Source organism: Silene latifolia, chromosome Y (assembly GCF_048544455.1).
Source record: "Silene latifolia isolate original U9 population chromosome Y, ASM4854445v1, whole genome shotgun sequence".
NCBI lineage: Eukaryota > Viridiplantae > Streptophyta > Magnoliopsida > Caryophyllales > Caryophyllaceae > Silene > Silene latifolia.
Window position 1 is genome coordinate 330,119,877 of NC_133538.1, and position 72,089 is coordinate 330,191,965.

Here is a 72,089-nt window from a genome sequence, read left to right on the forward strand (position 1 = left end):
GACGGATATGTGCCGTCTATAATGAGATTTTGTGTTGAAAGAGAGAAAGGAGAAGAAAAAACCGCCAAGAAATGAATGAGGTGCGGATCGCGCGCTCTTCAAGCTGATATTATGGGGATTTACTCGGCTAGTCTCCCTTCAGAGTAAAATATTATAATTTTATGATAAAACTAGTGTAACACCCATGAAATTCACGGGATTATTGAAATTTTTTATAAACTAAATCTATTTACTAAATTTATAAAATAAATGTTACATATTATATCTGATTATCATGATTATATATATTTAATACGTTTATAAATATGGTTTTGTTTTTCCATCCCCGCTTGACATACCTATATTTATCTTTTAAAGTTTATTTTATATGAAATACAATAGTGTTAAGTGGTCTAATTAATACGTTTATCATTTACGATACATAATTTAAATTATGATTAAGATCAAATTTATCAATTCGATAATAAGAAATATTCACTGCTCCCGTTGTTATTAATGTTACTTTCACTACCCATACAATTAATATTACTACTGCAATTACACCCGCTAATACTATTGTTCATTTCACGGTTACTCTCTAACGTTAATGATCTGAAAGATGGTCAAGCTCGATAGCTCAAACTCCACTGTGTGCTACTCTCCAATGTTAATGAAGGAGCTCTTTGTAGGATAGATTATTGAATTAACATGGATTTCAATCTTGTACTTGTAATTTTTTGTCTGTGCTACTTGGTATATGTATGAACTTTGTGCTTCTATGTCGTAATGAGCATCTTTTGGTGCTAATATAATTTGCTAAGATTTAATTGCATATATGCTTATCTTTCAAATATTATTATGTATGATAAAATTGTGTTAGCTTGTTTAATTTATACATTTATCTTTCACGATTTATGTTTTAAATTATGTTTAAGAGAATTTATCAGCATGATGATGAGATACATTCACTACTCTCATTGTTATTATTTTTACTTTACTCTCTATAACAAATGATATGTTATTTTCATTACACTAATAATATTGTTACTGTCATTACACTCGCTAATATTATTGCTAATTTCAATCTTATCGCTTGTATTAATGTTATTGTTAATATTATTGCTAATTGCACTTTTATACTTAACTTTGTCTTTTAACTTCATCTTCAATCATTTTTGTTTAATTCATTAGTATATTTAGGTATGAGAGATTGTCGAGATCGATAGATGAAACACCACTATGTGCTAGGGCTGGTCATTAGTGCGGGTCGGCTGGGTCGGGCCGAGTTGATTGTGGGGGGGCCCATCGATTATGGGGGGCCCCGGATACGGCCCTATTCACAGGGCGGGTCTTCACAGATCGGGCCGGGTTAGATAAGGGCTAACCCGGAACCGGCCCGGGTGGGTAAATAGGCGGGTTCAATGGCGGGTCTGCGGGCCAGGTGGCAGTGGACGATTTTTTTTAAAAAACAAATACTCCTTATACTTTGGGAATTAGTGAACCATGTATTAATGAACCATGCATTAATTAGTTTTTCCCAAAAATTTCTGAGACGTTTCCCTCCTTATACTTTGGCCTTTGGGAATTAGTGAACCATGCATTAATTAGTTTATTGGGAGTTAATTTCATTAATAGGTGAAAGGTTAAGGAATGTGAGAATTATGGGAGGTGAGAGTTACAACGGATAAGAGTAAATTGCTCCTTCAATATTTATTGTTTTTATTGTCTTTTCAATTTTCAAGGAAGTTGTTCAATGGAGTATATTTAATTGTGTAATCAAATTTTCTAGTTTTGGATATCAAAGCTAATTATCAGATTGGTACTCATCTCATAATTTTCAGCAATTCTTAACTGTTAAAAAGTAAAACTAAACCCCTTCACTTTCAATGAGATGAAATGATTTTGGTGCAGTATTACCTTTAAACTAAAAAGTAAGATTTAATTTAACTTTATGTTAAAGTTAAAGGGTTTAATTAGTATAATAATTTTTTTGGGGTACATATTGATAAAAATTTAAGATATTTAATTAACATTTATTTTATTTTATTTTTAAATAGATAATTTACAATTAACCAACCTTAAGAGAGTAAATGAACCATTTCACCTATTTAAAAAATATATGGATTATAATTATGCTTAGTTTATCTATTAAATTTGTTTTAAAAAAAATCATAAATCATAAATTAAATAAAATCATGATTATTAATCATCCTAATCTAAAAAAATTATAAATCACTCAAAAGTCTTTATCCCTCTGCAAAACAATTTTCACTCAAAATCACTCCTGCATCACACCGAGTTACCACCATCGCCGTCGTCGATCAAGCCATAAGCCCACGACGACCGTTAATCATACTTTTAAAATCCTTTGTATACATCTTATGCCTTGTCGTTGACCGCATAACGCCATTCTTAAAAAGTTCCGGTTAAACTCATCTCCGAAATTGTCATTTATGGAGGTTCAGTGTACGGTCGTCGACGTTGTCGCTCTGTTCACGGTGTATTTTCCAGATGCGATTATACTGCAAAAGATGCCGTTGACAGTGGTGTTGTGATGGAATTGAAGTGAATTTGAAGGAGGCCACCACTTATGTAATTGACAAAATGTGCTTGTCTTTGTTGCATATTACTTATTCAAGGAAGTTACGATCGTGGTGTGATGGAATTGAAGTGAATTTGGTTGAATATATCGCTCTGTTCACGATGTCTATACCTTCTTTGAATAAGTAATATGTAACCAAGGCAAGCACATTTTGTGAATTACATAAGTGTTGCATTTGGGGAGTGTGAGATATATTTAGTTGGGTCCGTGATGGGTAATAGTTGTTGGTTGAAGATTGGTTCGTAGTTGTAGCTTGTAAGTTGTAAGAAGGCCTCTCAAGGTTAGGGATGATGATGTACATAATGGTAGGTATTTTGGGCTTTGTTGTTAGTTTGTTAAAACGACATTTATGGTGTAAATGTATGGAAAAATAGTTGAGAATTGTGTTGAAAATACAGTCTCTCTTTAATAATGGTGTTGTGTTTGGGTAAAAGTGTGAATTAAATTGTTCAGCACACCTGTTTATGGGAAATAGTAGATAGTGCGAAAAGGTAGAGTTACACCAGGTGTATGAGGGCTTTTATACACCACCAATGAAAACGCGCCACATGTCAAACTCAAAGAATCTGATTTATTCTAATTAATCCTTTGATTCCTTCATTAATTACCCTCCCTAATTAATGTCCTCGGTATTGCCATATATTTGATTAATTAAAAAAATTCTCTCCTAATTTTTATTTAACTCTTATTTATTATTAATATTTTTGTGTATTTCAATATTTATGTATACATTTGTATACCGTATATTTATACTGAGGCGGATACATTAATTAATACGTTATATTTGTACCTGAGCTTATACGATATTAATTGTATACATTGTTATACTGTATATTTCGTAATTTTGTATCTCAGCTTCTTTTTTATTATTTATCTTTGTAATATATTTTGTATAATTATTTTCGCTGATTATTTTTTATATGTATTTTTCGTTTTAATTTATTATTGAATATATTTGCGTTTTGTATTTCAAGGTTTTTTTTTATTATTATTATTGATAAATTATTTTTCCATTTTATAAGGCACTGTTTTTACATTATATTTTTTTTTGTATAATTTCATAATATTAAGTATGAAATTAGTGAGTTAAATAAAAAAAATTAAAAATTTTTTAAAAATTTATTTTTTAATTTTCTTAAAAAAAAAATTAATTGAACATAATTATTTAATAAAAAAATTCTTAAAAATAAAAATTTGTTGGACATAATTATTTTTGGCACAACTATTTTTATTTAAATACTCCTACTTTTTTTTTTACAAAAAGTACACAGAAAAAACTTGTTAATAAAATGTACCGCAACAAGGCTCGAACCTTAGACGTCTGGTTAGAAAATTATGTATCTTACCAACTGTGCTACACGAATTGTTTGCTGATAATCTATAAGTTCTTATTTTTATTTTGTAATCATTAAGAAGATGAAAGGTCGTTAGGGTTTTCCCCACCTAAGTTGCATTTGGCGGTAAACCATGCATTGATTATTTATTTTTTTTCAGCGAAATATTGTATTATAAATATAGTCATTCCCTCCAATTTTTAATTCATCCAAAGTACATCTTCCCTACTAAATTAATTTAACTATCCTAAAGTGAAATAACAAAAATGTCGGAAGAGAGGAAAGCCCATGCAAGAGACATTGTTTGCACGAGGATGTTCATGAGAGAAATAATCAAGCAAGTTGGTCCTACTAATGTCCAAAATGCTTTAACGAGAGCTAGTCTGGGTTACCATGGAAATACTTTCCTTGTCGATTTATTTGAGGAGGAATTTAATATGCTTAATTGGGGTAAATTTGAACTCGACAAAATGTATTGGAAGAAAATTGACGATGGGATAGAGATGTTAGCTACCCCTAAAGTTGATTCCTCAATTGTTAGGGTGGAGGAGGAAGAGGAGGACGAAGTAGTGGAGGTGATTGAGGTTATAGCAACCCCTCCTAAGCCGAAGAACTCTGGAAAAGCTATGGGGAAATCGCCATGCACAAAAACCCCCGACATCCTCCCTTCAAAGATGTCCAAGAAGAGGTTCGGAAGGACTCGTCCAAGAAGGCTCAATTCTAAGAAACTTAGATTTGATTCTTGTGTTGGTTGTAGTCATTAGGTTTAGTTTTTTAATTTTATTTGTTGTTTTTTTTCCTTTGTATCGTCCTTTTTAATATTAATGAATGTAATTTTCTTCTAATATTACCTTTCTTTTAATTTAATTGTCCTTATAAATTAAAATAAAAAAATAAAAACTAAAAAGGGTGACTGTTATCATACTTGATAAAATGGAATTAAAAAAAAAATAGTGTAACTCTTACTATTCTCCATAAAATTGAATTATTAACGTTTGTCTTCCCTATGCATCTTAATTTATTTTACAGTATCGAAAAGGCAAGTAGATAAAAATTATTAATGACCAATTATATTATTAAAAATAATAGTAAATAATATATATCTTAATTTATTTACATGTTTTTAAATAATTGAAAGTAAATATTTTATGTAATTCGTAGAATAAAGTAACATATTAAAGCCGAAACATATTTTTATGCATACAGAAATTATATTAGTCAAATTAGAATGTAAAATGTTAGTTTTATTAAGTTAAAATATTAAAATATAAATTTTATTATTGAAAACATAATATAAATATACAGTTACATTAATAAAGTAACATATTAATAATAAAAGAATATAAAAAACAAGTTTTAAAATATTAAAATAACAGTTAAATTGATATTAAAATATAAGTTTTTATTTGTTATGAAATAAAAAACAACAGTTAAGAAATGAATGGTTTTACTGTTACTTAATTTATTTTGTTTATTAAGTGAAAATATTAAAATAGAAATTATGTTTTTGAAAATATAATACAAATGTTCTACATAGCTCGTCGCGTTGATGTTCATCCAAATTTTAGCCCATCATGGATTGGTTAAAATATAATTTTAGGGTTTTACGAGTTTTTTAGGGATTTAGGGTTTGTAGGGTTTATTTGGCGTTTAGGGTTTATTTGGGGTTTAGGGTTTCTAGGTTTTTTAGGAGTTTTGGGTTTATAGGGTTTATTTGTGGTTTTAGGGTTTTTAGCTATATGTACGATCGTATGTGTAATACGTAAGGTTAAGACGTAAATTTAAGATCTAAGGTTAAGATGTTATTCTAGTTATGGTTTAAGATCTTATCAATCGTATATTGTTATAATTAGTTAATTGTCCCGATCAACAGTGTAGTACTAATTTTAGCAACGTTTGATCAATGTGAGTTTATATATGATCGGAACGCAAGACTTGATTAAGATACCTATGTCTTATGGTTTAAGATGTTATCGATCGTGCATTGTTATTGAGTAATGATAGCAATATACGATCAATACAAGTTTAGATACCTATGTATTATGGTTTAAGATGTTATCGATCGTGCATTGTTATTGAGTAACGATAGAAATATACGATCAATACGAGTTTAGATACCTATGTATTATGGTTTAAGATGTTATCAATCGTACGTTGCTATTGAGTAATCATAGCAATATACGATCAATACGTGTTTAGATACCTATGTCTTATGGTTTAAGATGTTATCAATCGAACGTTGCTATTGACTAATCATAGCAATATACAATCAATACGAGTTTAGATACCTATGTCTTATGGTTTAAGATGTTATAGATCGTACATTGCTATTGACTAATCATATCAATGTACGATCAATACGGGTTTAGATACCTATGTTTAAAATGTTATAGATCGTACGTTGCTATTGACTAATCATAGCAATGTACGATGAATACGGGTGTAGATACCTATGTCTCGGGATGTAAGACATAAATTTAAGACCTAAGTTAAGTTGTTATCAATCGTATGTTGCTATAATTAGTTAATTATTCCGATCAACAGTGTAGGACTAATTTTAACAAGTTTCCAAGACTTAAGATGAGATCGTACATTGCTATCGACTAATCGTTGCAACGTATGATCAATAGGATTGTACGATTTTTTTAGCGGGAAAAGGACAATTTAGGTTTAAAACAACAGAAAAAGTGATGGTACTTAATAGTTATTCGTGGCCGTTCAGTTGTCAATAAAATATTAGATGATATTCCACATTAAATCGTGGTCGTTCATCCTATAAGTGACCAATCACAAATAAAGCCACGGATTAGTAAATATTACAACCGTTATAAGCATTTTTTTTTTGTTATCATATCAACTAAAACATAATCACAGTGTCTCTCTAACTTCTCTCAATAATACTTGTTTTCATCTCTTCTCTATTTATTCAACTTCTCTCTCTCTCTCTCTCTCTCTCTCTCTCTCTCTCTCTCTCTCTCTCTCTCTCTCTCTCTCTCTCTCTCTCTTCTCTCTTCTCTCAATAATACCTTTAATATTCTTAATTTTAATTTAATCCTTATTTTTGTATACGTCAAGATGGAAAACGCGGCCGTTGATGTTGTTAAGAGATAAATCAGAGGTAAACAAGCTTTGGTGGATGAGCTCCGTGTGACGGAGTTGGAGCATGTTTCGAGGATGAAATCCCTAATGGAACGCCGCAACCGTTGGCATGAAAGAGGTGTCAAAGATTTAGATAAATCACTCGAGGCCCTCATACAATTCTTCCTAAGTGACTATCAAAGGACATACGATTTCAGGAAGGACTTGGAGAGGGAGATCGGGGCCTTAGAGGCTATTTTGCCTTTTTTATTTTAGAAATTAGTTTTATTTTTTTTCCTTAATATTGTAACCTTTAATTTAGTTTTAGTTTTTATTAATTTAGTTTTCCTTAATATTGTAATCTTTATTTTCCTTAATATTGTAATCTTTAATTTTTCTTAATATTGTTATTTTCCTTAATATTGTAATCTTAGAAAATTCTGTCTTTTAGTATTCCGAGGCGTCTTCTTTAATTTAATAGTTTAATTGAATTTATTCATGAACCACCAAATTTATTTTATTTAATTTAATTTAATGTAATTTAATTTAATTTAATTTAATTTATTCATGTTATGGTTCACCAAAGGTCACCATCCTTATTATAAATACGGGGGAGTTAAAAGAAGAATCACATTTCTACCTAACCTTTTCTTACTCATTCACTTTATCTCTCTTTATCTTCTCTCTAAAAACTCAGAAATTTCAAATGGCAGGCGTAATTGGAGGCCTTAACGATATTATGATTGGATCTTTGAGTTTTTTGGAAGAACAAGTTTCCTTTCTCCGTGAACAGGAGTTGAAAGTGATGAAGATGGTGGTCGGGGCGATTGAAATTCGCAACGATTGTTATGCAAAAGGCATAAAGGAAATGGAGAAGGAAGTGGATGGTTTCATCAAATCCGTGTTGGGTACTTATGAAAAATGTTACAAACTTAGGGAAGAATTTGAAGATTATATTAAGACTTTAGAGTCCTTAGTTAATAAGGATTAGGCTTAATATTGTACTTTTCTTTTTTTAAGTTTATCTTAATAATAATCCATTTTCGTTGTTACATTTTGTGGTTTAATCCTCTACTCTTTTTTTATTAGTATAAATTTGAATGTTAACTCCAAATTTAATTCATATTGCAACTGAAGAGACATGCATGTGGATTATTTTGGTAATGAAAAAGGATCTTCATAGATTTATAAAATATAATACAAACCATACTTATAATAATCCTTACAAAATACGAAATATTAACTAAAATTAATTAAAATCCAAGAGATTCAAGTTGAACAATCTTCCTTTCAATTTTCCTAATTTCTATTTGCGCTGGTTCGCGATTTGCCCTTACATAGCTTATCATATCATCCATATTTGCTTGCACATCCTGCATCTCCCTTGTTATCGCCAAGTCTCGTACATGAGACGCTCTGTTGATTAGGGTTTCCAACTGAGTGTCAATCTCTCGCAGCCGAGCGAGAACGTTTCTGCGATCCATTGTGTATTCAACTAAGAAAGCAATAAACTGTCTATCCATCTGAAACAAGTTAATTAAATTAAGAAGCAACAACCGCACAATCAGTTAAATAAATAGTTAAAAAAATCGATTTGGGTTTGGGATTTATTCAATAAAATCGATTGTGACAAAAACAAAAAAACTCATACAATAATTGAAGATAAAAGCATAAATACCTTGATTGAGAGAATGGAGGAGTATGGAAAATAATCGATTAGGGTTTGTGTTTTGAAGGATAATTTTTAGATGAATGGAAAATGTCTTTTTCCTTTTATAATGGGAAAAGGAAGTATTAGGGTTTTAAAATCGATTTTTTTTTTATTAAAAGTTGTGACTTGATGTGATTTGGAAGTCAAATCATTTTCAGACTTGTGACTTTTTGCATGCCGCCGGATTTTCTTACACACGCAATAACATTAGTCATTTCAAGTTGTGTTTAGTCAAATCAAATTTGAATTGTTCATTTTTTATTACTCTTTAGGGTTTGTATTATGTCAAATCAATTAAATTATTCATTTCATTATTCTTTTTGTGTTGTGTTTTGTCAAATCAGTTTTAAGGGTTGAAATATACAAGTAAAAGAGATGGAATTGAATAAAAGTAAATAAATGGAAAATACTAGAAGTCCATATTTTATATAATTTAAATATTATACAAATTAAAAACTTACAAACCGAGATGAATACCCAAATAGGAAAAATTGTGGATTTGGGTACAACATCCATACATACTTACTAAATTAATTTGAAAAAAAATTAACAATAACATTTTCAAGGGAGTCATTCTCTTCCATGAGAATGATCCTCTCCTCCTTTGTTATTTGGAGGTCTCATAAAGCAGATGCATAATCTGCATGCAACTGCAACTGCTCCGCCTCCGACAAGACGTCATGACTAATGCCCATCTCCCGAATCTTATCAAGGTAGTCGTTGATCTTCATCTCTAAATCGTCTAAGCGGCGGATGTAGTATTTGTTCCTCTCGATGTGTATCATTGTTTTTTTTTTTTTTTTTTTTTTTTGAAAGGAAGATGTGTATCATTGTTAAGCGGATGTTTTGATCCATTTTATGAAAGAAGTTTGGAGTTTAAAGATTTAGGGTTGTTTAGAGCTTAGGGTTTTAAGAGATGGAGAAGGAAAATAGAAATGAATGGGAAATGGTTAATTGAGAAACTAGGGTTTGCATTTAGTGAATGTGTATTTATAGATGAGATAATGAAACAACATGTGTCGTTTCAATTGCCACGGATTTTATTTTAATTAATAAATTGAAATTAATAAATTTTGTTGAAGGAGTTGGAAGTTGTTTTTAAATAAATATGTTTAGGAAATGACATTTTGTCCTTCAATATTTCAATACAATGAGTACTTCTTTAATTAATTTAATAAAATGAAATTGTGTCCTTTAAAATTCTTTAATCGATTTTTTTATTTATGTAAATAGAAATTATAGATTTGTTTTTTACTTATATGATAACGTTACTTTTTTAATCTCTTATATGATAACGTTAGTTTTTTAATTTTATCCCGTGATATCTTAACAAAATAATTACCAAATTTATAGAAAAGTTTTTAAATTCTGAAATTGTTTACGTAAGATATATTTAATCTAAATTGTTCAAGTAAGATAAATTTAATTAAAATTAAATAAAAACAAATGCTAGTAATCATAACAATTCTTGAATATTATTTGATCGAATTAAACATTTTACACAAGAAAGCACCATAGGTGACTTGGAATTACGCCAGTTCTAATGATATAATCCCTCTCCATCTCCCAATAGTTCCTGCATTCACCTTCTACGTCGCGATCATCAATCTCATAATAATCTAGAATAGCTTGAATGTCGAGTACGACGATTCTTTTATCAAGTAAGTTGGATACGCCCAGTAGACAATTTAGATGTCATTTTCCTTGTAAGAGGCCTTCTTGGTCTAGGAACGATTGGGTAAGTGTCACAACCAGGTAAAAAACCGAACCTAACGCCTGCAAGATAAATAAATTTCTGACGATTGATCATCACCCTTTCCATGAACTCCTCCCCAATTAAGAACGTCGGATCTCTACTGAGCAACTTGTCATAGCTTTCTAGGGTTGTTACAAATGAGGGGTCGCAATATGGTGACGGCAAGACACCCATAATCTTAATATTTGAAAGATTTTGTAGTTGAAAAAAAAGTACAATATGACTAAATCGTAGGGTTTTATAGGGAGTGTGGATAATCGTAGGATTAGGTTGGCGGGAGAATTAGGCGTGAATTTTTCATCAAAGTTGCTTTAAATTAAAATTAATTAAAAGTAAATTAGGGAGAAAACCTTCCAACTTCCACCGTAAATAGTAGGTTTTATTTTTAAAATTAAAAATAATTAAAAATAAAATATGAGTAAAAATTAAAAATAATTAAAAGTAAATTGAGATTAACCTTCCAACATCCACCGTAAATAGTAGGTTTTATTTTTAAAATTAAAAATAATTAAAAATAAAATATGAGTAAAAATTAAAAATAATTAAAAGTAAATTGAGATTAACCTTCCAACTTCCATCGTAAATAGTAGGTTTTATTTTTAAAATTAAAAATAATTAAAAGTAAATTGAGATTAACCTTTCAACATCCACAGTCAAAGTTGTTCAACACAACAAACTCTAAGTTATCATCAACTCCATCACCTTTATCTTCTCAAAACAACCTCATCATTTTAAAATGTTGAATAGTTTTGATTTAAATGCTCTATATATGGAGGAGGAGGGAGAAAACGAAGTCATTGACAAGAATGACACAGCCACTGAATTGTTACGACATGCAGCACATGTTCTGGAAGGTAATGAAGACAATCAACCAGCTATTGAGCCTACGGTTGGTGCGGAATTTGATTCAGGGGAACAGTTTGCCGCTTTCTATTATACTTACGCTTATAAGACGGGGTTTGAACTTCATGTTCGTAGTAGCCAACTTTTGGCTCCCTTCAAGGAGCAGAGGGTACGTCGAAACGGAGTTGGGAATAAAGAACCACGATTCCACGTGATGAACAAGATTAGGCTTCTGTGTTCAGAGGGCAATACGACGAAGAAAAGCTCGTGTATAACACCATGTAAAATGTATGTATTTGGGAAATTAAATCACGACACTGGAAAATTTGTAATCTGTACTTGTGATTTGGTACATAATCACGATTTGAATCCTGAAGTTAGCCGGCATGTAGTCAATTATAGGCACATAAGCGAATATTTCAAGACCAGATTGATGTTGAACGACAGAGCTGGCATACCAATTACCCGGAACTTCAACATATTAGTTAGGGAGGTTGGAGGGATTCATAATCTACATTTCAATGGACAAGGAGCGAGAAACTTCATCAACAGCGAACGTCGCAAAAGTAGGTTTCGTGGTGACGCTAAAGAGGTCTTAAATTATTTCGATGGCTTAAAAGCGCAGAATCCAGATTTTTACTACGCTGTTGAAAGGGACGTGGATAATAAGCTGTTGAACATTTTCTGGTCTGATGCACGATGTCGTGCCATGTACAAGGCTTTTGGTGACCCATCGTCGTTCGATAGTACATTCCTAAGAAACAGGTACCAGATGCCTTTCTGTCCATTCGTTGGAGTTAATCATCATGGAAGTACAATATTATATGCATCAGCTTTAATTTCATACTAAGACACCGAGTCATTCGAGTGGGTGTTTGAGAAGTGGATGGAATGTATAGGGAGAGCTCCGACCGTCTTAAAAACTGATCAATGTAAAGCAATGGAGGGGGCAATCAAGAAAGTGTTCCCGGAGACTAAACATAGATTATGTCTTTGGCATATTCTTCAAAACGCTGATAAGAATTTAAAAGACCACCCACAATTTCCTCAGATTGACAGAGATTTGCGTATGCTTGTGCACGAGAGTATCACGGAGGAGGAACTGCAAGATATGTGGGACGATTTCATGGAAAAATACAACTTGCGACACAACAAATGGTTGAGGGGTGCATGGGATATGAGACAGCGGTGGATGCCTGTTTTTTGGAAAGACACTTTCTGTGCGAGTATGTCTTCTACTCAGAGGAGTGAACAAACAAACAGATCTACTAAAACGTACATGAGCATAGAAACCGGCCTGATGCAATTCATGAAGCAGTACGAGGATGCCATAGAGAAAAAGGTGGAGGACAAGAAAGTCAATAACGCCAAAGACATTAAGAGTCCACTTAAATGGGATCCCATGATATTATTCGAGGATATCTTTAGTAAGGTCTACACAAACAGTGAGATGAAAACTGAGGTATATGGTTGTATAAGCACCAACGTCGAGACTCTTCCAAATAGTTTGGATTTCATCAAGAGGTTTAGGGCCACATCAAAAGTGACAGAAGCATTTTGGAAGAAAGATCGAAGAAGTTTTGAAATGAATATTGACACAATCACTGGTGAGTATAAATGTGGTTGTAAGATGTTTGAATTTAGAGGGATCTTATGTCGCCATGTTATGAGGTGTCTTGATGTGTTGGACATAAAAGCTATCCCAGACAAATACATATTGGATCATTGGCGCAAGGATTGGGTAAGAGGATACGAAAATATTCGGGTTGGGTACTACAACCCGGATGAGTCAGAACATGTTAAAAGGTCTCTTGAGATAACGGTAAAAAATGATTACATTAAGAGGTTGGCTATGCAATGTGAAGGGTCTTCTGCCATTTATAATAGCAGAACCGATGAACTAATCAAAGAGTTGGAGGCTCATGATGGGTTACAGTCTATAGATTGATTTGCGGCAGGTGGAGTTTCCTTAAAAATGTGGGGTCGTAGGAGACTATGTGTAACACCCCCATACTCCAAGTGCCTTACCAGGACCACCTAGGTATAAGGATGTTACCATCTCGGTTACCCGAGGCAATGATAATCAAATAAACAATAATGAAACAACGTTTAAATAGAAATACTTTAGTGAAAGGTTACAATCCAAAAACCAAACCAAAATACGTATACATGTTCTCAAACCAACTCTCTTCTGATCTAATCAAATGTTTATGAAAACTACTAAGCTACGAGAAGACTTCTATCATCGGATCGTGGCACGTCCCAGCTATCCCAAAGACTCAACTCATACCTGCTCAATATCTGCTCACCATCCCCGAATGGATCACCGCAGGTTTTAAAACAATAAACCGGGGTCAGTACTATTCACACAATTATATACAACCAACAATAAAGTAATCAAGATAGCTCAAACAGTCACACACAAAAACCCACTCTAATCAATCTCCATCACCGAATGTCCACTGGACCAGCCCTGCCAGTAGGGGATCGCAGCCGTACCCACCAAATCCCCACTCACCATACCGAGCGATAACCCTGTCCCATTAATGTGCACATCCCCTTCCGTGGCGGGTTCCACGAAGGGCGTGAAGCCACTCCCGCAAGTGACTCCACTCAGCCGAGAACGCATGTCGAGAACCAGAGACAAACAATCACAATTACACTACAACATCAACAACCGTCTGAATCAATCAACAATCACTAACTACAGCACAATCACTACACATTATGTAAATACTACTGAGTAAGGAAACCCTACCTGGAAAGCGCAACAATCAGACGATCTCACAACTGATATCAAAACGCTTCCTCTACGAATCCTCCTCCTAATATACAAGCACATAATCACTACCAATCATACAAACAACAAAACCCCCAAATCCCCAAATTAGGGTTTAACCAACTTTAAAGAAACATCATAAAAAAGGTATATAGGTCTTACCCTCGACGCAAGGATCACAACGGTATAAAGAAAGGTGAAATCCGACCTTCCAAGCTCCGGGATTTGCCAATAATGCGATTAAAGCGAATGACGTACTTTGTTTTCTCTCTTGACATTAATTTAGGTTTTAAAAAGTGTTTAAGAACAATGACGAAAATTATTATATACTTAATCGCATTATTAACAAAACCCGAGAAATCATCCCCCGTAAACCGGCTACTCGATCGAGTAGCTAAGGTACTCGATCGAGTACCCCCTTACTCGATCGAGTATCCACGTTACTCGATCGAGTACCCAACAAGCCAGAAAATATTTTAATCTGCAACTCGCCCTTACTCGACAAAGTAAGGCCTACGATAGAGTACCCAGAGACTCATAAATACGTAGTATTACAGTCTTCCCTCCTTAAAAAGAACTTCGTCCCCGAAGTTCAAAGCACAACAAAACAAAGACACACACTACGCACTCCCGACTCAACAACCAAAACAAAACTCAACATAAAACATGTTACTAACCCAAACTCAACCCGACTCAATGACAACAACCATACTGACATAACATAAAAACTCTTAAAAACTCTTTGCGATCATCTCCTACCCCCCTAAAAGAAACAAGGTTACGTCCCCGTAACCATACATACCTGATCAAAAAGGAAAGGGTAACGCTCTCTCATGGCATCCTTTGCCTCCCATGTAGCTTCCTCAGTCTCGTGGTTAGACCAAAGGATCTTAAGCAAAACTGTCTCACCACTCCTAGTCTTCCTGACCTTCCGGTCAAGGATCTGCTTAGGTACCTTAAGATATGATAAGGACTCATCTAGCTCTAAGCTCTCTGCCTCTAACACATGTGATGGGTCACTCACATACTTCCGCAGCTGCGATACATGAAACACATTATGCACTCTCTCTAACGCAGCCGGTAAAGCCAGACGATATGCAACTTCCCCAACTCGCTCTAAGATCTCATAAGGACCGATGAACTTCTGACTCAGCTTGCCTTTCTTCCCAAATCTCATAACGCCACGCATAGGAGACACTTTCAGAAGAACCTTGTCCCCAACCTGAAACTCTATATCCCGGCGATGTAGATCTGCATAACTCTTTTGCCTATCCCGAGTTTGCTCTCATCCATTCCCCGATCATCTTTATCTGCTCAACCATCTCATGTACCATCTCTGGTCCTAGAACCATTGCCTCAAAGATCTTTGTCGTCCCAACAAATCGGACTCCTGCATCTCCTCCCATATAAAACCTCAAACGGTGCCATGCCAATACTAGTGTGATAGCTGTTGTTGTAAGAAAACTCTATCAAATCCAACCTTTGTTCCCAGCTACCACCAAAGTCCATCACACAAGCTCGCAACATATCCTCAATAGTCTTGATCGTTCTGTCAGTCTGACCGTCTGTCGCAAGATGAAAAGCTGTACTCATCTTCAAAGTTGTTCCTAAAGATTCCTGCAACTCTTTCCAAAACCTTGAGATAAATCTCGCATCTCTGTCAGACACTATGTCCTTAGGGACTCCATGTAACTTAAGCACATTCTTTCGATAAGCCATAGCCAATTGTGCTTTAGTCCATGTATCTTTCATTGGTACAAAGTGAGCTGACTTGGTCAGTCGATCCACTATTACCCATATCATATTATTACCCTGTTGACTCTTTGGCAAACCCACGATAAAATCCATAGAAATGAATTCCCACTTCCACTCAGGTACCTCTAAAGACTGAATCTTACCTTGTGGTCGTCGCTGTTCCCCTTTAACTCTCTGGCATGTCAAACAACGAGCCACAAACTCAGCTGTTTCTTTCTTCATCCCAGGCCACCAAAACGTGTTCTTCAAATCCTTGTATAGCTTGTCACCACCTGGATGTACTGAATACGGTGTACAATGTGCCTCTGTCGTGATTGTCTTTTTTAGCTCCTCATCATTAGGGACACACCACCTAACATCGAACCTCAAACTACCATCTGTATGAATAGAGAATCGGGACACTGTCCCTTTCTCTACTCCAGCTCTCCACTCAACCATCTTAGGATCCAAAGCCTGTTTACCTCGAATATCATCAGAAAGATCAGGCTGTACTGTCAAATCTCCCTCAGCATACCCTCTCTGCATCATATGTATCCCAAACTTCCCCACCTCATCTCTCAACCCCATCAAAGATACAGTTGTACACAGGGAGTGTACACTCTTCCTACTCAAAGCATCTGCAACAACATTGGCTTTCCCTTCATGGTAGATAATATCCATGTCATAATCGCCAATCAGCTCCATCCACCTCCTCTGTCTCATGTTCAACTCCTTTTGAGTGAAGATGTACTTGAGACTCTTGTGATCCGAAAATACCTTAAAGGTCGCCCCATAAAGGTAATGTCTCCAAATCTTGAGAGCAAACACCACCGCACCCAACTCTAGATCATGTGTAGGGTAGTTCTCCTCATACAGCTTCAATTGCCTGGAAGCATAGGCAATCACCTTACCGTTCTGCATCAACACATATCCCAACCCATTCTTTGAGGCATCTGTATAAACCTCAAAGTTCTCGATCCCTTCAGGCAATGCTAAGGTAGGAGCTGTGGTCAAACGCTCCTTTAATGTTTGGAACGCCTTCTCACAACTCTCATCCCAACGAAACCTATTCTCTTTCCTCATCAAAGATGTCATAGGTCTAGCTATCTTGGAGAAATCTTTCACGAACCGTCTGTAGTATCCAGCTAAACCCAAGAAACTCCTGATTTCAAAGAACATTCTTTGGTGCTTCCCACTTTGTCACCGCCTCAATCTTTGCCGATCCATAGCTACTCCTCCTTAGACATAACATGCCCCGGAAAAGCAACTTTCTCCAACCGAACTCACACTTGGACAAATTAGCATACAACTCATTCTCCCTCGTAGTCCGCAATGAATCCTCGGATGCTCCTCATGCTCCTCCTTAGTCTTAGAGTAGACTAAGATGTCATCGATAAACACCACCATAAACTTGTCTAAAAACTGTCTGAAGATTCTGTTCATCGAATCCATAAACACAAATGCATTAGATAGCCCAAACGGCATCACCACATACTCATAATGGCCATACCTCGACGTGAAAGTTGTCTTTGGTATGTCCACCTCTCTAATCTTCACCTGATGGTATCCCGACCTCAAATCAATCTTAGAAAAGACTGATGCACCACTCAACTGATCAAACAGGTCATCTATCCTTGGCAAAGGATACTTGTTCTTCACTGTCACTCAGTTCAGCTCTCTGTAATCTATGCACAACCTCAAACTCCCATCTTTCTTCTTCACGAAAAGAACTGGTGCTCCCCACGGCGATACACTAGGTCTAATGTATCCCTTTTCTATCAGATCATCTAACTGTTTCTTGAGCTCCTCCATCTCTTTAGGACCCATCCGGTACGGTGCCTTAGAGATTGGCCCCGTCCCCGGTTTCAACTCAACGGTGAAATCTATCTCCCTCTTCGGTGGCAACCCCTAATCTCCTCTGAAAAACATCTCGCAAACTCTCCCACCACCGGTATCGATCAACTGTCGGACTCTCTATCCGGTCATCTCTCACATGGCACAAGATCAAAGGACATCCCTTCTTCAGATAAGACTTCAAGGTGACAGCTGCAATCAACTTAACTTTGGGTTTGACTAGAAACCCACGATAAGACACTCTAACACCCTTAGGCCCTCTCAAAGACACTTTCTTTTGATGCCAGTCTATCTTAGCCTTATACTTTCCTAATCAGTCCATCCCGACTATCATCTCAAAACCGTTAAAAGGAAACTCTAGCAAGTCTACAGGTAGATCAACTTGCCCAACTATCATAGATACATCTCTAACAACCTCCCACATGATACAGACTCACCCGAAGGTATACAAACTTTCTCACTTACAGACTCATATACCCTCAAACCCAACCGTTTAACATGACTCGAAGATACAAACGACTGAGACGCCCCCGAATCAAAAAAAACAAAGGTATGAATACCGTTAACAAGAAAAGTACCAGTGATAACATGTGCATCCTCCTCAGCTGCTTTCTTGTCCATCATGAACAGCTTTCCACTGGTCTTCTGTCCACCTCCCTGGACAGTACTGGCTGATATGGTCGGCTTAGCACCCGACCTCTGGTTGGTGTTGTTGTTCGTAGCTGGTTTCTGATAGGAATTACCGCCATTGCGGTTACCTCCACCCTGATAGCTCTGACTTCCCCGGTTAGACCATGACCCAACCGGTCCGCATTACTCGCATAACTCGTGCGGGTCCCCGAGAATAGCTCCCGAGCCGATCCCCTGAAAAGCTCCCGGTGCACTCGTGCACTCATGTCTCTTGTGGCCCACACTACCACAAACCATAGCAGTCATCCCCCAACTACCACTACCACTCACACGGCCACGCCCAAAGGAAGCCCCAAAGATCGAATCTCGACCCGGAAGAAAACCCTCTAGCTTGGGTGTGGTTGCCTTTCTTATGACTAGATTGGCCACCACCCTCACTCTCACCTTTCTTTTCCCACTCACTCTCTCCGAGCCATCTCCACCAACCTCTCGCCTCTCCCACCCTCTCATAAGCTTCCTTAACATCGGTAAGGACTCCCACGGTAACTTATCCATAATCTTGGGTGTCAACCCTCTCTCAAACCTCAGCGTCAGGTTCTCCTCACTCAAACCCATATCCTCAGCATATCTAGACTTCTCATTAAACTGCTTGTAGTACTCAGAAACTGACATATCCGATGTCATCTTAAACCCAACAAACTTCTCCCTCAGCTTACTCCTCACATGCTCCGGTACAAACTCTTTCCTCATAACCCTCCGAAACTCTTCCCAAGGTATAGCAGGTAAGTCCTGGTTCGCATACATCTCCCTAGCACTCACCTTCACCGTATCCCACCACTTGCCAGCTGCTTCCCTCAGGTAGAACGCAGCTTGTTCTACTCTCATCTCATCGGACAAGGAACCCGTGTCTAGTATATTCTCCATCTCACGATGCCACCGTCAAGAAGGTTTGGTTCCCGGTTCCGTGTACTCTTTTGGGTTAAACCTCGCTATATAGAGACTGATCTTAGAGTGATCAACCTCCTTATCCTTATCCTTATTCACTTTCTTTAAAGCCTCAGTGAGAGCATCTTGGTGCTCCAACATCTTAACAACATCATCTATGTTCATGGTCTCAGCTCTCGCATAGTACGCGTTTCTCTTGGGCGGCATCTTGAAACTATATAAGAAAGGGTAGATATAAACATACGCACTAAAACCTCAAAACACGAAAGCGGACTGCCCGGCACACACTCGATCGAGTGCCTAAACCTACTCGATCGAGTAAGAGGCTACTCGATCCAGTGCCCACCATACTCGATCGAGTGCCTCGACATCAGACCCCAAACAGACCTTCTGATCTCTAACATACTCGACCGAGTAGCCAGGCTACTCGATCGAGTGACCCCCTACTCGATCGAGTGCCCGAGGTACTCGATCGAGTGCCCAAAAACTCGATTCTGGTTGCAAAAACATCAAATACCCACTCGATCGAGTCAGACCCACTCGATCGAGTCATGCTAACTCGAATATGCTACCCGCATGCTATATCATATTCCAACATATAAAACAACTTTATAAACACAACATTATATCATAGTTAAGCATACTATGCTACTCAATTCTTCATATGATTAACGAAACAACTATACCATGTTATCAAACGCCACATAGTAAACATCCAACATGCTCCTTATTCCAACAACAGTTCTATATGTCTCATCAATATTTCATTCATATTCTCAACCTTCTACTCCAAACATCCAACAATTATAACACACTTCATCACATCCACACACAAGCGAACAAACAACACATACGACTTGACATACACCCCCCATGTGACCGGTTCAAAATTGTAGGGCGATTTCGCGACTTTAGGACGTCTCCCAAGCCTTTGCATTAGCTCCTACAACCTTTACCCCGGTTTCATTTTAATTGACTCCCTATATTCATTAGGTTCATTGGTTACGGGTTTCAGGATCGTCGTTCTGATACCATTTGGAACAGCCCCATACTCCAAGTGCCTTACCAGAACCACCCAGGTATAAGGATGTTACCATCTCGGTTACCCGAGGCAATGATAATCAAATAAACAATAATGAAACAACGTTTAAATAGAAATACTTTAGTGAAAGGTTACAATCCAAAAACCAAACCAAAATACGTATACATGTTCTCAAACCAACTGTCTACTGATCTAACTGAAATGTTTATGAAAACTACTAAGCTACAGCGGAAGACTTCTATCATCAGATCGTGGCACATCTCAGCTATCCCAGTACTCAACTCATACCTGCTCAATATCTACTCACCATCCCCTAATGGATCACCGCAGGTTTTAAAACAATAAACCGGGGTCAGTACTATTCACACAATTATATACAACCAACAATACAGTAATCAAGATAGCTCAAACAGTCACACACAAACACCCACTCCAATCAATCTCCATCACCGACTGTCCATTGGACCAGCCCTGCCAGTGGGGGACCGCAGCCGTACCCACCAAATCCCCGCTCATCATACCGAGCGATAACCCTGTCCCATTAATGTGCACATCCCCTTCCGTGGCGGGTTCCACGAAGGGCGAAACTAGGGCGTGAAGCCACTCCCGCAAGTGACTTCACTCAGCCGAGAACGCATCTCGAGAACCAGAGACAAACAATCATAATTACACTACAACATCAACAACCGTCTGAATCAATCAACAATCACTAACTACGGCACAATCACCACACATTATGTAAATACTACTGAGTAGGGAAACCCTACCTGGAAAGCACAACAATCAGACGATCTCACAGCTGATATCAAAACGCTTCCTCTACGAATCCTCCTCCTAATATACAAGCACATAATCACTACCAATCATACAAACAACAAAACCCCCAAATCCCCAAATTAGGGTTTAACCAACTTTAAAGAAACATCATAAAAAAGGTATATAGGTCTTACCCTCGACGCAAGGATCACAACGGTATAAAGAAAGGTGAAATCCGACCTTCCAAGCTCCGGGATTTGCCAATAATGCGATTAAAGCGAATGACGTACTTTGTTTTCTCTCTTGACAGTAATTTAGGTTTTAAAAAGTGTTTAAGAACAATAACGGAAATTATTATATACTTAATCGCATTATTAACAAAACCCGAGAAATCATCCTCCGTAAACCGGCTACTCGATCGAGTAGCTAAGGTACTCGATCGAGTACCCCCTTACTCGATCGAGTATCCACGTTACTCGATCGAGTACCCAACAGGTCAGAAACTATTTTAATCTGCAACTCGCCCTTACTCGACAGAGTAAGGCCTACTCGATAGAGTACCCAGAGACTTATAAATACGTAGTATTACACTACGACCTAGGGAGACTATCATAAACACACCTCAACAAGAAGGTGACATTAGAGACCCCCCCCCCCCCCCCGACAAGCGAGGGAATGGCAGAAGACGTATTGTAAGACTGACAAAGAGAAGGAGAAAGACAAATGATGAGGATCCGACGACCATTACGCTCCCCCCAAATACGAACCCAACCCGACATGTTGCAAACGATGATGCTTCATCCTTTATGAGTGGCTTTAGTGGTATACAAAATACTCCACGTTTTACAGCGTCCCAAAATACTCCGATGTTCTCCCAATCACAACAGACTCCACAATTTAGGTCACAATATTCAAATTCTCAATATTCTCAATATACTAATTATAGTCATAGGTTGTAAATAGGAAGTATGAATTTTTTTTGTATATCATTTGACTTCTTTAAACAAATAATGTATGATCAATCAAAATCAATGACTATTTTTCTTAATTCATTTTCACAGTATTGAGTTTATGTCTTCAAGTATTAGAATAGCATTCGGTTAACTTGTGCAAAATTATGCCAAAAACAAAAAAGAAAAACCCACAAGAGGATTCGAATACGAGACACTTAGTAAGGAAAGCATCAACTAAACCACTGCACCCACTAACTTATACTGTCATATGTCCAGTCCTATATATATATATATATATATATATATATATATATATATATATATATATATATATATATATTGAGTTTAAGGTCCTTTTAACTCCCGTCATGGATATTAGCAAATACTTCGTATAACTTAAAAAAATAAAATATTAATCAATTTAATTAAAATTTTAAAATAATGTGTATAAAAAAGACATAACTTATTCATACCCACATAAGCAAAAAAAAAAAAAAAAAAAAAAAAAAGTACAATGAAAATTAATCATAAAAAAAATTTAATTTAAAATTTAAAATTTTAATAAAAAAAATTAATTTAAACAAATTAAATATTAAAACCAGTGTGTATGAAACAAAACATTACGGAAAAAAAAATTACAACGAAATTTAGATATAATTTAAAATAATAAATTTAAAAAAAAAATATAAGACAAAAGAAAAGGTATTATATGAAAAAAATTAATTGAAAAAAAAATTAACGCAAATAATGTATTTTCGTAAATACATAAACATACATATAAGGAATAATCATACCGTATAAATAAATTAATACAGTACGTATATTAAACCGTAGCGTATACAGGAGTGTGTACATATATTAGAGGTATACATAAATATACGAAATATTAAAGGTATACATAAATACTAAAAATAATAAAAGGTATTAGTAATAAATAAGAGTTAAATAAAAAATAGGAGAGAAGTTTTTTTTAATTAATAAAATATATGGCAATACCGAGAACATTAATTAGGGGGGGTAATTAATGAAGGAATCAAGGGATTAATTAAATTAAATCAGATTCTTTGAGTTGGACAAGTGGCGCGTTATTATTGGTGGTGTATGAGGGCCTCATACACCTGGTGTTAGACCTGGCAAATAGATCGGGTCGTGTCGGGTTCGTGTTCGTGTCACATGTAAACAGGTCACAGAGCCTCCAACCCAAACCCAACCCAATTAGGTTTCGTGTCGACCCACTTACATAAATGGGTCATCAAGCCCCAACCCTAACCTGTTAATTTCGTGTCGGGTTCTTGCCGTGTTTTCGTGTCTTGCCCATATTTGGAAAGTTTTAAGTATATTTATCTGATGGAGGATCAAGAAAAATTACGATTAATTTAATAAACAGGTCTTTCGTGTCGGGTTCGTGTTTAGAGAGCTCAACCCAAACCCAACCCAGTTAAATATCGTGTCGTGTTCGTGTCCACCCACTTATATAAATGGGTCATTAAGCCTCAACCTAAACCCGTTAATTTCGTGTCGGGTTCGTGTCGTGTTTTCGTGTCGTGTCATTGTTTGTCAGCTCTACCTGGTGTAACTCTATCATCTGCAACTTTGTAAATGTATTGGAAAAGTAATTGATAATTCTGTCCCTTTGTTTTAGACTGAATAATAAATTAATATAATTTTGTGGACAATTTCGCCCAAATGAATAAGAAGGCTGGAAATTTGTTTTTCTCAACCCTCATGCTGCCTCATCAGCAGGGAAGGGGTCTTCTTTAAGTAATATAATGATGTGAGATAACAAGTTATAACTAAAATGGAAAATGTATGCGGTGTCTTGAGGTTTGACATTTTGTCCGAAACACCCAATTTTTTGATTCAGAAAACTTTAAGAGACCATAAATCGTGTTTACGAGTACAACAAGTGATATTTTTTTTTTCAAATCAATCATCTTTCCGAGAATTACGATTTAAAAAAAGGAATTGTTGTATTTGGATCCCGTGGCTAGGAGTTTTTGTATGTCAGTTTTTTTTACCGAACAAAATTTGAGTGACCATATCTCTTGCTCACGAATTCCAAACACGATAATTTTTTTTTGGACACCGCGTGCATTTTCCCTAACTAAAACTATCACTCTCTAACTATAAATTAATATGTTAACTTTTTATCGAAAAATGTTTACATATTATCATAAAATGATCACATTTTATTCGTTGAAATGAAAATTTGCCGTATTTATTGGGGATATTGGATTTTTCTTATGCTCTGATAGAGTAATCGTAGGTGATCCCTCGCTATTTCTTGACTCCGAAAGCTTGCATTCTTGCCTGGACAAAGGGAGAATGTGGTTCACGATACGGCTAAAGTCCCCAAACGTGAGTCCATGACAAGAACCATCTCTAGAAGCTCATGAACACGTCAAACTTCCTTCATTATGACGTGTTCACTACCCGATATGTAGACATGTATTCCGTATAGAACTTTGTCGGAGGCTTGAAATGGTCGGTTCAGATATTTGTCCAACAATGTACAACATAGCATATAATTTATCAAGATGTTGATACAAATGTTGAAGAATCATCACCAGCAAGCTTAAACATTGGAACTATAGAGGAGGGAAATTCAAAAAGAAGCACCAATTCTATTACCACGCCAACTAACCCCAACAACCATAATTTGGATAAACATAGGCCCTTGTCTGCTAGTGCACATGCTCCACCAATAACTCACCCATGCCAGCTCACCAAGGAATCCCATAGTACACCTGAAATTGATGGTAGTACAGCTGCAATCATCCTTGGATCCGTTACACCTGACAGCACACCAAATCTACCAAATCTAGTCTCCAATTAATTAATTATTTAATGCTTTCTTAGTCCCCAAGGCTGTATCCTTCTATAAAAGGCAGCATATGTAACGAGGTTTTCCCTATGAATGAAATTTGCTAGCTTTATGCTATTTGGTTAATAGAATCCAAGTGAACCTTTTCACTGCAATTCTGTTAAATTGGGGTGGCCTATCAATCCTAGGATTGAACAGCCGCATTTTTATCTTTTCAATTATTTACTACTCCCTCCGTTCCACTCAATTGTTTACACTTCTCTTTTGCACAAATAACTAAGTGAGGAGAGAAGTAATGAAAGATAAAATAAAACTCAATATTAAATACAAGAGAATGCAAGTTGTAGTGTTAAACTAAAATTTAATCACTTCATTAATATTTGGTGGGACACCCAAAGATTTACACCAAATTCAAATGCAAACACATTGATCCTTCTCCTCCGACCCCAATTATGATCTGTGTCAACCAAAAACGCATCTTCACTTCACTACAAAGCCCACATCGGTTTTAGAAGAGTGCTCAAAAGAATGATAACATTTGTAGAGTCTGAGATTTAAACAAACATCCAAATAGTACTCCATCTAACTTTGATCCTTCACTCAAATAATGCGAGCATTCTGTTGAATTTTGTTGAATGTGAGCACTCAAATAATGGCAGTATAATCAACCCTTCATAAACATAAATTTATAATTGTACCAAATTTACAACATCAAAATAATTTGTTCATCTGATCGAAATTTCCCAATAATTTCAAATGGAATTAACAGATCTAAACTTTCAGGAAAAAAATAAAAAATTATACAAATGATCTAAGACTAACACAAAATTTAATATAAATTTCTACTCGAATTAACCCATCTAAAATTTTGCAAGAATTTCAAATCCGAGATTAAACCAGCATTATAGTGAAACAGATCCATCAAAAGATGGAGGAAACCAAAGGTTTAAGGAGGGCTAAGTTTCGAAAATGACCTTAAACCACCACCATCTTCAACAACTTCCACATTATCTCCTTTCAGATCCGACCTTAAACCAACGAAAACGACACCAATACCGTCTTTTTTTTAATGGTCGAAAGGAGGAATGTTATTGACCCCATGATCAACAAGCTCTTTTGATGTTATTAAAATGAAGATGATTTATGGTGGAGATGGGCAAGAGATTGTGAGAGAGATGGAGAGAGAGTGTGAGAGTGAGATGGAGCGGCGTGAGAAAAGAAGAGAGAAGGAGGGTGTAGGTTTTCTCAAAATAGAAGAAATGATTAATAATAATTGTGTTGATTAAAATTTGCTTAAGTAAAATAGGCCCACATATCACATGGCTAAAGCTTACCAAAAATAGAAGTGTTAACATATGACTTGTACCCCTAGATTTGGAAAGTGTAAACATATGACCGGAACGGAGGGAGTATCATATTTTAGAATAGATCCCATCAATTGGTTATCAGAGCCATTCGTTCCTCTGGACCTGCTTTCCCTTTTACTTACAAAATTAGAGAAAAAACAATAAAAAAATCTCTTTTCTCACCTATTTAATCCCTCAAGCATAAACAAATTCACTAGACCAAGGACCAAAAGAAGAACAATGGGGGATCAGAACGAGATGCAGCAACTGAGGGATCAAATAGCAGCCTTGACACAAACGGTAGCAGCTCTGGTACTTCAAAACAATGGAGGGCAAGGTGGTAATTCTCGGTAATACTCACATAACTAAACTTAAATTTCCCTTGTTTAATGGTGATGATGTAAAAAGTTGGTTATTTAAATGTGAGCAATTTTTTTATGTGGAAACTGTGGATGAATATATGAAAGTAACCTATGCATCTGTTCACCTAGAATCTAAGGCTCTAGCATGGCATCAAGCCTTTACTAAGGGGAGGCCTGCAACATAACCCTTGGTTGGGGGGAGTATGTAATAGCCATTAGAGCTAGATTTGGGGACACCCATGAAGACCCTATGTCTGAACTCTTGGCTTTAAAACAAACCACCACTGTTCAAGTTTACCATGATGAGTTTGATAAACTTATTAGCAAGCTCAACCTGCAAGCTAGCTATATATGCTCTTAGTTGTTTTTTGTCTGGGTTAGATGATAATATTTCTCTTACGGTGAGAATGCTCAAACCCCAGTCAATACAGGAAGCCTATGGCTTGGCAAAGTTACAAGAAACAGTACTTAACCTCAATCCTAAACCTAGCCAAAAGAATACCTCCATGTCTTTTAATTCCCAGAAAACAACCTCTTTTTCATCACAAAAATTCCCTACCACAAAAAATACCAGCACCCCCTTTAATAACCCACAAAGGAAGCCCTTTACCCCATCAAATTCATCTACTTTTACACCCAGGCCAAGACTTTCTGAGTCTGAGATAGAAGCCAAAAGAGCCAAAGGCTTGTGCTTTAAATGTGATGAGAAGTACACTCCCCAACCCGTCTGTAAAAACAAAAAACAAATATTCCTGATAGAAGTCGAGGAGGAAGAAGGGGAAGAGGATACTGAATGTATGATGGAAAATAAAGAAGAGCAAGGGGATATTGCTCAGATCTCTGTGTATGCTTTGGCTGGACAGCATTGTGAACCCCCGCTATAACGCTGAAAATATAACTTATAAATTCAAGCGGAAATTAGGAATTTTTGAGAAATTTTTAAAGTTTAAAGCGCGGATTCATTAAAACCTAAAACATAACTAGAGAATGCGAAAATAAATATTTAAATTATACAAACGTGGTAGTCAAGGTGAGAGAAAATATATCCCTCGAATGACAAATGATAAAAGGTGAGTATAAGCAATTCTACTAAACTGACTACTAGTCCAAGGTGCTCGCTAGCTCACACGTCTAAACCCCACAAATGCATCTTCACAAACCTGTCATTCATGTAAACATGAAAGCCACAGTCAGTGGGGAGTAACTCAGGGTTCTCCCAGCCACATTATGTCAAAACGAACATAACAAAGAACATGAACAAATAATCATATTAGATAAGTTATGAGTGAATCGACTTATAACTAAACATGGGATCATACGTGTTTAAACCAACAAGGATAAAAGAAATGATGGAATAAACAAGTAAGTAAGGCATAAGCAACAATAAAATAAATGGAGAAGAAAGACAATGAAACAGACACGACCACTTAGCCACGAGCACGTATTTCAAGGAGATATGACCAAAGTAACCATCCAAATAATGCAAGACATTTACTACTGTTAGACTATAATTTTCCCGGGTAGGACTACGATAATGATACGGTCCTAGTCTAAATCTGCAGATTCTCGGGTGTACATCCCGATTCGACATGCGCCAGCACAGCACGCACCCAAGACTCGACTACTCATGGAGACCGAGTACCCCAATCGCCAGAACAACACGAAAGTGGCGGAAAAACAAAGATAAGACTCACTTGCCAGCATAGCACAAGTGGCTCAAAACCACACTTGCCATAACAGCACAAGTAGGCCAAACCCGTACTTGCCAGAACAGCACAAGTAGGGCGTAAATGCATGTCAAGCACATACGATGGTATTATGACATTTCTACAAGAACACGACTGACAAGTGTAAGACCAACACAAAGTATAGACGGAGTATCCAACTCAGAGGCTACCTTGAAAGCATGTCCGAGATACCACACACAAGACTACATCCTAGACTCCAACCTCCTAGTAGGACGGCGATCATATCGCAACTAGAGGGCTTATAGCTCACCTCTAGTATCCGATAGGACCAAGACTCAGAGATGGGATTATTAATGTCACATTCATACTTATGGCTTGCGTCTCACCATAAGTACGGATGGGAATATCAATCCCGACGATCATATCGTAACTAGAGGGCCTATGGCTCACCCCTAGTGTCCGATAGGACCAAGACTCACACAACCGAATAATACTAGACATTATTAAGAATACGACTCACTACAAGTAAATATTTATAATAAATATCTCATACTTGCATTATGTTAATAAATATTTCATTTTATAATTTAACATGCCGGTTAAATACAATTTAATAAGCGATAATGACTAATTTACGTTATGTGAAATCTACAGGATAAATGTGACCAACTCAAGCGACTCATTTATGAGCCCATCAAATAAGTCATAAAAACCCAATACTTGAAGTCACAGGAAATCCATCAAGTTAATCATGCAAAGTCCAACCATGTAATCATGTGAAGTCCAACATTTAAAACATAACAAGCTCAAAAGAAGGAAGTATTTAAATTCCCCATATAAATTATAGTGAACCCAATCTATAAAATATAATGAGCGGTAATGAATAAATGTTTCATTTCTCATTTACATGTTACTTGAGTATAAATAACCGATAACAAATGAATTAACTAATACGGAACACGGGGCAAAACGTAAACAAACTAAAATCCGAACCACCCATAAGCATATACGAGTCAACAAGGGAAAACTTTGGTCATGATACGAATAAAAAGCATAAACAACCATCATACACAAAGGATATATATATTTATAGAACTTGAAACGGTAAAACGGGCGCCATTTACTCATACGGACTCCGAATCGAGTGATTCAAGTGGCTAAACCACCTAATTTTTCGACGTCGGTCCATCTGTCATATTTTCAGTGGCATTGGAAGTCACACCGGTCAGATACGACGAGTTCCAGGCCAACACGGGTCACCCAAAATAGTTTCAAAAATGCAACTTTAGCAAGCTAAATGGAACCGTCTCAAAACTGGAACTTTAAGCAAGTAATAATACTAGTGACATATAACAACAACCACATCTAATTACCCGTCTCATAAGAAAGCCAAAGATACCATCTTTACTCAATTTAAGCAAGTAAAACCTTGTATAAATCCATCTTAAACAACTACACATATAATCTCATAAGAATCACAATTACTAGCTTATAAAAACAAAACATAACATATAAACATACAAATGACATAATACCGAGTAACCCATCACCGTTACCTCATTATTTCTTCAAAATGCAAGATTCCGACTCAAAACCATGCCGGTTTGCCAAAAGGAAGCTCAAGAACCAAGTTCCCAAGTAAGACCTCGAAAATCGTGCCACAAAAGTCATGGCCAGCAGCAAGGGTGAGGGAAAGTCAAGATCTTTCTTACCTAGGAAGATGGAGGGCGAGGAGAGGAAGAGATAGGCGCAAAAATCGTTGAAAACCGATAAGAAACGAGGGTTTTATGGCCATTTTAGTGAAGGAGGTGGAAGTTGTGTAACAATGGTGTTGTAGTTGTGTGTTTGTTGCTGAAAAATGAATGGTGGAGGGAGAAGATAGGGTTTAAGCTCTTATATGGGTGGAGGGAAAAAATTAGGATGAAGGCCCAAAGTTATCTTAAGCTCAAACTATCATTTTAAGTCGATTTTACCCTAAAATACAACCCGGACCTACTACAAACTTAAGACTGATATTTTTTTTTATCAACATTAATATTATTTTACATGTAAAGCCGCATTTTTATAAAAACAATTTTAAAATACAAATAAAATAATAAAATGGCTAACTAAATTATAAATGCCAACACGAAAAATTCGTGGGTGTTACAATCAATGTCAGACTATGAGGGTACCAGGTGTAATAGGGAAGAAGACATTAAGTTTCCTGGTGGATAGTGGAAGTTCTCATAACTTCTTGGACATGGGTGTGGCAGAAAAGTTGGAGCTGATTTTAGAGCCCATCAATGTTTTTAACATTTCTGTGGCCAATGGGGGAAGGTTGTTGTGCTCACATATGATCAAAGACCTCACTTGGAAGATAAGGAATGTGGAATTTAAGGCAGATTTCTTTGCCATACCTTTGGGTACTTGTGATGCTGTGTTGGGAATACAGTGGTTGGAAACCTTAGGACCAATCACATGGGATTTCAAATTATTAACCATGAACTTCAGTCATGAGGGGAAGAACATAATGCTCAAAGGGGCAAAACATGCCAAGATCAAGGAGCCCTCACTAAAGTACATGTCCAAGGTGGTTGAAGAAGGAGCACAGATAGCCATCATGCATCCACACTCTGATATGGAAGCAGGATTCTTTTCCATTCAGGTCACCAACCAGGGGGCACTACAGCAGAGTGTTAATAAACTGTTGGAACACTACCAGGAAGTTTTTGAGGATCCTAAGGGCCTACCTCCCTTGAGGGAAAGCCACAATCACAGAATTAACCTTAAACCAAATGCAGAACCAGTGAACATGAGGCCTTATAGGTACCCTATGCTTCAAAAAGATATAATCGAGTCTACGACTCAAGAGCTATTGGAGAATGGAGTCATAAAACATAGTACCAGTCCATATGCATCTCCAGTGGTACTAGTAAAGAAAAAGGATGGTTCATGGAGGCTTTGTGTGGACTGTAGAGGTCTAAATAAACAGACTATCAAAGACAAATTCCCAATCCCACTAATAGAAGAGTTGTTAGATGAGTTGCATGGGTCAAAAATTTTCACAAAAATAGACTTAAGATCAGGGTTTTACCAGATCAGAATGGAGCCCAAAGATATCTATAAAACAGCTTTTAGAACCCACCATGGCCACTTTGAATACTTGGTCATGCCCTTTGGAATGACCAATGCACCTTCCACCTTTCAAAGTTTAATGAATCAAACATTCCAACCATTTCTAAGGAAATTTGTGTTGATTTTCTTTGATGATATTCTAATTTATAGTCCAGATTGGGATCACACTTGAACCATTTGGAGAAGGTGCTAGCCATCATGAAGAAGCAACATTTGTATGCCAAATTAAGCAAATGTTGCTTTGGAGCAACACAATTGGAATACTTGGGGCATTTAATCTCCAAAGAAGGGGTAGCCACATAACCTTCTAAGGTAACTACAATACAACATTGGCCTGTCCCTAAGACTGTCAAACAATTGAGGGGGTTCCTTGGCCTAACAGGCTATTATAAAAGATTTATAAGGAGTTATGGAGCAATCAGCAGGCCCCTGACCAACCTATTGAAAAGAATTCCTTCTCTTGGAATGAAGATGTACAAGCAACTTTTGAAAAGCTTAAGGAGCTTATGGTTTCTGCTCCTGTCTTGGCCCTGCCCGACTTCTCTAAAACCTTTACAGTTGAAACGGATGCCTCTGGTGAAGGTATTGGAGCCGTGCTAATGCAAGGAAAGCACCCCATAACTTTCATAAGTAAAGGATTGTCTCTGAAACACCAAGCCTTGTCAATTTATGAAAGGGAGCTCTTGGCCATTATCCATGCTGTGGGAAAATTGAGTCAATACTTAATGGGAAGACCCTTTTAAATAAAAACTGATCACCAAAGTCTCAAATTCCTCCTTGAACAAAGGATAACCAATCCTCTCCAGCAAAAATGGTTAGTAAAATTGTTGGGATATAATTATGTATTAACCTACAAGAAGGGAAAGGAAAACTTAGCTACAAATGCCTTATCCAGGATAAAAAGCTATGAGTTAAGTGCACTATACATTAGTTCTATGAGCACTAATCTATACTCTTCTATCCAAGAGGCTTGGAAAAAGGATGAGGGCATGGCTGCCATTATAAAGAACTTTGAGCAAAATCCAAATGGTGTCAAACATTTTTCTTGGAGGGGGGAATAACTCAAGAGAAAGGGGAAATTGGTGATAGGAAATTATAATGGCCTTCAACAGAAATTAATATCATTGATGCATGATACCTTACAAGCTGGTCATTCTGGTATTGAAGCAACATACCAGATGCTAAAACAAAAATTTTATTGGAAGGGAATGAAGCAGCAAATACAAGAATATGTGAAGAAATGTGCAATTTGCCAACAATGCAAAACTGATAATGCTGCATACTTTGGGAAGCTTTAACCCTTGCCTCTCCCATCTACCTTATGGTCTGAAATCAGCATGGATTTTATTGATGGACTCCCTAAGTCAATGGGAAAGGACTCTATCCTTGTGGTGGTAGATAGGCTGAGCAAGGCAGCCCACTTCATACCATTGAAGCACCCCTACTCTGCCCCTGTGGTAGCCCAGGCCCCAACCTCCATTATTTCAGACAGGGACACCATATTCATCAGTAGTTTCTGGCAAGAACTCTTCACCATTCATGGCACAGACCTCAGTCTCTCTTCTGCTTACCATCCCCAAACTGATGGTCAGACTGAGGTTGTCAATAGATGCCTTGAAACTTATTTAAAATGCTTCTGCAGTGAGTTCCCCAATGAATGGTGCAAGTGGCTTCCTGCAGCAAAATATTGGTATAATACATCCTACCACAGCTCACTTAAAGGGACACCATATGAGATAATGTATGGTCAACCACCTCCCATAAATCTGCCCTACATGCCTTGGGAGAGTAAGGTAGAAGTTGTGGACAAGACACTCATTGAAAGGGAGGAAGCCATGAATAGCATCAAACTCAACTTGGCTAGAGCACAAAATAGATTGAAACAGTATGCTGATAAATGAAGAAGTGACCGGGAATTTGAACCAGGGGAGTATGTATACCTTAAACTCCAACCTTATAGGCAGAGTACTGTGGCTAGAAGAACAAACCAAAAGCTGTCAAGAAAATACTATGGCCCGTATCAGATAATCAAGAAGATAGGAGCAGTGGCTTACAAGCTGGCTTTGCCCCAACTGCAAAAATACACCCCACATTTCATGTTTCAATGCTCAAGAAGTGCTATGGCGAACCACCAATGCCTACTGCTTTGCCTGATCCTGAGTCCGACGGGCACCATCCTTAACTAATTATGGCAAGAAAAACTGTTAAGAGAGGAAGAATTGCTGCAACTAAGATCTTGGTCAAGTGGTCTGGTTCTCCTATTGAGGATGCTACCTGGGAATTCTTGTATGATCTTAATCAGAAATTCCAAGCTTTAATCCTTGGGGTCAAGGATCCTCTCATGGGGAAGGTATTGATACAAATGTTGAAGAATCATCACCAGCAAGCTTAAACATTGGAACTATAGAGGAGGAAAATTCAAAAAGAGGTGCCAATTCTATTACCACACCAACAAACCCCAACAGCCATAATTTGGATAAACATAGGCCCTTGTCTGCTAGTGCACATGCTCCACCAATAACTCACCAATGTCAGCTCACCAAGGAATCCCATAGTACACCTGAAATTAATGGTAGTACACTAGTACAGCTGCAATCATCCTTGGATCCGTTACACCTGACAGCACACCTAATCTACCAAATCTAGTCTCCAATTAATTAATTATTTAATGCTTTCTTAGTCCCCAAGGCTGTATCCTTCTATAAAAGGCAGCATATGTAACGAGGTTTTCCCTATGAATGAAATTTGCTAGCTTTATGCTATTTGGTTAATAGAAACCAAGTGAACCTTTTCACTGCAATTCTGTTAAATTTGGGTGGCCTATCAATCCTAGGATTGAACAGCCGCATTTTTATCTTTTCAATTATTTACTGTCATATTTTAGAATAGATCCCATCAGATGTCTAATTGTCTACAGAATACAGTCTCTCTACGAGTCGATAACTTAAAAAGACACTAAGCGAAGAACTTGAATTTGACTAATGTCAAGATAGAATGGAAATACATCTGATATTATGGACCTCTTCTATTTGCTTTCAATAGCAATCATCTACACTGGCCGGCTGTACAACATTCTCATCTTAAATTATGTACATGTTTCGCAACGTCTTGCAGCATCCTTGGATCTCCCTCATACCACATTCCTCTGAATTAGATAAGAATAAGGAAGTCGGTTAAATTTTAGCAGAAGCCAATAAGGCCGAGGGGTCGACTTGCAAGTTGCAACTCCATGGCCATCATCTTCCTGCTGTGTTTCCGGTTGGTGCTTCGGTTGCACCAGCTGGTAGTGGACTTTGTGGTTGTGGTGTATTGTCGTTCACCATAACATAGTCTTCCTCCACTGTATCCAGTTCATTCCACTCAATGGCAGCTTTGCAGAGGTCAAGGAATCCAATTTCACGGTTACCAAGCACTAGAGAGATCTGAGACATAGCATTATTAAATATTGCTCATGACAACACCACTCCACAACGACTGATTCCAAGATCAAGTCTTAACAGCATGAGTAGAGATGAACAAAAATAAACCCCATGAGGAATTTCTTGATGCCATTTGATTTTGATGGTCAACTAATGTCTAATTTGACCGTTATTTTCTCCATATAGAGATACATCAATAAGGTAAATAAAACTATATTCAGATTATTGCTTTGGAAAGTTGTAACGATATTCATATTCTCTCTTTTAGAAAGGTATATTATGAGAAATATCGATCAAAGTCGACATAGTTTTACCACCAAAGTTAAACGTTGACAATATGAAGGGCGTATAAATTTTCGTTTGGGAGGAAGTTCATCTCTGAAGACTACAGATCACCAACTGCATTTTTCAGGGAGAAGGCTTGGTAAATAGGTAAACTAAGCATTAAGCAAGCAAAAATTCTTTGAAAGGATACAATCGGTTCCCCACATATCACTGATGCTGACATAAGCTTCCGACTGCAACCAGTAATCTGCATCGCTCTGCAGAGAAGAGAAAAGAATTGACACATATTAGCTACATCTCGAGTAATTATACTACATTTAAACTTTAAACTCAGCACTCAAGTCCAAGAGTCCAACTATTTGCAAAGAAAAACAAGAAAACAGGAACAATATCAACAAGCACAGAAGATCTACAGATAACATTACGTCATGCATTTTGGAAACTACCCTCCATCAGAAAGCATTAAGTTGAACTTTTGATATTTCCTATTAGACATGCAACAATCTAGAAAGTAGGACTTACATCAACTTCAGGAACTATCTTCATAATACCACTCGAGGACTCCTGAGAAACATAAGCATCTGCACATATCATTAGAGTCTCTTGTTCTGGATGTTCCATCCCATTGCTTCTGTTTACATTGTTAGGTTGAGCTGCTGGGTGTTCATTATGACCTGACGTACTTGGTTCACTCGGTGGCAGCTCACCAGCATTTATCTCTTCGAACTTCTCTTCAAATTGACTAAAAATAGAAATCGTAAATAGAAATAAAGATTTGCACACCCAGATGAGGGCACATAAACTGCAAAGAAGCGCATGGCAAAAGAAGGTATTATGACATGAAAGTGATGATAGAGACATTGTTTACCAGTACCACCAATAGTTGGACAATATTTATAAGCTTTAGTCTTACACATTGTTAGTTATTGACTTTTGACTTTTTGCATGCGAGTGATACAGCTACAAAAATCCGACAGCTTACGTGATTATCTAAAAGTACAAACAAAATCTAAATACTCAGTCTTGACTCCTTGAGAGATGCAGTTTTATATCTAGTATCTTGGTTCTTACCTAATAAACAACATTTATAATGGCCCATACTATAAGTTCTTTTACCAGATTGAAGAACAAATTAGCACTTGGAGAGATTTAGCTTTTTGAAAGCAATATTTTCAGTCCAACAATTGTCCCCAACACAAAATATGACATACAGATCAACCATAGAACTAGGCCTGAAATAATACATCATACATACCTTACAAGATACACATCAATAGGACCCATCGTACTCCTGAGAACTATTCTGTATTTCTTTGAGGATAATCAACAGCCTAAGCACAGCATATGTTAGGACAAGTGCCTTAGAATTTATAATAATCTAGTTGATCAGCAAGTAAATTTATTAATCTCATTTAAACTCACCTCATCAGGATCAGGGACCTCCAACGTTGTGCCGTGTGGAGCCTTGACTGCTATCAATGTCTCATTCTAAAATAAGGTGAAGAGAAGAGTCACCAATAGCAGTAAATTTATAATTTTAAGCAAAAATGCCGTCATAAAGTAACGAGAAACAGTTCATGAGAGTGAGATAGTATAGGACAGTTAGGACTTAGGACTACACCTGAAAACAAGGTACAGCCTTTATATCTTCCTCAGTTACACATAACCACCTGAATGATATCAAAACCATAAACCCAGCATGTCAGATAAAGAGATCTGCGGTTCAATAACAACACACTCAAACATAATTGTGAGACTGGGAAAAGGATGTACTTCTGATTATCGTCATCTTCACTCACTTCCCTCAATCTCTCTTGCATATCCCTGAAACATTTGAAACATAGGCAATCGATAAAGATGGAGAAGGTCAAAGAAATCAAAGAATGTAAACCAGTTTTAGGATTTTAGGTTAGTCACCTTATACGTTCGTCTAATCTGCGTTCTTCCATTGAAAGGCTTTCGACAACTGCCTGGACAACAGATAAATTTTTGAATGAGCCTAAGTTAACACCAGTGTACGGACTTGCACAGAATACTTTTAAGCAGCATGTGGCTTACTCAATCAGAAATCGTTTGCCCTGAAAGGTTTTTATAAAATAGAAAAACAATTAAGAAGTGCAGCTTCACCGTCAAGAATTAGATACCTGTAGACTAGCAACACTATGATCAACATCGCCAGGCTTTGAGACATCAAGCCCCCTGATAAGTTAGTACAAAGCACTATCAGTATTCAGATGAAAAGATTTGTCACATTCTACGATGACATACTCATAACCAAAGATTGCAGGAAAAAACAATATAATGAAGAGGTCATGATTTGTCCATACTTCCACTGTATTCCATTTTTCAGCTTTTCAATTAGACCAATTCCCTCTAAAACATTGGTGACGTCATAAATACGCCTCTTTTGGACCTGGTAATTAATAATGACAATTTTCAGATTCCTTCTTTAACAAGAGAAATGCTGAAGGTCAACCAAGTGCAGAATGGGATAATTCAATAGATTACCCCTAAAACCACAGCAGTTTTGTTCAAAACAAGAATGCCATCGTCAGCATGTCTTATTAAATTAATGAACTTCTTCGTCAAGAGAACTGTATCACATCGGAAAAGCACAAGCATCATCGAAGTGCAAAATGAAAACCATATAGATGTGAATGATGAATTAAAGCCTGTTAAGCCAGTTGACAAACTGGTATTCGCTCTGTCTCATTATGATCTTTTATAAATCAGTCTTCCCATATACTAAAATCTGTGAGGGAAATTTCGAAATACGGGAAGATAAAAAGATGATCATAGTGGGACAGAGGAAGTAGAATGGAGGAGGTACAACAACTGCGTAAGGTTAAACCCAACTAACCAAGAGAGCAGTCGGAGCGACTAGGGCCAACTGGAGTGAAGTCATTGCCTGGTGAACCTGCATGTAAATGTGTCACCCAACATAAAACAATCCATGACGAAAATCTCCGTCTGACTTGCAAGAGTAATTTGATACAACTTGCATGATGCCCCGAGCTAAGCTATAGACTCGTAAACTCACCAATGCTGGACATGGGTGTTTGGGGTCCAGCTCTATTACTTTTGGTAACTCTCGGTGCTCTTTGTCCCTTCCCACCTTTCCCGGAAATAGGAGTCTGAATAGGGCTGTTAACGACTTCTGTGAAACTTGGACTGGCAGTATAGGCAGTAGACTCAGCATCATTTTCGACCTTATCACTCTTTCGCTTCCTTGGCTGATAATTACCAAATGCCATGCACCCAAAAGTTAACATCATGTAAGAGGCAACAAGTACATACAAAAACAGCACAAACAGCTCACAATGCTAACATCATACTACTTCATATACAAACCTACAGGACACTGAAAAACGAGCACCCAAATGCTGAATATCAATCAAACAATCCCAACCCCAATACCCGATTTAGTTTATATTATCGATTAGCTATCAAATTACACAATTTTTAAATCGCAAATCAATTAATCAACCGACGTGATAACACTACACAAAGTCACAGATCAAACAGCAAGCTGCACAAAACTTCAGCTAGTTCCACATTTTCCGCCAAACTTCAAATTCAAAGAAAAACAAACCATTACTCCGTAATTGTCTAATCCAACGTCTCCAATTCCGTAAATCCAACCCTATTAATCAATTGAACTAGTCTCAAACTAGCAAATACAAAAAAAAAACAGCTATAATCACACAAATCCAGCTGAAATTAGAAGTTTCGATACCATTAATTATTTAAACAGCAAGAGACCCGCCAAATTAGCACAAACCCTCAAACTATAATCACCCAATTACTAAACTGATAAAAAACAACCCAATCAATCACAATCAAACTTTAATAACTAAACACATCAAGATCCCCAATTCAATTACACCAAATCTATATTAAAACTATAATTAGATAAATGAATAAAATAAAAGGAAGAAATTAACAAGGTGTAAATAAGTAATAGCAAAAATTCTTGTTTAAGACGGGTTTAAATAAGATAGATGACATAAAAGCAGAATACGTAGTAAGTAGTAGCTAAAACTTTGTCCCATCTATCTAGTAAGGTGGATTGGGGAGCTGTTGAACACGTTTTAATCTTAAGACGGATATTCTTATTCCAAATTAAGAAAAGAGTAGGGAGGGAGGGAGTACAGGAGTAATGAGGAAAAGAGCTTCGGGTGGCGGTGGAGCGGGGTGATCGGAGAAAGAGTGGTAATGACCAGGAGGAGGATGGAGGGAGAAGTTAAAGTGGCGGATACCAGACGGCGGCGGAAGCGGTGGAGGGTGGGTGGGTTTAGGAGTGGTTGACATGAGGTGATCGGAAGGTAAGAGAAAGATCTGGTGGTTGTTGCTGTGGAGAGCGAAAGTGAAGAGAGAGGAGGTTGGAGAAATGAGGAGGGTGAGGAAGAGGAAGGAGGGGAATGGGTTCGGAACTTTGGATACATATGTGGAGGGAAGTAATTTTTTATTTTCTTTTTACTTTTTTAATTTTTACTGTAGTTGAACTACTTTCTCATTTTAATAAGTTTTTAACCGGACTAGTTGTGCGCGGTGCCCCAATTTGGTGGAAGTATATGTGTTAATATTTAGGAAATATTTAAGTAGTAAAAAGACATTGACGATAACGTATTTGAAACGGTGGGTTAAACATAGTAGTGACAACATAATATGGGGAGGATGTTTGAAAGCGATATGAAAATAACCCGCTACAAGTTGGCACTAACTTGCCATAATTGGACATCTATTACTAACTTGGTGAGCTGCTTATTAGGCTGGTTTATGTGAAGTTTGATGGCAATTTTAAATTAGTGTAAGCTTAAATTTGCGGTCATTTTTGGAGGCTATGAAGCATGCTTCTCAACTTTGGGGGTCCTAAATATAGGTGCATTAACTTCCGATACACTTTCCATGGCCACATTCTTGGCTACCTGACAAGCCTGTGGCATATCTGTTTGCACTGTGGGCGTGGGGATAACTGGGTTAGGCGTGAACTTTGAAAGAGTACTGGTAAGCTGTGATGGTGTGTTTCCAAAACCCTGTGAGGTGATATGAGGTGGCTCTACAATCGACAGGCTGGTGTCCTTGTTACTGACCGTTGTACTCTCTAAGTGTACTCGAACCTTCTCAAAGTTGAGTCTCCTCGCTATTGGCGCATTTTCTTCGGAGAGCACCTGATCATTTTCTTGTACAAGAGGGCCCTGGATTGGTTCATTGGATAGTAGTGGAGGCTCCTCTGGTTCAATTATCACTTGTCGCAGTCCCCATTGCAAGATATTGTTTCTCGATAACATTCTTTTGGGCGCCACCACTAGTAGAAAAAGTCTTATTGACATCGCCTTAGTTACATCATTTCTTAATAAAAACGATGTAATCTTTAATAATGGAGTTATTAACATCGGTTTAAAAATCAAAACGATGTTATTTATATTATATTAACATCGGTTATATGAAAACCGATGTTAATATATTGGCATTACATCAGTTTTCTTAAAACCGAGGTCATAACCGTTGACAATTATTTTAAAGGTCTTTAAAATACATCGATTGTAACCGATGTCACTAAAACTAGTCCTTCACGCGACAAACACGTAATACTAACGTACACCGACCTTTCAGTTACCCTATAATTTTCACAAAACCTTTCCCACGCAAAACCCGTTGCTTCCCACACAATCCCACGCACCCGTCGTCGTCGCCTCCTCTTTACACGGCCACCACAATCCTTATCTACCCGTCGTCACGCGCACCTGCGAACCCCTCAATCGATTACACCGACCTTACAGTTACCCCATAATTTTCACAAAACCCTTCCCACGCAAAACCCTTTGCTTCCCACACAAACCCACGCACCCGTCGTCGTTGTCTCCTCTTTATCCGACCGCCACAATCCTTATCTACTCGTCGTCACGAGCACCTGCGAACCCCTCAATCGATTTCCTGCTTTGACCCCGTATGATCTATTAATCAGGTATGCCTGCATCCAAATTTTTCTTATTGTTTCTCCAATTATTTTGTAATTACATATGTTGTAGTCAATTATATGTGACAACTGTTTAGTTACTTGTGTGATATGTGAAAGCAATCTGAAGTTATTTGCGAATGTTAGAATTCAATATAGCGATTTAGGGCTCTGGTAATCATGTTAATTGTTACGGAGTAATACTGTCTTATGCTACAATTAACACCGTCTTATGCTACTGCTGATGAAACAATAATTTGCGATTGTTAGAATTCATTCGCTTGCTGTTGCTGACTACTTGTTGTTGCCGTGTGAAACTAGTTCTGTGTATTTTTGGATTGATGCTCGTTTTAATGTTCATCCCCACCAGTTTGTTAATGGTTCTGGTTTTTGTACAAGTCGGATAAGATATGCAGCTTTATGTTTGATTACTAGTACAAGTCGCCAGTATTTTGTGTACTTTCATTAATAAATGCCGCTACAGTTGAGAATCTTGTGTCTATGCAATTGATTGATTAAATTAGTTGCTCAAGGGTGGTAGTGATGAAAATTGTTGCTGTTTTGCGAATGCGTTTCATTAATAAGTTGAGTTACTTTTTGTTTATGACTTTGCTTAAGTTCAAGGACACAATCGAAATTCATAACTACATGGAACTTAAGCAAAGACCAACCAGTAAGAGATAGACTTTTCTTATGACTTTACTGTTTATGCACTTAACTTAATTGTCATTGAAACTTCAGTTCCACAATACCATCCTCATTAATATGGCAGCGACCTGAAATGACAAAACTGGCATAAACCAACCAGTAAGAGAGAGACACACACGGAAAGGTATATCACCTACTGTACTTAATGCAAAATACTGAGGGAACATATCCGATTTTATAAAATATGATCAATCTAGATCATGGTAACAAGTGTAAGAGAGAATTAGGAAGAAAGGATTTGAGAGAGATAAGTGATAACTTGTATTATGGAAACGTTAGTTACAAAATACATGGAGAGGGAGTATTTATAGTTAGTTAGAGTTTGTTGGTTGGTTATGTTTAACAACCTAACCGACTTATATTCTAACTAACACCCTTTATTCCATATCCCCCCCTCAAGATGGAACATCTTGGTACAACTTAAGACCCAACTTAGAAACAAAAAAATGATGCTCTTGTTTTCCAAGTGCTTTAGTCATCAAGTCTGCTAACTGCAAGCCACTCCTAACATGTTGAGTATAGAGAAAGCCCTCCAATTGTTTGTGTGACACCCCGCGATAACGCGGAAAATATAACTAATAAATTAAAGCGGAAATTTGTGATATTTTAAAAACTTTTAAAATTACAAGTTAAAGAATAGCACGCGGGTGCCACTAACGAAAAGAAACAAATACGACAATAGACAAATTTATGTTATTACAACCCAAGTCTAGAAAACGAGGAAAAGATATCCCTAGAATAAACATATAAGGGGTTTCTAAACTAGCAACTAAGGCCCAAGGGTTTAGTTCTCGCTAGCCCACACGTCTTCCCCACGTAAGCATCTTCACCACCTGTCATTCATGTAAACATAAAAGTCACAGTCAGTGGGGAGTAACTCAAGGTTCTCCCAGCCACAATATGTCGAAACGAACATAACAAAGAACATAAACAAACAATCATATTAGATAAGACATGAGTGAATCGAATCATCACTAAACATGGTATCATACGTGTTTAAACCAACAAGGAATAAAGAAATGATGGAATAAACAGGTAAGACATACGCAAAAATAAATAAATGGAGAAGAAAGACAAGGAAACAGACACGACCACTTAGCCACGAGCACGTATTTCAAGGAGATATGACCAAAGTAACCATCCAAATAATGCAAGACATTTATCACTCTTAGACTATAATTTCCCCGGGTAGGACTACGATAATGATACGGTCCTAGTCTAAATCTGCAGATTCTCGGGCGTACATCCCGATTCGACGTGCGCCAGCACAGCACGCACCTAAGACTCGACTACTAAGGAGACCGAGTACCCCAATCGCCAGAACAACACGAAAGTGGCGGAAAGACTAAGATAAGACTCACTTGCCAGAACAGCAGAAGTGGCCAAAAGCCGTACTTGCCAAAACAGCACAAGTAGGCCAAAACCGTACTTGCCAGAACAACACAAGTAGGTCAAACCCGTGCTTGCCAGAACAGCACAAACAGGGCAAAAATGTATGTCAAGCACGTACGATGGTAATATGGCATTTCTGTTAGAAATTTATATCTCTATATTCGACATATTCATATTATGTAGTGATTTTAATTTAGTCATAAAATTAAAAAGGTGATCTTATGCATGCAAATAAAATGTAAATAAAGAAGAAATCATCATCTCACATTGATATTTCGGTTTATATGGGCACAAGAGGGTTCTCCTACTCTCTTGTTCTTGAGCTTTCCTTAGTGGTGAACAAGGATTCAAGAAGAGAATCCCTCCCAAAAGTATTATACCCAAGATAACAATCTTAATAAAATTAATATTATTATTACTATAATAATACTAATTTTGCATAAAAATTGACCCAAAAATATTATTTTGTCTCTCTATATTTCGGTTGAGAGGAGGAAAAAAAGGAAGCTTTTTATCTCTCTAAAATTCTTATTTTAGATTAATGAATAAAAATGAGCTAATGCACTAAATGTTTAATGTAGTGCATATGATAAATTATAAGGCAAAAACCCTTGGCTTTGCTCCTATGAAAAACCGGGTAAGGGGGAAGAGAAGGGACCAATGCATGCATTAGTTTGTCTTCACAATGATCACTAGGTTTTGCATGGCTAGTTTAGTAGAAAATGATTATGTTTACCACTAACATAATCAACACAATATATGCCTAATCCTCCCCTTTAATTTCGGTATACATGGATAAGATGGACTCCATTTTATCTTTGTCAAATTGTCAATTTTTCATATGTCACATGTCACATGTCACATAAAATTGTTATGTATTTTTAACATATTAAAAATCAACGTATTAATAAAAATACGTCATATACAAAAACTAACTTAGTAATTCATAATTACTTGTACCAAAATATTTTACCAATTATAAATCACAATAACTTGTATTTATAATAATTTATTCATTCAAATGCAATTATTTCCTTAAACAATAATTTCATCTAAGTAATGAAACAATTCGATTACTTAGACCGTATCTTATTTAACCATATTATAATGAGATACGTAAACTTTACTTCCAAAATCGTCCGTCAATTTTTAAGAAATTTAATTGACCCGTATCGTCATATGATCAATTAAATGATCAATTAAGAGTGTTATCCTTTAGGTATGACCTAAGGAGATCAACTGGTCACCACCGTCTCACGACAGTAATGTCAAACTCTAGTCAGCCAATCATTACCGATATGTGTGGACCAGTTGACAGTAAAATATTACTTCCCAATTGTATTCTTTAAAATGAGACTTAAACATGTGATCATCATGATCAACAGTTGTGATCGCATTATTGTCGGAGGACACATATTCCAACAATCTCCCACTTGTCCTCGACAAGTGTGCGTCACCAATTCTGTTGTCCTATTACTATCTCCCACTTAATGCAAGGTGTCTTTCAGGTCGTACTTGCAAGTGATCATATCGAGAGTGGTTTCCTCGATCTGGAGAATAACTGATTGACCGGATTTATCCACCATGGATACATTCCGAGCGTGGCCACGCATTTCCAGTTCATTACTCCTCGAGTGGCCCTGAGATGTTGATATAACCCTGACTAGGGGTGGACAATTCCTATCGCACTCATTCCCTTCGACTAGCCACAGCCATCATAACCCAAAATATGCCCATTTGACCCCATTTACGAAGGTCGTAGTAACACAAATCAAAGTTAATCAAACGTGCCATCTTAGGCGAATAGTCTTTAGTCAAAAGAATCGACTCATTAGAATACTATAGTAGCTCTCGCCATGACCAGGCTATATAAATTTGCCAGAACTTTATAAGCGGTCATAAGGCCCGACATAATGTTCCTAACAGTCTGCCTATGTGATCGACTAGTCATTCTCATATGACTCTATGGCACTTGAACTTGCCATCAATCGCATCACACTCTAGTCACTTCGAGACGTCACCTCATGTAAGTAACTATGGGCAAATACAATGCTAATCCGTGTTCACTTTAACGGGGTTCAATTGTCTCTACAACCCGTTTGGATATATCAAAGTATAAGGTGAGTTAATAACAACTCAAACGACAAATGTCGACATCACACTCGGGTGGTCAATACTATATTACAACCTTGTGATGCATATCGTAAGTGTGTAAACACTTGTTAATTGGAATAGAAGTTTAACATATCAAGTGTCCATGTGTTCAAACTTCTTTTTATCGCATTTTCCTTTACGTTCATGTTATCTATCATAGCATGAACCTTACCAAGTACAAATCTAGGTTCACAACCTCGGTTTCGGCTCCTTTTCTTGAAAGAACTTCTTTGTCGATTATCACATAACAAACGAATTTGTGGTGAATGATATAACTTGTACTGATCAAGTATTCTACCCACACACAATGCACTTGGTATATGTTTTGTAGAATCTTGCAACAATTGTCAAGATGATTAGCCTAGCACTTCTCACAAGTCTTAACATATTAGGAAAAATAGTTTTGAGTAACTTCTTATTCAACTGAGTATCTTTCCAAACTTACTATTTCTCCTTTTAGCTGGAAAAGCTTAGGATTTTCATAAATCCTTACATGTGTTCGAACTGCAATATGTGCAACCTCTTGACACACAACATAGTCTTCTTGTCAAACACTGAAATCTCTTATCAAATTCTCCTCGAGAATTCATGACATTTCTTGTATGGCTCGCCAACGATTCATCATGCTTTTATGCATATGAATCATAATTGGACATGGGCATGATTATTCTAATGGCGGAAATATTAGTAACTAATAATCATGAGATCAACCATTCTTAGGTTCAAGGAACGACCATGACTGCTAATGGCAATTCCGTTTTCATTTACATGAATAACCTACGTTTCTCGTTGATTCGATGTGTATGTCTCAATACTTATCCAACATCTCATGATGTGATTAGATTCATCATAGTCCATTTTCATCCAGAATTGAAAACTCAAATACTCCTTTGTGAAGGAAGGTATTAGCTCGTCATTCTTCAATGAGTGATGAGTTATAAACTTTTACAAGATGATTGCTCCCACTAAATCCCATATCTTCACATGATAATTTCCAACTCCCACTCAATTCCACATGTTTCGAAATTGACTACTCAATCAAAACATTTCAAGAATTGGAATATATATTGCATTGCCAAGTTATTAAGATAAAACCATATATGTTCCCATCATATCCTTTCAAAATACCTATTTTGAAATGGTCTCATCTTAACCTTATGGAAAGAGATTTTAATCTCTAACTTATTCATATCATAATGATGTGTAGCAATGTCATTATTTAAATATAAATAATATCTAAAACATGTCCTTCGAAATACCCTTTTGGAAGGAGGTTTAACCATTTCATTTTCATAATGAGGTTAAGTAATGACATTAGCGTGGTTAAAACTTAGCTATTGAAGATATCGGTATATCAATCCTTGCAACCTCTAGTCATAAATCTTGTTTATTTTCTAGGATGTTACTTTGATTCATTTAGGCTCTTAAGTAAATATCAAGGTTGAAACTATTGGTCAAAATTTATCATAACCTAGTCAAAACTCTTGTTAAGACTTTACATTAGTCATTTTTTCTTCCAAAACTTTCTTTTGGTCTCCTCGTGTAGTTATCTTGAGAAAATATTCCTTTGATTACTTCACTTGGTCTCTTTTGTCATGTAGCTTTATTTGAGACCATAGATCTCATCTATTGGGTATACTATATAAATAGATATACCTTTATTCAAATCATTCTTCCTTGCGTAGATCTCGTATACACAAGTACGCAACTTTATCTTGGTGTTGTTTCCTCATTTTCTCCCACTCTATCTTTAGAATAAATACACTAGAGATTCAAAGATAGCTTATGGGACACAAATAATGATTTGAAGTATAAGGAGGACTATCTCATAGGTTTGACTAATAGTTTTAGATTTTGTAAGTGTACTTGGTTGATTGACATTCCTTTAAGAGAGTTCATAAACTCAAGACACTTTTTAAATGATCATACACAAGCCTTAAGCATGTGAACATATAATGAATCCCATCATTATAATTGTCTATTAGATCACTTTAAGTGAATAATCATATGTTTCTATGAGCAAGCATGTAAAGACGAATTTTAGAACAAGGATAAAACGATAAAACGGGTGACTTGGGTTGCAAACCAAGCCACCATTATCCAAAATACAACCAATTATCCAAAATACATTTCCATGTCGAACACGGAAATTAAAAGGTTCTAAAATCCGAAACATAAAAAAAAAGACAATAAAAAGCAAAGCTTCATGGAAGCTATTCCTAGCTTCTCGATGGTTTCTCAAGCTTGGTTTTCTTTTCCTTTGTCCTTGCTTGGTGGAGGCCCTATTTACAATAAAAAGGGGATACATTATCACAACTTTGTATCACAATACCATAGTTGAAATAGAAACATAAAAGAAAGGATAGTCATTTACCTACTGGAGTAATCTTTCCAGCCTTAATATCACCAAGGTATTTGGAACAATTTCTTTTCCAATGTCCAACACCATTACAATAATGGCATTTATCAAGAGGACCCTTCTTGATTTTTGAAGTGCTAGCTTCATAAGTCTTAGCTTTGGTGAAAGTGGGAGCTTGTTTCTTACCCTTCCTCCCATTCTTCTTGAACTTCCCCTTGCTTTTGGTGCTAATGTTAAGCACATCCTTGGGTGGGTTCACATTTAACCCCATGTCCCTTTCGGCTTGCACAAGTAACTTGTGCAATTCTTCAAGAGACACATCCTTGTCTTGCATGTTAAAATTCACCCGGAATTGAACATATGCCTTGACTTTGGATAAGGAGTGTAGAATCCTATCTACAATGAGTTCTTTGGGGATTTCAACCTTTTGAATTTTCAAGGTCTCGACTAGCTCCATTAATTTGAGCACATGAGGGCTAACCTTTTGGCCCTCTTTGAAGTCGAGATCAAAGAATGCCGTGGCCGCCTCATATTGGACGATCCGCGGAGTTTGTGAAAACATTGTCACAAGCTTGGAGTAAATCTCATTAGCGGTGCCCATCTTAAAGGCTCTCCTTTGGAGATCCGCCTCCATCGCAAAGATCAACACGTTTTTCATTGCGGCGGACTCCTTATGGTAAGCCTCATATGCTTCCCTTGTGGCGGCGGTCGACCTAGTATTAGGTTCGAGTGGAGAGGCCTCGGTAAGGTAACGAAGCTTGTCGTCACCTTGGGCGGCTAGTTTGAGTTGGGCATCCCAATCGGAGAAATTTGACCCATTCTTTTCAAGTTTACATCGATCCATAAAGGATCGGAGCCATGAAGTATTAGTGAGAGGCGTGGCGTTGGTGTTTGGATTTGCCATTTGTTATGAGAAATAAGAGCGGTCTAGAAAACAAAATATAGAAGGAATAAAACATATGTCGTTTTGATAATAATAATACTCGTAAAAATAAGTTTAAACAAGTTTTATTGCATTTTTCTAGTGACCTCTACCCAACTAGATAAATGATTCCAAGACCCAAATTCATATTAACTTAGGGCACGGTGTGCCGAAATACCCTTTGTTAACATAACTCGGTGGATTAACCTTTTAATCTATTCTACTTTTAGAACTCTTGGTCGATAAAATTTACATTAATATTTATCTCTAGCCCGAAACACATCCGGAAATCGTCGTGAATACTTTCGTTGAGTACAACCCAAATTTCGAATAAATGTGTCCATGATCCAAACTCATATCAACTTAGGGCACGGTGTGCCGAAATACCCCTTATTAACATAAATTCGGTGGATAGACATTTATCACCCACTTCCCCTACGTAACAAGGTTTGTACCCCGGTAGGGCCGAGTGCACTCCCTCGCGAAATAGGTTTTCATGGTTTCTACTATTTGGTAAGGCTATGTCTCAATTGATTGTTTTAGCGAGAGGTCATGTCAATTTATTATCTATCACGTTTTAAGTGAACTAAAGCGGTGAACTACGATAATTCTAATTGACACGGTCGATATACTCGATTAAATGATAATGCATGTTTTAGTTATGGCGATTTAGCGATGCATGCAACATATAAATAAAATGCAAAGCATAAAAAAAAAATCCTAGTATGGCCTTCCTAAAATAGAAAATCTAATTAACTATTACATATTCGGAAACCAACTCCATTGGTCCCTTGAACTTGGGTTGTGGCACGCATCTCGAGGTAACACCGTCTTTATGTATCGCCATCTTTTGTGACACCGTCTTCAAGGAACTTCGGAATAAATAAATTACATAACAAATTACATAATTTCCTATTATACATTTGTAATTAAAAATAAAATAAATCTATTAAATTACAAAACGGTGATACGAGATCACAATAAATTACAACCGAATCGATATTCCCATACATTTCGGATAATACCAATTAAAAACTAAGGCCATACTAAGTAAAATTACATAATTCAAAAATTACATAAAATAAAATTATGACAATCATAAATAAAATGCAGCATTATAATATGTATGAACATGCCCAATTTTAAGCTAAATCGCCTTTAAAGAGCCAATATCGTATATTATACGGTTTTTACGGATTTGCGTGATTCAACGTTTTTATAATCACAAAAATTACATAAATTCATATTTATGCACAAGTTAATTACCCTAACCTCTTAGGACTCAAAATTAGTCTTCACTAATTACTTGACTATAATTAACTCATATTTCTTAAAATTGTTCATTAATGGACTTAAAATTATAATAAAATGCTATAAACTTCAAATAAATCACAAAAATTCCAAATAAATTCAAAATTTGAAATTTAAACTTATGAACATTCTGGAAAAATAACATGACACTCATAATGTTAAAAAAAACTTAGGTTAAAATTTCGTAAAATTATCGGAAAAACTATGTTGCGGTTTATCGGATTTATCAATAAAAATCATAAAAACATGAGAAAAATTATATTCATCAAATTTTCAATTTTAGATCTGAAAAAGATAATAAAATGCAACATGTGACGTTTTTTCTTAGTCATGGAGTATGTTTTAGCAATTATTTACTAATTAAGTCACTATTTATGCTATTTTTCATCAAAAATCCATAAATCATGCATAAAGACTTCAATATAGCCCATTATTTTACACACATCTTGTAAAATTTCATGTGATAACATACTAAATTTCTATGACCAGATTCGAAATTTATCTTATATTAACCTATTTTTCATCTAAATCCGATTTTAAACATGAAAAATCCATTTTTTGAGCATAAGAACTCCAAAAATTATGAACATTTACAGGTCATCTAAAAATAATACATGTGATAACATATCCAAAAATCACTGGAAAATTCGAAGTTTAGCTAATTTTAGTCCGAAAATGACATTTTAATCATAAAATCACATTTTTAATGCAATTACATTATAAGATGAACAATAAAAATCCATAAAATAACCAAAATACCCTAAAAACATTTTAGGACCAGAAACTTAACATGCATAAATTTATTTCGTGATATTTCATAATAACACAAATTTACAAGTTTTACATGTTAATCGTATAACTCGGAAAAACTATAACCGATTTGCATGCAAACAACCAAGGCTCTGATACCACTTGTTAGAAATTTATATCTCTATATTCGACCGCTTCATATTATGTAGTGATTTTAATTTAGTCATAAAATTAAAAGGTGATCTTATGCATGCAAACAAAATGTAAATAAAGAAGAAATCATCATCTCACATTGATATTTCGGTTTATATGGGCACAAGAGAGTTCTCCTACTCTCTTGTTCTTGAGTTTTTCTTAGTGGATGAACAAGGATTCAAGAAGAGAATCCCTCCCAAAAGTATTATACCCAAGATAACAATCTTAATAAAATTAATATTATTATTACTAGAATAATACTAATTTTGCATAAAAATTGACCCAAAAATATTATTTTGTCTCTCTATATTTCGGTTGAGAGGAGGAAGAAAAGGAAGCTTTTTATCTCTCTAAAATTCTTATTTTAGATGAATGAATAAAAATGAGCTAATGCACTAATGTTTAATGTAGTGCATATGATAAATTATAAGGCAAAAACCCTTGGCTTTGCTCCTATGAAAAACCGGGTAAGGGGGAAGAGATGGGACCAATGCATGCACTAGTTTGTCTTCACAATGACCACTAGGTTTTGCATGGCTAGTTTAGTAGGAAATGATTATGTTTACCACTAACATAATCAACACAATATATGCCTAATCCTCCCCTTTAATTTCTGTATACATGGATAAAATGGACTCCATTTTATCTTTGTCAATTTGTCATATGTCACATGTCACATGTCACATGTCACATAAAATTGTTATGTATTTTTAACATATTAAAAATCAACGTATTAATAAAAATACGTCATATACAAAAACCAACTTAGTAATTCATAATTACTTGTACAAAATATTTTACCAATTATAAGTCACAATAACTTGTATTTATAATAATTTATTCATTCAAATGCAATTGTTTCCTTAAACAATAATTTCATCTAAGTAATGAAACAATTCGATTACTTAGACCGTATCTTATTTAACCAGATTATAATGAGATACGTAAACTTTACTTCCAAAATCGTCCGTCAATTTTTAAGAAATTTAATTGACCCGTATCGTCATACGATCAATTAAATGATCAATTAAGAGTGTTACCCTTTAGGTATGACCTAAGGGGATCAATCTGTCACCACCGTCTCACGACAGTAATGTCAAACTCTAGTCAGCCAATCATTACCGATATGTGTGGACTAGTTGACAGTAAAATATTACTTCCCAATTGTATTCTTTAAAATGAGACTTAAACATGTGATCATCATGATCAACAGTTGTGATCGCATTATTGTCGGAGGACACATATTCCAACAATTTCTACAAGAATACGACTCTTACAAGTACACGGGACGGGATTATTAATGTCACACTCATACTTATGGCTTGCATCTCACCATAAGTACGGATGGGAACATCGGTCCCGACGATCATATCGCAACTAGAGGGCCTATGGCTCACCCCTAGTGTCCGATAGGACCACGACTCACACCACCGAACAATACAAGACATTATCAAGGATATGACTCTTACCAGTACTTATAATAAATATCTCATACTTGTCTTATATTAATAAATATTTCATTTCATAATTAAATATGCCGGTCACATACAGTATAACAATCGGTAATAAATAATTTATGTCATGTGAAAATTTACGGACTCAAACGGAGACAAGCACACGTGACTCATTTAAGAGCCTACTACAAAAATTAAGCTTGGCCCAACCATCAAATTATGTGACAAATCCAATACACTAAACATGATAACCCAACAAATGACCCAAATGAGCCCAACAAATGAAGCCAAAGAAGCCCAACAAACAAAACCTAATGAACCCAACAATTAAAGCCAAATGAGCCCAAAATAAGAAGGATGATGAGCCCAAAACTAAAACTAAAAGGATGACATACTAAGCATGTATATTACTCAATCAGCATGCGAAACGACCACTGCCCGAACTCACCGTGAACCAAGGCTAGGCCGTGGCCGTGCCACCAGCCCATAGCCGGCCACCATAACCACCCAGCCGCCATGCCAGGCCCACGGCCAGCCAGCAAACACCATCAATGCTCACCAAAAACTCACCCGAATAGCTACCATGTGACCAAAAGAAGGATATATGAACATGCTTAAGACGGGTATATATTTATACACACATTAACCAGTCCAAAACAGGCCTTAAACAACCCACAAAAGATCATCCAAAAACTAGATGGATATAGAACAAAGACACGACTCAAAACCATTCAAATCCAAAGATTTTTGCATAGCAAAACCCGTAACAAAACAGGCTAAATCCCTGTTCGAAACCCGTGCTGAAACAGAACCAATACGGGCACTCGAAGGACGAGAGTAAGAACAATAAGACTTCAATAACAGTTAAAGAGTCGAACTTTGCAGCAAAGGAGTATAAAAACCGAGTTGAAGGGACGGAATATTGACTCATTGTCGAGTAACCTATTACCGTTACCTTAACTCTTTGAATTCCCGAGTAAAAACGTCCATAACACGAGCCTATCTTCAGTCTTCAACTAAAAAGGAGGAAAAACGAGTAACATGGGTCACAAAACCGAGTTTGTAATAAGATGCCCATTTCGAAAATTCAACAAAATCAAAGCTTTCTTACCTTAAAATAACGAGGAAAGGACGAGGAAGCTAATGGAGTAAGAATTATGAAATTTGGTTGAGAATTGGAGGAGGGATCTTGGTTTGGTTAGGACGAAAATGGCGTACTGATCGGTCCGTTTCGTGTTCACAATTAAAGGTGTGGTCGTTGGGTCACGTCCGAATCAAAACACAATTTATAGCTTCACAAACAACTCTACAATTAGTAAAGAGGCAAGTAAAGGTCAGATCCCAAGGGACGGGTATTGAAATGAGATTTCTATTGAAACTAGTGGTGTCTTGGGGGTGTCACAAATTGGGTTGATGTAGAAGGTCACTAACTAAAATAGCAATGAAAATAAACTAGCAAGATGAATTAAAAGGGGTGTAAACAATTGATTAAAAAGCACTAGGGTGTCATGGGATCATAGGGGAATCATGGGAATTGATCATACAAACATGTTCTCAAATTATAAGCAAGCGATTATTGTTGTGATGGATTGAGTTGGGTTATATCTTACAATCCTAGGAAAGTTTGTGTCCCGGAGCCGAATCGATTAGATTGTACAACACCTACAAGTCGACTTAATCTTCCCTACTCAACAACATGCATGGTCTAATGAGACTCGAGTTGGGTTATGTCTTACAAGTCTCATTGAAAAGATAGAAGATGGTAGTAAATGCAAGGATTCATAGGCTTAGCATTTCATCAAATATAACATGTGCATGAGTTGAGATCAAAACAAGCAAGCAAATAAAACATGAAAGCATATTAATTTAAGCATGAATCATTCCCCATGTTGGTTTCCCCTAATCACCCATTAACCCTAGCTAATAGACTACTCACTCATTATCATGTTGATCATGCTAGCAAGGTTGTCAATCATACCAACAAAATGAAACATGATGAGTAAATGAAAGTAATTAACAATAATTAAAAGGGATTAAGAGAATTATACCTACTAATGATTCCAATAATAAAGCAAAGATAAAAGAAGTACTTGAATGCTTGATTAAGAGGTTGTCAATCTCCCAATAATAACCCAAATAATCTTCAATTACCCAAAATAAAGGATGAACAAAAGAGAGATTAAGGAAATAAAACTTGTATTAGGACTTGATTAATTGTTGATTACAAAACTAAAGAGAGATTTGATTGGTATTAACTACTCTAATTGTTGATAAGAAGAACATGCTCCTCTAATTAGACTAATGGGGTATTTATGGTGGAAATTTGGGAGGATGCATTAGGGTTAACTAAGGGCTAAACTAGTAATTACACTTTTTAGATTGAGCAGGGAGGAGCCGGTATTTTCCGAAGGAAGGGCTTCTTTCTTCGTAGCTTGGAGAAGAGGAAATCGCATGTCTTTGGAATCCGGCGGATTAAGGTCGGGACGGGCGGATTCTGGCGATGGAATCCGAGCGGATTCAAGAGAATCCAGGCGGATTGTGGAGGTGGGATCCGAGCGTCTTGGTGGAAAGCCGCACGGATTCTGCACCGGTGGAGGACGGCGGATTGGGGACAATCCGCACGGATTGTGCCTCAGCAAGGCTTCTTCTTCTTTTCTTCCCTTTTCTTCATAAATTCCTTGGGGATTTCCTTGGGGACTCAAGGATCCTTTCTCAACATTGCTCATCTACTATCATATGTACAAAGGCCTTCTAATCTTGTCTCTCCTTGATGCTTGGTCATTGAATTCGATCAATTTAGTCTTGTTTTGCCATGAAAATGCAAGATTCTTACTCCTTTCCTACCAAGGGATCAAAATCTCAAAGAATATGCAAAACAAAGAACTAAAGATAAGAAATGACCCAAATATGCACTCAAAAGCATGGGAACAAGGCTAATTTGGGGGCTAAATATGCGCTAATTATGGTCACATCAAATATCCCCAAACCGAACCTTTGCTCGTCCCGAGTAAAGAGGTGACAAACACTAGGACCATTATTTAAACTAACCTAATAACATAGCCGATATGAGACAATTAGCGGGTCTCACTCCGCTCCTTCAACTCACAACAAGACAACCATGAGGTAGGATGCCTTCTTGCAAGGCAAGGTGGATCTTGCCAAAATGGCGACACATCCAAACATTAAGCACACAAAATCACATAATGGATGCATCTACAAAAGGAATAGCCACTTCCTCATCAAGTGGTGGAGGCACTAAAGATGAACAAATTTAAGAGCATGTAATCCTTCACAAATACTAGTTCAACAAATTACTAAGGCTAAGAGGATGGTACTAAATCACCTCCAAATGGTGTTAAACTAGACTACTTTCGTCCTCAATTTCCAAATGCTTTCGTCAAGAGCGATCGGATGGTGGTGGAATGATGATCCCTATGATGCTAGTAGCATATGACATGACAAGTCTCGAATTCTCTACAAAGGTAAAGGTCATGGATCGTCCCAAGCTCGACCAAGTGGCTTGACAAAAGGCTTTTTGGGAATGAAATGCTCAAATCTTTATTCACAACGGGTGGATATGACTAGTATTCAAAATTGTCCTCATTTCACTTTCACATTTCAAAAATTTAAGATGGGGTTTGTCCCTTCCGGGCTAGTGTCCTTTGCTTTCGCCAATCGATTATTAGGCAACCGGTTAACCTCTAGACAATAGCTTTTCGGGGTGATAGTCACTCTGTCTCTGGGCGGCCGAATTCACAACCGTGTGGGGGCCCAATTCAATGGATCCTGCACCAAAGCACATCGAAGTGGTACGCCTCCATCAAAATAACTTAAATATCTCAACATTCAACAATTCATAACATTTGAGGTTTCCTTGGCATTAAATTACTTCCACATGACAAAATTCTTTGAAATGAGCACTTCAAGCTTATTGATAGAAAATATTTTTGGGTTGCCTTACCACAAGGTCAATCAAGGTCACCTAGACAAGTTAACCAAGTCCACATCGCATCACGGGGTTGGATAGGTGACTCACATGCAAACCCTTGACTAGGCCTTGGGTCATGGGTCAAAAGACACTAGTATGACACTATCTAGGGTGTTTTACAACCATTCTAGTAGGCAAAGTCTTAAGTTGAACAAGTATTTGTAATGGCTTAGTTGCTCTTGTCAAAGTTCCTAATTAGGCATTTTTCAAAACATTTCTAACATGCAACTACATGCCATGATGAAACTAATATAAACATCCTAATGCAAGTGATTCTATCAACTAATATGACATATAAACTAAATGCAAGTCCTAAATTCACATTGTTATACCGCATCAATCAAAATAAAGCCACATAGTCACTAACATAAAGAGGAAAAAGGAGATTGGAAAGATCATACCATGCGGTCTTCATTATCCTCATGTCTCGGATGTGGCGTAGTCAATCAATGTGAACAAGGATAGAACAAACACAATATATACAAAACAATATATACACAAGACTACAAAGGGAAATAAACATGTTTTTGGGTTTTTCAATTTTCAAATTTTTATGATTTTCGAAATTTTTCAATTTTTTTGGATTTTTTGAATAAGAGTTAAATGTTAGAATTCCCATCCCCACGCTAATATGGGCATTGTCCTCAATGGCCAAAGTGATGGAAATTATGCAAAGATGATGCATGATTTCTATACTAAATGCAATCTATACTAAGCTACACTACATGATGCATGGTTTTTGTTATGACGGAGAGGATAATTTAGATTACCTCCCGTTGTGTATGCATTAACTTCCCCAAACCAAGTTAGACACTATTGCTAATGTCCAAGGATGGGTGTAGTTCATGCACACACTATGCAATGCATGAAACTAATTTGTCATTTTGGATTTTGAAAATGGGAACAATAAAATGAGAACACCTCAATGGTACCGAGGTGTGAGTCCTCTATGGTGCTAGGACTACTCCAACAATGATCAAAATTATAATTAAAACAAAGAGAGAAATAGACAAACCATGAGAGGGTAGGAGCCTCCAAGGCTTGCTAATCTTCCATCATATCATCACCATTATCACTTTCCTCATTTGAAGTGGTCTCAATGCCACTTCCCTCTTCATTTGCCTCTTCATCTTGCTCATCATCCTTTTCTCCTTCTTCACTTGCTTCCTCATCAATGTTATCATCAACTTCTTCATTACCAACAACCTCATTGTCACCCGAAACGACCCTTGGTGTACCCGGAAATAGGACTTCTCTATCCGCCCAACTAGGCAAAGGACATGATGGGTCAAGTAGTCCTTGCCTAGCTAAGTGTAGGAGGGGTGGATATTGAGCCAAGTAAGCATTTTTCCGGTCCTCAAAGGCTTGCTTGTGCATTGCTTGCATGAGGAGAGTCAAATAATCATTTCTAGCTTCAACTCCTTCCGGCTTGAACTCTTGATACTCAAAGGGGTAGGGTGGTATGACAATGGAAGAGGAGGGCATTTCAAGTTCACCCTTTTGTTGTTGAATAATATACTCGGCCTCTTTAGAAAGGGGAAGTAGATAATTGGTCCGGTGGACGCTTAGACGACAAATCTTTGAAGGCAAGGTGAATGATCTAGCTTCACTAGTGAGCCATCCATACTTGGTATCAAGAGGGTTATGAGCAACCCACTTGTACTTGTGTATCATAGTATGCAAATCAACAAGATGACCACCCTCCTTTGCTTTATACCTGTTATCCTTATTGAAGTTAGGATCAAAGTACTTAGCTAGGATAGTGACTAGGCCGCCATTGACAATAACGGTAGTGCCCTTCTTCCTACAATCAATGTTGAGCCATCTATCTACCAAAAGCCTCAAAGAGTTTAAAGGCTTGGTGTGCACTCTTCCAATGTTCAAAGCCGATTCAAGAAGAATAAAATCAAGTTTGGTGAAATGGTTGGTATCTTTCCTTGCAATAATGGTATTGCCTATGACCTTGTGCTATACTCTTATGCCCGGATGGTGGACTAAAAGAGAACGACTCGCATGAAAGTCCTCAAATTTCCTCCCGGAAATTACCTCCCAAAGAGGGTCGGGGTCATACTTTCCATAGTTCTTAAATAACTCGGTTCATCACTAAGACCCAAAATTTCACTCAATTCCCTAAAGGAAATGCGTCTACTAACATTAGCTAGACGAAACTCGAGATTCTCCCTACTCTCAACTTTGGTGACTTTCAAAGAACTCAAAAACTCCAAGGTAAGGGAGGGGTATGTCAATTATTTTGATTCAAACAATTTCTCTAACCCCATGGCTTTGAAAAAGGCTCTAGTTTGCTCAAGGACACCCAACTTTCCCAAGGTGTCCTCACAAATAAATTTGGTGGATTGAATTGATTTCCTAGCAAACTTGGCAAAAGTATCTCTATGGGTTTTGGAAATAAAAGTTACCTCCGGATATTGCAAAAGTTGATCGATTTCCGGAGTAGAAGATGTTGTTGCTCCCATAGAAGGTTGTTGTTGTTGTTGTTGCACTTCCAAGTTTGGTGTTGCTACCACCATAGCCAATACTTTCTTTGCTTGAAGAGCCTTTTGCCTTTGCGAAAGTGTCTTTGGTGCCTTTGTTGCTCCCTTAGTCCTTGCCATTGATGAACTAACCAAGAAAAGAATGAAAAATCTTCAATTTGTAGTGCACCCAAATCGACACAAAAGTTGAAGATTTTGCTCTTGGTTTTGATTTTTATTGAAAAAGGAGTGATTGATTGGTTGTTAGAAGGATGATTTGATTTGATTTTGGTGAATGTTGTTGAGGGATTTTGTTTTTATGATAGAGAGGATAAGGGTTTTGATGTTTTGAAGTAGTGTTATGAATGAATGAATGAATGAATGAAGGCGGGAGGGATTTTATAAAGACCGAAAAATTCGAACTGCAGGGGCAATCCGTGCGGATTCTGCCCAATACGGGCGGATTCTGCACTTTCTGGGTTTGATAAAACTCGCCTAAAGACGGGCGGATTCAGAAGAAGACGCTCGGATTTGCTTGATACTGACGGGCGGATTTTGCACGAAGACGGACGGATTTGAGTCCAGGAAATTTTCCTTGTTTTCCTCAGCAGAGAAGACGGGCGTCTTCTGTCCAAGACGGACGGATTATCAGAGACGGGCGTATTTCAGTTCAGGAAGCCCGGATTCTCTTACAGTCAAAAATCTTTCAAAATTTCAGCTTATAGGGACGTGCGTCTTCATCCCAAAGATGCTCGGATTGCATGAAGACAGCGTCTTCTCCCAATCCATTCGGATTCTTCCCCTTGTACCCGGATTCGATTCCCATCCGTGTACAAAGCATGTCCCTTATCAACCTCCTATTCTTCTTCAAATCTTATTTTCTTCATTGTGGGGGCACTACTAAGGCATGGATAGCCTAGGCAATTGCCATCCCCACACTAAGCGAAAGCACTACACATCAATTTGAGATTGTTAGTCCCTCCCTCACTTCTCTTAAACATGACAAATATCTTGATCAAAGCAAATAAAAATCCAAAGATGACAAAAATGCAATACAAGAATTGAAATGCGAGTTAGGGAGTTAGAAATATTTACAAATGGTGGTTTAGGGAGGACTCCACCAAACTCTTATTCTTGATGAGATGTCAAGGGGGCATGTCCAATGTGTTGTTGATGTTGCTCAACACCTTGAAAAAGTAATCGAAAGCTTGTTCATTATTATGGTAGAGGTCTTCAATAGACCTTGGCCCTTGTTGTCGGTCTTGATCGATGTCATTATCAATGTAGGGATTAAAAATCCCTTCAAATTCGTCGTCCCAAAGACCACAAACTTCATTAAGTTGATCATTGAAAATCTCTTGATTTGATGGAGACAACTCTCCCAAATTCTTCTCTTGGCCAATGAGGCCATCCTCTTCTTCTTTGGTTGATTTTGACGAGCTTTGCAAGCTCTCCTTGTCACAATTCACTTGCTCTTTGAATGGAGCATCTTCAATTTTTTCCTTCCATTGGAGTTCCGATTTCTTCCTTTCATCCTTTCGGCTATAATGATCAATCATAAAACATGGTTCATGCAAATGAGGAGCTCTCATAGTCTTGTCAAGATTAAAGGTTATGCTTTCATCTCCCACTTCTAGAGTGAGCTCACCATGTTTCACATCAATCACCGCACCCGCGGTGTGTAGGAAAGGTCTTCCTAGAATGATTGGAATGTTGGAATCTTCCTCCATATCAACAATGACAAAGTCCACCGGGATGAAAAACTTCCCAATTTGTACGGGGACATCTTCCCATATCCCTAATGGTGTCTTTGTCGATCTATCGACCATTTGGAGTGTGATGTTGGTGCATTTAAGCTCTCCCATCCCCAACCTTTTACTCACCGAGTACGGCATGACACTCACACTAGCCCTTAGATCACATAAGGCTTTGTTGATCGTTGTGTCGCCAATGGTACACGGTATTGAGAAGCTTCCCGGATCCTTTAGCTTTGGAGGTGAACTCCCTTGAAGTATTGCACTACTCACCTTAGTGAAGGCGATAGTCTCAAGCTTCCGGATCGACTTCTTCTTTGTGAGGATATCTTTCATGTACTTCGCATAGACCGGCACGTGATTGATTAATTCCGTGAAAGGAATTGAGACTTCCAAATTCTTCACAATTTCCATGAACTTTCCAAGTTTATCATCAAATTTGGGCTTGGCTTGACGACTTGGAAAAGGAAGTCTAATCACAGTGGGCTCCTTCTCCTTGACCTTGTCTTCATTTTTCTTTGAACTTTCATCTTTTGATGATTCTCCATCTTTGGAGCTTTGCACAATTTCTTCCTTTTCACTAGCTTCCACAACTTCATCCTCAACTTGCTTCCTTGGTGCTTCATACCTTGTACCACTTCTCAAGTGAATGGCACTAACCGTTTCATGTCTAGGGGGATTACTTTGAGGTGGTAATTGCCCCTTTTGTCTTTGTGAGCTTGAAGATGCTAGTTGAGTCAATTGTGTTTCCAACATCTTGGTGTGAGCTAGGATGTTGTTGATGGTGGTTTCCTTTGCTTGGCTATCTTTTTGCATTTGAGTGAAAAATTCTTGTTGATTCTTTTGCATTTGGAGGACCGCTTTTTGGACATCAAAACCTTGATCATTTTGGTGATTGTATGGATTTTGATTTTGGTAACCTTGGTTTTGATTGTAGAAGGGTCTTTGATTTTGGTTTCTCATGTATGTTGTTTGAGGGTTTTGAACATTTTGGCTTTTGTATGAGAGATTTGGATGGAATTTGGTGTTTTCATTGTAATAGTTGGAATAAGGGGTACCACTCTTGTATGCTTGGAAAGCATTCACTTGTTCATTTGTTCCCCTACATTCACCTTGGTCATGTCCCAAAGTTCCACAATTCTCACATATCCCACTTGGGATTGATGAGGATGCCGTCATGGCATTAACATGATGCTTTGGTGATTTTGAGACTTCTTCAAGTCTAGCCATAGCTTTTTCAAACTTCAAATTGATTGTGTCGATATGAGCACTAAGTTGAGCACCCAATTGAGTAACGGAGTCCACTTCATGCTTTCCTCCTCTAGTGGCCTTGCGAGGTCTACTATATTGTGAGTTATGGACCGCCATTTCCTCAATCTTGTTCCATGTTTGATTGTCATCAACTTCGGTGAACATTCCATTTGATCCCATGTTGAGAATGTTCCTTGAATCCTCATATAGACCATTCCAAAATTGTTGTACCAAAAACCATTCGCTAAGTCCATGGTGAGGACATGAGCGACAAATTCCCTTGAACCGCTCCCAAGCTTCATACAAAGATTCTTCATCCCTTTGCTTAAAACCCGTAATTTGAGCTCTTAGCATGTTAGTCTTCTCCAGTGGGTAGAATTTTTTGTAGAAAGCTAGAGCCAACTTCTTCCAAGAATCTATTCCGAGGGTGGCCTTGTCAAGGCCCTTCAACCATTGCTTCGTGGTGCCGATTAGAGAAAAAGGAAATAAGACCCATCTAATTTGGTCTTGAGTCACACCCATTTGAGAGATTGCATCACAATAGTCGCAAAAGGTTTCCATATGAGAATGAGGGTCTTCACTAGGCATCCCCCCAAATTGGCTCCTTTCAACTAATTGGATGAAGGCGGATTTGGCAATAAAATTTCCGGTTAGATGTTGCAGTGTAGGAGTACCATTTGGTAGGTTCTCCTCGGTGGGTACGGAGTGTGACGAGAATTTAGGCATTGTAGGTTGATTTTGTGGGGTATTGTGTAATGGGTTCTCCTCTCCTTCTATTGCGAAAGGGTGGATGAACTCAATAGTTGGTTGAACAACTTCACTAATACCTCTTAAATTCCTCCTAACAAGTCTCCTATTGTTCGTCAAGGTTCTTTCGATTTCACGGTCAAAAGGTAACAAATCACCTTGTGACCTTTTAGACATGCAAAATATCAAACAACTCGAAAACAATTAGAACAAACCTTGAGGAGTTTTACTTCCCCAAGGTGAAGAAAGACACAAATAATAACAATAAAAAGGAAATCTAAATCAAACAAACACCGTCCCCGGCAACGGCGCCATTTTTGATCGGTCCGTTTCGTGTTCACAATTAAAGGTGTGGTCGTTGGGTCACGTCCGAATCAAAACACAATTTATAGCTTCACAAATAACTCTACAATTAGTAAAGAGGCAAGTAAAGGTCGGATCCCAAGGGACGGGTATTGAAATGAGATTTCTATTGAAACTAGTGGTGTCTTGGGGGTGTCACAAATTGGGTTGATGTAGAAGGTCACTAACTAAAATAGCAATGAAAATAAACTAGCAAGATGAATTAAAAGGGGTGTAAACAATTGATTAAAAAGCACTAGGGTGTCATGGGATCATAGGGGAATCATGGGAATTGATCATACAAACATGTTCTCAAATTATAAGCAAGCGATTATTGTTGTGATGGATTGAGTTGGGTTATATCTTACAATCCTAGGAAAGTTTGTGTCCCGGAGCCGAATCGATTAGATTGTACACCACCTACAAGTCGACTTAATCTTCCCTACTCAACAACATGCATGGTCTAATGAGACTCGAGTTGGGTTATGTCTTACAAGTCTCATTGAAAAGATAGAAGATGGTAGTAAATGCAAGGATTCATAGGCTTAGCATTTCATCAAATATAACATGTGCATGAGTTGAGATCAAAACAAGCAAGCAAATAAAACATGAAAGCATATTAATTTAAGCATGAATCATTCCCCATGTTGGTTTCCCCTAATCACCCATTAACCCTAGCTAATAGACTACTCACTCATTATCATGTTGATCATGCTAGCAAGGTTGTCAATCATACCAACAAAATGAAACATGATGAGTAAATGAAAGTAATTAACAATAATTAAAAGGGATTAAGAGAATTATACCTACTAATGATTCCAATAATAAAGCAAAGATAAAAGAAGTACTTGAATGCTTGATTAAGAGGTTGTCAATCTCCCAATAATAACCCAAATAATCTTCAATTACCCAAAATAAAGGATGAACAAAAGAGAGATTAAGGAAATAAAACTTGTATTAGGACTTGATTAATTGTTGATTACAAAACTAAAGAGAGATTTGATTGGTATTAACTACTCTAATTGTTGATAAGAAGAACATGCTCCTCTAATTAGACTAATGGGGTATTTATAGTGGAAATTAGGGAGGATGCATTAGGGTTAACTAAGGGCTAAACTAGTAATTACACTTTTTAGATTGAGCAAGGAGGAGCCGGTATTTTCCGAAGGAAGGGCTTCTTTCTTCGTAGCTTGGAGAAGAGGAAATCACGCTGTGCTGGAATCCGGGCGGATTAAGGTCGGGACGGGCGAATTCTGGCGATGGAATCCGAGCGGATTCAAGAGAATCCGGGCGGATTGTGGAGGTGGGATCCGAGCGTCTTGGTGGAAAGCCGCACGGATTCTCGCACCGGAGGACGGCCGGATTGGGGACAATCCGCACGGATTGTTGCCTCAAAGAAGGCTTCTTCTTCTTTTCTTCCCTTTTCTTCATAAATTCCCTGGGGATTTCCTTGGGGACTCAAGGATACTTTCTCAACATTGCTCATCTACTATCATATGTACAAAGGCCTTCTAATCTTGTCTCTCCTTGATGCTTGGTCATTGAATTCGATCAATTTAGTCTTGTTTTGCCATGAAAATGCAAGATTATTACTCCTTTCCTACCAAGGGATCAAAATCTCAAAGAATATGCAAAACAAAGAACTAAAGATAGGAAATGACCCAAATATGCACTAAAAAGCATGGGAACAAGGCTAATTCGGGGGCTAAATATGCGCTAATTATGGTCACATCACGTACGGAGGAGCTCTGTTGTTTTGCTGTTGTCGCTGTGTTTTGTTTGCAGGAGAAAGAGGAAGAAAAGGGGAATTGCAGGGGGTGTGGGGATCACGGGCAAGTAACACGGAGTATATATAATAATAACAATAATATATATATATATAATAATATATTATTATTAATAATAATAATATAAGAAATATATAAAATATATAAAGGAGATTTTTAGAGGTAGGGTGTAAGAGGGTAGGTGAGCGTGTTGTCAATTTTCGATTGGTCCGTGTTTAGATAACATCCCCTATTGAAATGTGACGGTCTAATGTTAGACGGATTTTAAGACATAATTTATTATTATTGCGGTCATTATTATTATTCGACCAAAAATGCGAATAAATATATTCTTATAAAAATCATGCCTCAAAATATATTTTAATAATACGTATTTTTATAAAAATGAGCTTTTATATAATACGTTTATAAAAATCGTGTTTGACATAAAATTAATTAAATTGAATAATTCAAAAATATATAATAAAGTGATTAAACGGTTTAATAAATTTTAAATGTCAAAAAGGGAAATTCGCGGGTGTTACAGTTTGTCCCTGACAAAATGACAATCGATGTTGAGGTGCTTTGTCCTCTCATGAAACACTGGGTTCAAGGCAAAGTGCTGAGCAGCCTTATTATCACAAAAGAGAGGGATAGGTAGCTTAACATGTACCCTGAAATCTTTGAGTAAGCCAGCCAACCACACTGACTCACTCGTAGTATAGGACATACTATGATATTTTTCCTCTGCTGAGCTCTTACTAACAGTGAGTTGCTTCTTGGTTTTCCAAGAAACAAGAGAATTTCCTAGAAAGATACAATAGACACTTAGAGACCTACAACTGGAAGCACAAGAGCCCCGATCCGCGTCACTGTAAGCTTGTAAACTGAGTGAAGCAGTAGAAGAATAAAACAAACCAGCATTAACAGTCCCCTTTAAATGTCTCAGGAGATGTTGAGCTGCTTGATAGTGAGGCTCTCGAGGTTGGATAAGGAACTGGCTTAAGTGTTGAACACTGTAAGCTATGTCTGGTCTGGTCAAGCTCAAATATAACAGCCTGCCTATGAGTCTTCTGTACACCTCAGGATCAGGAAGTAATTGACCTTGATCAACTGCAAGCTTCAGACCCTTCTGCATAGGGAAAGAAGTTGCCTTGCAGTCTTTATAACCAGTTTCTTTGATAATGTCTAAAACATATTTCCTTTGGTTCAGCATTATCCCAGTCTCATTTCTCCCAATTTCCAATCCCAAAAAATATCGCATTTCTCCCAAGACCTTAATAGTGTACTTAGAATGCAAGTCTGCTTTTAATGTACTTAAAGCAATCAAATCATCTCCTGTCAGCAGGATGTCATCTACATATACCAAGACAAGGGCCAATTTATTTGTCAAAGGATCCTGTTTGGTGAAGAGTGAATAGTCATGTCTTGACTGAACATAACCAAGATGTAAGAGAAACTTGGTCAATTCTTGATTCCATTGCCTGGATGCTTGTTTCAGGCCATATAATGATCTTATGAGTCTGCAAACATGTCCTTCTTTAGCTTTGGTATAACCAATGGGTGGCTTCATGTATACCTCTTCCATAGATTTTTTTTATCGATTTAGGGCTGTTTAACAAACTATTTCACGTTTTGGTGCCCGTTTGAAACTATTTGTTCCAAATGGGTCCACGTCACACTTTTATATATTTTTTGGGTTATTTTATGTGGTACCCTTTAGTTTTTTCAACTTCCATACGGTACCCTTCATTTTCAGAAATTCTACATGATACCCCTAATGTATCTTATTATATTCATCCGTGACCCTAAGTTATATAATCCGTTAAGTTATGCGTTAGTTTTGTAAGTTGGGCAAGGAAAATACTATTATACCCATATTTAGTGCTTAATATCGTCTTCTTTTAAAAATTACCATACATAATCTTTCTCTTTTTCCCACTACTCCATCATTTATACCATTAATATCACTAAGCTACATAGAACAAACCACCCATAATCTCAATTAATCTGAGGCAAATTAATCTCACTCCATCCTTTTTTTTACCAAGTAGGAGTACTAATTATTGAAACTTCCAGTTAGCCATGTTGCTTCAAATAAGTTGTAAGATTGTTGGTCGTATCGGTCGGTGCGCAAAGGATCATCTTAGAAAGTGATTGCCTCGAGCTAGTTTATTCTCTTGACCGCAAATAACCAGGTAGATGCCCATGAGGATTAATTGTGGATGACATATCTGATTTCTGAAATCATTTTTAGAAAGCATTATTTTTCATTATAGATGAAATGTGCAGGCTGGCATAGGTATTGTCACGTAGCGGTTTTTGAACGCAAAGAACCAGGTACTCAGGTAGTTTACCCATCTCCCATAATCCAGTAGCTACTGGAATGGGGAGGAATCATGATCAATAGCAAGCCGCTAGCCTACATAGCGGTTTAACGTGTAAGAGATGAAGCCGCTGTTCTTAGTGACGGCTTTCTTCAGTATAACCTATAGTTGTCTTTGTAAAGTTCTGCCAATGATAAACACATAAAGCCGCTAATAAAGATAGCAGTTTTATCCCACAACTATAAAATACTATAAAATTGATGAGGCGGACCGATTTGGAACAAATAGTTTCAAATGGGTATCAGAATGTGAAATAGTTTGTTAAATAGCCCTAAAATGATAAAAAAATTCAACATATCCTGTCACTCGGGTAGAATGATTGAATTGAGCGGCAGTCAAACCACAGAGCCTGTAACGCTTATTTCCACGGTCTTGAAACCCATATTCTTAGGCCTGCCTCCGTCTCTTCCTTCCCCAGCAGAGGCTTGAACTTTTGATACCCTAACCAAAAAAATGTACACAAATTAAGTGAAAACTCCCAATTTCATCCCTCAACAATCTGAACCCCCACAAGACCCGCAGGAAAGGGGCAGAGAGTATATTAAACAACAGAGCATAAGTTTCTTCCACTTCAATTATCATAGAAATCTTACTTCTGCTTCTTTTTTTTTTCTTTTGTTTGATGCTTAAGACCATATCTCTTGCCTTCCTCTGATGTTCTCTTGACTGTGAATACAAGTCCAAACTTTCCACAGTCCCACACTCAACTTTGCAAATGAGACACATAATTCTTCCAGGCTTTCGCTTTCGTGGATTATCAAAGGTCTCAGTATCTCTCTGAACAATTCACCAGACAAATCGGAGATAAGATATTAAAATGGTGTACTAATGGTTCCTAGTGATGGAAAATAAGGGTATAAAGAAATCTTTGAAAACATTTGCAAATTTGTTCACCTGATCTTGTCATCTTTAGGATGACTTTTGTCCCTAATGTTGTCAATTAGTTTTTGTAACTTGTCCAGTGTTCTGTTTTCTTATGTATTTTTTTTTAATTATCACTTGTATTTTGAATAATTTTTAATAAAGGTTAAAATCATCCTTATTTACATTCTTTCTCTCCACTAAAATTCTCTATTTTGACCTTACAAAGCTACTTGATTGCCACATGAAGGTATGTATATCTTTATTCTATTTCAGTTTCTTGTTAAATGATGGTTACTTTTTATTACATGAAACAGTTTATTGCATTTAATGTGATTATTATACATCATTGACGTAGATATCCATTCATATACGTGTTTATTAACTAGATTATGGACTGAAGTTGGATGTATGGAAAGCGTGATTTTGTTTATCTTAAACGACTAGAGAAGTTTCTTAGTTCTGCCGTTGAACATCAAAGACTCCATGGAGATAATCAATTCGTATGTCCGTGTACCTTATGTCAAAATTGTAAAAAGGTGAATTCTAGGGATGAATTGTGGGAACATTTAATTTTAAAAGGATTTAAAGCAGATTATAATATGTGGATATGGCATGGAGAAAGTGATAATGATATTTTTACCAGCGTAAATTTTGGAATTAATGATAAAGATGGGGATCAGATTGATGTCGGGGTAGAAGATGATGATGAAATCTTTGAAAATATTGATATGGATGATAATATAGAGCCTGATAATGATAATATTGATGGGCTGATGAAGGATCTTGAAGAAGATATTGTGGAGTGCCCTATTATTTTTCAGAGAATGGTTGATAATTCCAAGAAGCCTTTATACCCGAATGGTTCTAAATTCTCTCTTTTATTAGCTGTGTTGAAACTATTCACATTAAAAGCTGGAAATGGGTGGAGTGACAAGAGTTTTACTTCCTTGTTAGAATTTTTGTGTCAAATGTTGCCAAAAGGTAACGAGCTTCCCTCCACCACATACCAATGCAAGAAACTAATATTTCTATTATCTACATCTTACCAAAAGATTCATGCATGCCTGAAGTAGGGTAGAGCAAAAAATCCGATTATCCAAACTGATCCGATATCCGATCCGAATCTGATCCGAATGTTTGGATATCTGATCCGAAAGTGAAGTTTGGTTTGGATATCTGATCCGAAATCTTTGGTTTTGGTTTGGATATGGATATTAGAATTAAAACATTTGGATATCCGATCCAATCCGAAACTATAGTTTTCTAGTATAATTTCGAGAAAATAAAATTTTATTTGATACAACAACTTAATTAATGTTTAAAATATTAGAGAAAAATCTAGGTGGTACTTAAATTTTATGTCGAGAACATTAGAATAAGAATATTAAAGAAAATCATCATGTAAGACTATGAATATAATCGTGTTTCAAACTTAATTTTAAAGTAAATTCTAAAGTATGGATATCCGATGGATATCCGCATCCGATCCGATTATTTTGGATACCCGAACATTGGATATCCGAAACATTTGGTTTGGATATTGGATATCTAACTTCAGGATTTTTAATATGGATATCCGATCCGAACTAGCACTTTGGATCAAATACCCGATCCGTACTCTGCCCTAGCCTGAAGGACTGTATTTTATACCGAAAAAAGTATAGTGAACTAAAAGAATGCCCAAAGTGCGGTAAGTCACGATACAAGAGGGTAGACAATGGTAATGGTGGCAAGAAGAAAGGGAGTCCTGTGAAGACATTATGGTATTTTCCAATAATACCAAAATTTAAACGCTTTTTTGCAAATAAAAAAGATGCGGAGTACATGTTGTGGCATCAAAAGTGCAGGAATAAAGATGGCAGACTGAGGCATGTAGCTGATTCTGCCCAATGGAGAACAATTGATCGAACCTTTCCAGAATTCAGTTCAGAGCCTAGAAATTTAAGATTGGGACTTTGCACCGATGGAATTAATCCTTTTGGAACTTTAAGTATCCAACATAGTTGTTGGCCAGTAATGTTGATAATTTACAATATCCCTCCTTGGCTTACCACAAAGAGCAAATACATTATGTTAACACTCCTAATTTCGGGACCTAAGCAACCTGGAAATGACATTGACGTGTATTTGGCTCCTCTAAATGAAGACTTGAAACTCTTGTGGAACGATGGGGTGCTGGTGTTTGATGCTGTAATATTCCGTTTGATGTTTATGAGTGTCTTGATAATGGATTTTCTAGTGGATAATATGTTACAGAACTAGCAACGTTTATGGATGGTAATTGGTAGTGTATGGAGCTAGTGTAGAGAGAGACTATAATGTAGTTGATACGATATCGTAAGCTATGTTGTGGAGGTAGGCATAGTTGGTGGAGTTGGTGTTAAGAGTTCATGTTTTATAGGTTGGAGTTTGTTTTGAGTTCTTAGTTGCGTTGTTGTGTCTTGATCGAGTTAGTACGTTTGTTTTTGAGTATGGGTTGGAACTTTGGGGACAAAGTTCTTTTTAAGGAGGGAAGACTGTAATACTACTGTTTTTTATGTCTATGGGTACTCTATCGAGTAGGACTTACTCTGTCGAGTAAGTAGCTTTTTACGCAAAAAAGTAGTCTGCCTGTTGGGTACTCGATCGAGTACGTTGGGGACTCGATCGAGTAAGTTACTTACTCGACCGAGTAAGTGTGTTTTACGGGTTGTTTTAGCCGGGTTTTGTTAATAACGCGATATTTATATAAAAGGCTTCCGTCATTGTTCTTAATCATTTTTACTTCTTAAAACCTTTCAAGATAAGAGAAAAGAGTTACGTAGTTCGCATTCGTCACATTATTAACAAATCCCGAAGGCTAAGGTGGTCGGATCGTCGCGTTCTTTACGCCGTTGAGTTCGTCGTGTCGAAGGTAAGATCCTTGTATAGTTTTTATGTTGTTTCTTTAATTTTAGTTGAAACCCTAATTGGGTAATTTGGGGGTTTTGGGGAGTATTGTTGATGTTAGATTGTGATTGTACGATTGTGTGTTTATAGGAGGTGATTTCTTTGAAGAACGATTATGCTTAGCTGATTGTGAAGATCTTGGTGATTGCTATTTCAGGTAGGGTTTCCCTACTCAGTATTGATTACACAATGTTGTTGATGGTTGATAATTGTTGTTGGTTTGTATCGTATTGGAATTGATAATTGGTGATTGTGTTGTATATTGTGATTGGTTATGATTGTTTGTCTGTGGTTCTCGAGGTGCGTCCTCGGCTGAGTGGAGTCACTTACGGGAGTGACTTTACGCCCTTGATTCGCCTTCTGTGGAACTCGCCACAGAAGGGATGTGCACATTAATGAACATGGGTTTATGGCTCGGATAAGATGAGCGGGGTTTAGGTGGGAACGGCTGCGGTCCCCCACTGGCAGTGAGGATTACCTGTTGCGATGGGTAATCTAGCAGGGCTACACACTTTAGTGTGTAGTCAGGTGTGTGGTGGTGTGATGGAGTTTGGGTTGATTGAATTGGTTGTGGTATTGTTTTATTGCAGCTGTTTGCTTTGTGTAATCAGTACTGACCCCGTTTAAATGTTTTAAAAACCGTGGTGATCTATTTGGGGGTGGTGAGCAGTTGTTTGACAAGTATCTCTTGGATACGCGCGGGATCTAGCTGGGGATGGAATCATCACATATCAGAGTCTTTAGTCTTCCGCTGTGTTTGTTAAGACAGTTTCACTTAGTTGGTTTATAGTTTGTGGAACTGTGGACAACGGGAGGCCCACGAGGGCGCTTGGGAGGAAGAGAACAAGCGTTTACATTTGTTGGAGTCGCCACCAATTTTTATGGGAAATTGGAACCGTTCGAATACCTCGTGTCATGTCAAGACACAAAGTAGAGACATGAACACTAAGCAATCGTTACCCTTAGCATTCTATGTCTAGAATGACTCTTGTGGATGCCAATGAACATGGATGTTCACAGAGATCTGGAGTAAGGGGTGAGGGTACGTATTAGGAAGCTCTTTTGATCGAACAACTAATCCCGCCCGTCTCAATAACGGCCTCTACTAATGATTAGGGACATCATCTATACTCGATATATCGTCGATTATATGCATGCAATGCAACATCTAAGTTTTAATCCTAGCATGTGAGAATTAGACTAAGTCAGTTGACACATAGTTTTAGCATAAAATTGGGTCAAAGCAGGATTTAATGCTCAATTACATGTGAAGGCATGCAAATAAATCATACAAATGCGATAAATAACACAATAATAGAAATTTACAATAATTACAATGGATTAATTGAT

At 37.0% G+C, this 72,089-nt stretch overlaps 2 protein-coding genes, 1 long non-coding RNA gene, 1 other non-coding gene and 1 pseudogene across 4 annotated transcripts; 4 read left to right on the top strand and 1 right to left on the bottom strand.

Annotated features, from left to right (window-relative positions):
- The first annotated feature begins 11,229 nt into the window (after positions 1 to 11,229).
- On the top strand, positions 11,230 to 12,153 carry LOC141631383 (protein FAR1-RELATED SEQUENCE 5-like). The gene has a single exon (XM_074444062.1). The coding sequence runs from the start codon at positions 11,230 to 11,232 to the stop codon at positions 12,151 to 12,153; it is 924 nt and encodes a 307-aa protein (XP_074300163.1).
- Positions 12,154 to 12,243: 90 nt separating this feature from the next.
- On the top strand, positions 12,244 to 13,251 carry LOC141631384 (protein FAR1-RELATED SEQUENCE 5-like). Its single transcript, XM_074444063.1, has one exon. It carries the CDS (start codon positions 12,244 to 12,246, stop codon positions 13,249 to 13,251), a length of 1,008 nt encoding a protein of 335 aa, XP_074300164.1.
- A 13,022-nt stretch (positions 13,252 to 26,273) lies between these two features.
- LOC141634319 (uncharacterized) lies at positions 26,274 to 34,196 on the top strand. The gene is made up of 2 exons (XR_012539039.1): positions 26,274 to 26,516; positions 31,484 to 34,196. It is a non-coding gene; the product is annotated as an uncharacterized LOC141634319 (long non-coding RNA).
- LOC141634318 (transcription factor E2FB-like) lies at positions 34,107 to 39,471 on the bottom strand (annotated as a pseudogene).
- Positions 39,472 to 61,952: 22,481 nt separating this feature from the next.
- LOC141636913 (small nucleolar RNA R71) lies at positions 61,953 to 62,059 on the top strand. The gene has a single exon (XR_012541480.1). It is a non-coding gene; the product is annotated as a small nucleolar RNA R71 (small nucleolar RNA).
- Positions 62,060 to 72,089: the final 10,030 nt, after the last annotated feature.

Excerpts from the sequence above, each read along its gene's own strand:
- LOC141631383 (XM_074444062.1), top strand. The coding sequence starts at position 11,230 with ATGGAGGAGGAGGGAGAAAACGAAGTCATTGACAAGAATGACACAGCC.
- LOC141631384 (XM_074444063.1), top strand. The coding sequence starts at position 12,244 with ATGGAGGGGGCAATCAAGAAAGTGTTCCCGGAGACTAAACATAGATTA.